The sequence below is a fragment of the Corythoichthys intestinalis genome, chromosome 3 (genome assembly GCF_030265065.1).
Source record: "Corythoichthys intestinalis isolate RoL2023-P3 chromosome 3, ASM3026506v1, whole genome shotgun sequence".
Lineage (NCBI taxonomy): Eukaryota > Metazoa > Chordata > Actinopteri > Syngnathiformes > Syngnathidae > Corythoichthys > Corythoichthys intestinalis.
Genome location: NC_080397.1, coordinates 30,086,079 through 30,149,120, shown reverse-complemented (window position 1 = coordinate 30,149,120; position 63,042 = coordinate 30,086,079). Strand labels below are relative to the sequence as shown.

The following is a 63,042-nucleotide window of genomic DNA, read 5'->3' as shown; positions in this document are numbered from 1 at the left end:
CCCAATAAAGTTTTTTTTTTTTTTTTTTTTGCGCACTCAATAAAGCTTGAACAGGTCACGGAGCTGCGTCACACACAACAGCCTACTCTTTCGCCGTTTGCGCGCTGCCGTCACTTCAATTCGCCGAGACGCCGACTCATGCAAAGAAAACGACGACAAATACGGCTCATCTTCCTCCTTGAGTTAATGAAATGATGCATTAGCTTGCGCTAAATGTAGTTTTATATTCATTCTGCACGTTTCAAAGTCGCTCGCTCAAACCAACCGGCCGTTGCTTGCGTCGCATGTCTCCCTTTCATTTGTTGGCGCCTCGTTCGGAAATTTATTAAAAATGATCGCATTCGGTTCGTCCTTCTTGACATCAGAACGGCTCTTGGGATATGTAGTCGTTTGTGCTGCTTTCGGTTTTGAAAAAGGACAAGAAATGATGGAAATGTGGAGATAGATACATGGTCCATGCAGCGTTTGAATGCATATTTATGAGTGCAATAAAACTATAAAACTCAAATGACATTATCTCCCGTTTTTCTTGGTCGATTGACTTCAAATAAATTCTGGTGTGGACATCAACTTCCGCACTTTCAAATGAGACCAACCAGCGGCACGTGGGTGACGTAATTACAGCGTGACGAAGCTTCAAAGACGATATGCGTAAACGCGTCGCTGCCGACACGTTCTGTGTTAAAGGGTTAAAGTGCGTACGACAGGAGAAAAAAAGTCTTAAATAGTATTATTATGTGAATTAGAATCATATTTTGAGACGATTCGACTATATACAACAATTTAGCAAAGCGCAGATGATGAGAAATTAGTCTTTTAATCTACCGGTTAGCCACGCCTATCATTATAGGGCTTTAGCGTCCCCAAAGGGTGGATGACGTCAGCGGAGTCACGATTTAATCTGATTTAGTATGCAACAGATTGAGGGGGAATTATTCACAATGAGGAAAACACGACGAAGAGAGCCGCGAAATGTTATTGTTTCAGTCTCTCTATTCCAATATTTTTACAGGATATTCTTTTTATCCAAGTATTTTCCCCAAAAGCTAAATAAATGGCTTGAGAAGGACCAGTCAGCCCGTTGAGGGGGAATTATTCAGAACGAGGAAAACGTGACGAAGAGAGCGGCAAAATGTCATTGTTTCAGTCTCTCTACTCCAATATTTTTACAGGATATTCTTTTTATCCAAGTATTTTCCCCGCATAGCTAAATAAATGGCATGGTCATGACAAATAACAGTCTTGTGCTAAATGGAATATGAAATAATAAAAATGCATTTATTCAAGACGACATGGCAAAATTGCTCCATAATGGTCAAAACTGTCGACTTCGCCTTTAGTGTCGCACCTCCCGAATGATATTTTATGCCACCGAAATGGGGCTTATGTCATTTCCCTTCCCCGGCTTCGGAGAATGTAAACAAACCAAGAGGCATGACAGCTAGCCAACATGCTAACCCAAACCGAGTGATGTTTCAAAGTCTTCGAAGCAGAAAATCACACATAACTAGCCCGGGTCATTTCACATGACGACTGGGTTGTCGATTGTCTTCGCTGATTGGCAAACCGCCCGGCAGAGAGCAATTTACAGCCCGTTCCCTTGCTACTACGGACAGGAGAGCTCGCCGGGGAAGCAGCTGGACAATGACCGCTGAACAAACGGGCCGACGTCGGAGGAGCGTGTAGCTGCCAAATGGTCAACACGAATATGGAAAAATAATGCTTTACGACATGGCGAAGTCGTAAACAGCGAGAGACTCAGTGGAGGAGGGCGGCTGCAGTTGTTGTGCAGCTAACATGTGCATTTAATGTGTATGAGGAGAGCTTTTTACATGCCCATCCATGTTGAAACGTAAGTAGTCCTTTATTTTAAGAAAGTTTGTAGTGTTTACTTTGTAATCGCTGTATTCGCGGCTATTTTCAACTCAAAGTTGCAATTTCTGATCGGTCGGAAAATTTGACAGAACATCGGGCACATGCAGAGGGGAATAAACCGAGAATAGTGCTCTCCTGGCGGGGGCATGTGCGAAAGCCGGTCGTCGGCCGAGGAGACAAGGAGCATGTCAGCCACAAAATGCAAGCCACCTACATATTAAAATGATCCCAGTATTTGACATAATACAAAACACGATGTTTGCTCACCTCCTCATAAGTCCTATAGTCCCACAGTAGTAGGGCTTGTTTTGGCCAATATCCACCTGTGAATGGGAACCTTTTGAAACCCCAAAAAGGCACACACGCCTCTCCCTCGAACAGCAAGATTTTTCTGCAGCAGTTTTGCTGGCGTGATTCGAAAAATAAACGTATTAATCCGAAAAATCAGCTGAATCCTTAGTCCTTCTCATACAACAGTACGGTTGTATAGTGAAGAGGACTCCTTCCTTCGTACACGTCACAGCACCCTCTTTCACAACTCGAGACTGTTGCCGGAAGTCACTCATTTTCATGGTGCGGGATTAAAAAAACTAAATAAATATAGCGATCGCTTCCACACACATCCAAGCCGTCCATTTCATTCAGGCGCATAAAATACCACGTGTATTATGAGATAAACATGCTTTTTCGTGTCACAGGCACTTTAATGCACAATGGGGTGTAAGGCAGCGAGAAAGGAGAGTGGACACAGGCGTTCATATTCGTAGCTCGGACCACCGAGGCATTAGCTTCAGCAACTACTTCACAACAAACATAAGTATAATATAGTGAAAATACAACAAAAATAATATTCATATCTCGTAAAAAATAATGTTCACGAGAAGTGCTTCAATCTGTATTAATGAGGCCCTATTCGCACACAGTTAAACAACAATGCAAAGAGAACTGGCATTCACAAATTCACAATCAAAATATATATACATAATACACATAAAATTTACTCAGACTTCGGTCAAATTCTATTTAAACATTTTTGCAACTCGTCTATCTCAAATAATACACTGGATGGCAATATTTAGTGACAATATACAAACTATGATGCTGGCTCCCAGCATCATAGGGCTCCCAACAATCGCATTCAATAATGGATCTGATAATCCAGATTATCAGAAGTCATGTTTGTCATTAGGGTTGTTCCCATCATGTTTTTTTGCTCCCGATCCGATCCCGATCATTTTAGTTTGAGTATCTGCCGATCCCGATATTTCCCGATCCGATTGCTTTTTTTTTTCTCCCGATTCAATTCCAATCATTCCCGATAATTTTTCCCGATCATATACATTTTGGCAATGCATTAAGAAAAAAATGAATAAAACTCGGGCAAATATATACATTCAACATACACTACATAAGTACTGTATTTGTTTATTATGACAATAAATCCTCAAGATGGCATTTACATTATTAACATTCTTTCTGTGAGAGGGATCCACGGATAGAAAGACTTGTAATTCTTAAAGGACAAATGTGACTTTGTATATTGTGACTAAATATTGCCATCTAGTGGATTTTTATGAGCTTTCAGTAAATGATAATTCAGCCATTTAACTTCTGCCCAAATGCATGATGGGAAGTGCAACCATGACTGTGCGTAATGGTACCAATTGATATATCTTCTCAGCGTTGGGAAATAAAATACAGTGATACCTCAGCTCACGAACATAATTGGTTCCCAGAAAGTGTGTGTAAGACGAAAAGTTCGTCTTCCGAACATTTATTTCCCATAAGAAACCATTAAAATGTGAATAATCCATTCCCAGGTCCCCATAAAACCTATTTTTTTACTAAATAAGCCTTAAAACTACACAAAAATATACCTTATTTTCTTTAATGTCTTCTTAGGCTTAACACTAGCCTGTGGTGGGGTCTTTTTCGGTCCCATAATAGCAAAAGTACACTCAATATGGTCCAAAATGTCTATCAAACACAAACCACGTCCGCACTCAACGAAAGGGAGGGGACGAACTGGGACGCCGTGAGCGTGCGTCAGCTTCTCGTGGAGCTGTTCGACCGCGTGGTTTGGTTCGTCCGCCGCAAACTAGTTCGTCAGCAGAGACTATATGCTCGCGAATTTAATGTTCTTGAGGCGAAAAGTTCGTGAGCTTAAGCGTTCGTGAGCTGAGGGATCACTGTAGGGTGTTAAGAAAAAGATCAACTACTACCTTTTTTCCCCACATTGCTTCACACAATATTTCTGATCGTTGAGAGAGGGATGGTAAGACTTTAGCCAAACTACGTGCATTCAAATGTGTTTGAATGCAAAAGTAAGGGCGAAACCTTTGCAAGTCAGGCTGCTTTTTCTTTACTTGCAATTCAGCCGTTCGCTGTGGATGGTGGTTGGGGGGAAATGTTCAGCCATTATCAGTGAATGGGGGATGGGCGTCATGCTACTTTCAGACACTGTTACTTCTTACTTGACAATAAACTGCTAAACTTCTGAGGATTTTTTAACAGTAGTTAAAGCAAAATTGGTTTGAATGCAAACGTTGCCTCAAAATAAAGACAGACAAAAACATTCTTGTGTTGGAATCTTCATTTTGCTTTTGATATGTTTTTATATTTTATTAGAATCACTCACAGCTTTCAGGTTGATAAATTTGTAGCTAGATTTGTTTATTTCTTGGTCAAGCCAAAAAAAAAAAGTTCCTTCAATCAAAATATATATTTTCAATCGAGAAAAAGAAAAGTCACTTGAAAGGAAAGCAAAATGTGTTTGAATGCAAAAGTAAGGGCGAAACCTTTGCAAGTCAGGCTGCTTTTTCTTTACTTGCAATTCAGCCGTTCGCTGTGGAAGAGGGGTTGGGGGGAAATGTTCAGCCATTATCAGTGAATGGGGGATGGGCGTCATGCTACTTTCAGACACTGTTACGTCTTACTTGACAATAAACTGCTAAAGTTCTGAGGATTTTTTAACAGTAGTATAATAATTCTAATTCATTCGGATGTATTTGTTTGAATACCCTCTACATGTTAAAAAACATTTTTGAAAAGATCAGTTAACAATTTGCTGTGGATATACATTGATATCCATAGATATTCAGAAATACTACAACAAAGCACACCAAGCAACAGTGGTAACAAGAAAAGCACCTCACATGAAATGGCTGGATAAAATATGCAAGACTAGTAAATACCACTCTTTGTTCAGAAACAAACTATCATTCAGGTTTCATACAATGGTGTAAATATTACATTGAATTTGAAACCAAACTAAATTAAACTGAACTAGTGCTCCACATCTATGTGCATGTGTTGTGGACCCTTACGTTTGTTACAAGTGTTTGTTTTGTTTGCTTTGCTTTGCTTTGCTTTGCTTTGCTTTGCTTTGCTTTGCTTTGCTTTGCTTTGCTTAATATAATATAATATAATATAATATAATATAATATAATATAATATAATATAATATAATATAATATAATATAATATAACATAACATAACATAACATAACATAACATAACATAACATAACATAACCAAATAACCCTCTCTGGGTTCTTCACAGAAAAAAGCCAGGAAATAAATAATACTATTGAAGGAAAAAAAAAATATATATATATACAATATATATATATATATATATATATATATATATTTTTTTTTTTTTTTACAATTTTTTTATCTTTTTTTTTTTGTTTTTTGTTTTGTTCAGGGGGCCGGACCAAATGTGGTCCGTGGGCCGTAGTTTGGGGGACCCCTGAGTTAGTGCTTTGAATGAGACCAGGGCTTTCTCTTTTTTTACACACAACAGCAGCCTTTCATACAGTGCAACATCTGAACTCCGGTGCAAAATCAGTAATAACAGTCAGTCACTGTATTTTAGTCACAACGACCCATCAATAAAAATATTCAAGTAGATATTAAAGAAAATGACAAAGACAATACTGTAGTGCAGCAGCATCTTTATCGCAATATCAATCCAGGGATCAGTTCAGTTGCAAACAAAACATCAACTAAATTGCAATATAGAACAAAAGTAAAATGTAGGCCTAGCCTATCTTATATCTATAATCTTTCTCACTCCCTCTTCCTCCGCTTCAGCCATTGTTATGTTATGTCCTATCTCTCATGTGAGTAGGGTCTATATTTTGATTGAAGCAATTTTTTGGGGGGGATTGAACAATAAAGACACAAATCTACCTACAACTTTATCAACCAACAGTAGGCTCTCAGAGCTGTGACTGATTCTAATAAAATATAAAAACATATCAAAAGCAAAATAAATTTACAGAACACAACAATTATTTTGTCTATCTTTTCATTATAGTCATCATGCAAAATACATGGTGTCTCAGCGGTGGTGCTGACGTATTCTGTCTGGGCTGTCATAACAGGGTTGGCACTCCAATGCCGGCTCCTTCTTGCATTTGCCACAGGTGTACCTGTAGCAGTGAACACAACTGCCGTTTGCAGAGTTCTGTGAGCATTCAACTCTAACTTGACACTTGGCTTTTTTACTGGGACTGGGTGTGAGGGGCTGCTGACGAAGCTTGTTCTCTTTGCGTGACAAAAGTCACTTGAATGAAAGCAAAATGTTTGAATGCAAAAGTTGCCTCAAAATAAAGACAGCCAAAGAAATTGTTGTATTTGTTTTGCTTTTGATATGTTTTTATATTTTGTTAAAATCAATCACAGCTTTAAAGCCTACTGTTGAATGATAAATTTGTTGGTTGATTTGTTTATTTCTTAGTCAGTCCCCCCCAAAAAGTTCCTTCAATCAAAGTATATATTTTCAATCAAAAACAAAAGTCACTTGAGCGAAAGCAAAATGTGTTTGAATGCAAAAGTAAGGGCGAAACCTTCCAGAGTGAGGCTGCTTTGGAGTTTTATTTGTGTCACAATTCTGAGGCCACCGCTGCTTTGTCTTTGCTCGTAAATTGAGCCATTAGCAGAGGAGGGGGTTGGGCGAAAACTTTCTTGAGTAGGCTGCTTTCTCTTTACTTGCAAAAGAGGTGTCCCAATTCTTAGGGCTGATGTTTCAAGCCCTACCCCTTACCCCTACTCCTTATTGCTTCGTTTGAAGGGCCAAGGGGTGGGCCGAGGGGTGGGCCAAGGGGTGGGCCAAGGGGTGGGCCAGGAGGTGGCCCAAGGGGTAGAAATGAGATGGGCTTGGGGGAGGATCTCCTTATAAGGCTGTCCCAAAATGGGACACCCTTGGGGATGATCCTAGGTTGTCCCAAAATGGGACACCCATGGTAATTCTAGTGTTAAGGCCATATTTATAGGTAATGCCCCCCCTCCTACACACACCTAAGCCCCTTTCACACACATATCCCTGTAAATTCCCGTGTAAACTGATGGGGGATTTAGTAGCGTCATTGCTGTCACGCATGGAGACATATCATGGGAATGACGAGGGTTGGACACTTTTACAGACTTGTCCCGTGTAGCCCACTCAGTGCTGTCTGTGCGGGAAGAGCAGCTGGTGCGATTTTATACCCCGGAGTTGTATTATTTTTGGTCGGCATTTGCTTTCACATTCTGTTGGTCAGATCGTGTTTTGTTACAGAGCCGGTTGTGGGAGCGTTCCTGACGTCGTAACTGCAGCCAATTGAAGCTCATTCAGACTGTATTTAAGCCCAGGCGATCCAAGAGAAGGGTGCTGAGATATTAACTTGCTGGGCGCCATTCGACACCTTCTACTCTTGAATTTCGTGCATTTGCTTACTTGTTTGTCTGTTTTGAAATCACCTACATTGTGCTGCTACTTGAGTGTATTTGTTTTGTTGACTTATCAGCGGTGTTGGGCATGTTACTTTAAAAAAGTAATTAGTTACATTACTCACTACCTCTTCCAAAAAGTAACTGAGTTAGTAACTGAATTACTCTATAATAAAAGTAACTAGTTACAGTGCCTTGCAAAAGTATTCGCCCCCCTTGAATCTTGCAACCTTTCGCCACATTTCAGGCTTCAAACATAAAGATATGAAATTTAATTTTTTTGTCAAGAATCAACAACAAGTGGGACACAATCGTGAAGTGGAACAACGTTTATTGGATAATTTAAACTTTTTTAACAAATAAAAAACTGAAAAGTGGGGCGTGCAATATTATTCGGCCCCCTTGCGTTAATACTTTGTAGCGCCACCTTTTGCTCCAATTACAGCTGGAAGTCGCTTGGGGTATGTTTCTATCAGTTTTGCACATCGAGAGACTGACATTCTTGCCCATTCTTCCTTGCAAAACAGCTCGAGCTCAGTGAGGTTGGATGGAGAGTGTTTGTGAACAGCAGTCTTCAGCTCTTTCCACAGACTCTCGATTGGATTCAGGTCTGGACTTTGACTTGGCCATTCTAACACCTGGATACGTTTATTTTTTAACCATTCCATTGTAGATTTGGCTTTATGTTTTGGATCATTATCCTGTTGGAATATAAATCTCCGTCCCAGTCTCAGGTCTTGTGCAGATACCAACAGGTTTTCTTCCAGAATGTTCCTGTATTTGGCTGCATCCATCTTCCCATCAATTTTAACCATCTTCCCTGTCCCTGCTGAAGAAAAGCAGGCCCAAACCATGATGCTGCCACCACCATGTTTGACAGTGGGGATGGTGTGTTCAGGGTGATGAGCTGTGTTGCTTTTACACCGAACATATCGTTTTGCATTGTGGCCAAAAAGTTCAATTTTGGTTTCATCTGACCAGAGCACCTTCTTCCACATGTTTGGTGTGTCTCCCAGGTGGCTTGTGGCAAACTTTAAACGAGACTTTTTATGGATATCTTTGAGAAATGGCTTTCTTCTTGCCACTCTTCCATAAAGGCCAGATTTGTGCAGTGTACGACTGATTGTTGTCCTATGGACAGACTCCCACCTCAGCTGTAGATCTCTGCAGTTCATCCAGAGTGATCATGGGCCTCTTGGCTGCATCTCTGATCAGTTTTCTCCTTGTTTGAGAAGAAAGTTTGGAAGGACGGCCGGGTCTTGGTAGATTTGCAGTGGTCTGATGCTCCTTCCATTTCAATATGATGGCTTGCACAGTGCTCCTTGAGATGTTTAAAGCTTGGGAAATCTTTTTGTATCCAAATCCGGCTTTAAACTTCTCCACAACAGTATCTCGGACCTGCCTGGTGTGTTCCTTGGTTTTCATAATGCTCTCTGCACTTTAAACAGAACCCTGAGACTATCACAGAGCAGGTGCATTTATACGGAGACTTGATTACACAACGGTGGATTCTATTTATCATCATCAGTCATTTAGGACAACATTGGATCATTCAGAGATCCTCACTGAACTTCTGGAGTGAGTTTGCTGCACTGAAAGTAAAGGGGCCGAATAATATTGCACGCCCCACTTTTCAGTTTTTTATTTGTTAAAAAAGTTTAAATTATCCAATAAATGTTGTTCCACTTCACGATTGTGTCCCACTTGTTGTTGATTCTTGACAAAAAAATTAAATTTCATATCTTCATGTTTGAAGCCTGAAATGTGGCGAAAGGTTGCAAGATTCAAGGGGGCCGAATACTTTTGCAAGGCACTGTACCAGGGAAAGTAACTATTTCCATTACTTTAAAAAGAACTTGTTGTATGTCAAAGAATTTGAAATTTTCTGAGCAGTATTCGAGTCAGTGGAATAGAGAAGAACAGACAGATAGTTAACTTGTTAGGTGCTTCAACAGATTTGAATTGCTTACCACAGATGTCGACAAAAGCTTTGCCCTGGGACATAAATTACACATTACATGCAGGTTCTTTCCTTTGATTTCGACAAACTTGAAATAGTGTCTATATCTCCACCTCTTAAAGGACGATTTTTCTTCTAAATGCTCTGCCATCCCGACCCTGTGCATCTGTTTTGCGTGTGTGTGTTTGCCGCACACGCTGTTCCGGTTTGCTTGTGAAATCACCGGCTCTGATTGGCTTACCACGACACATGACTCTAACCCTCAGCCAATCACAATCACTTCCATCGCATCTCTCGAGGGGGTGCATTCAGGTAGGCTCGTTTCCCGACAATTCACGTCACCTTCAAAGCGTCTGCCGTCCTCAAGATGGAAGCAGAATTATTGCTGGCTGACAGTGGGAGATGGGAACGAGGCTAGCATCAGGTGTAGCAAACAGAGAAACGTTACCAAACTTTGGAAAGCATTGTCTAATTGAATGAGCAGGGACAAACAGCTTGGAGTCAGAAGTACGTGCGCTATTCTCGAACCTGAACGCACCCCAAGTCTTGGGTGACAAATCAACAGAGCAGAGAGTCGACTCGACACAGCTGGTAGTTTCTTCAATTTATTCAGAGTAAGTAACGCACCGCTTTTGACCGTCAGTAACGGTAACGGCGTTGTAACGGCGGAAAAAGTAATTAGTTAGATTACCCCGTTACTGAAAAAATAACGCCATTACGTAACGGCGTTATTTACAGTGTTGTTAATCTTACTGAAAAAAAGTAATTAATTATAGTTACAAATTACTTCTCCCAAAAAGTAATTGCGTTAGTAACTCAATTACCTGAATGTAAGAGTAATTAGTTACTTGGCAAAGTATTGGTGATAATTACTTTTTTTTTTTCCTCAAAAAAAAAAAAACATTGGCCACACTATGTGAAGTTTTTTGTGAAGGTTTTTGGTACAACTGGCCCGAGCCCAATTCTTTACCGTAATTTACCCTTTACCCTGAATCAACTGTTAAAAGTTGTTAAAATTGCTCCCATTATTGCATTGGTTCCCTTCTCTCTACTTTCGACATATGAAAGTTTTAAAACTGTTTAATCATTTAAAGATAGATTCAAGTCAAGATTTTGCCGATTTAGAAGTATTTTACATAAAAAGTTACTTAGGTTCGCTAGGAAGGTTCTCTGCAACAGAGCCGTCCTAAAAAGTCTACTGCTTTAAGATGGCGGCTGTCTACTAACTCATTTAGTGCCATGTCTGTCATTTTGCATCTAGTTATATCTATGTACAGTACATGTGATATCTACCATGTCTACCATCGGCTACAACATGTATTATTGGAGCTACCTAGCATCGCGTTTACTCGGCGTCACAACTTACTTGCCTCCTCCCTACTCCTGCTCTGCTCTGTCGTCTCGGTGAGTCCGTCTCCCTCAGACTTTTCAACCAATATAGTAACGCATAGTAACGCATGCCTTTCCGTCCTCAGTAACGGTAACGGCGTTGCCAAGATGAGAAAAGTAATTAATTAGATTACCTACTACTGAAAAAAATAACGCCGTTAGTAACGCCATTATATTGTAACGCCGTTATTAACAATACTGGTTATTTATAACGGCGTTACTCCCAACACTGCCTATCAGCTATTATTGATCCCCGTCGACCTACTGTCACGAACCCATTGTGTTATTCCCCCTTTTCTGCGATCCCGTGTAATTTTGCTTGTATTTAATAAAACCTTGAACGCATCCCTACGTTGAGTTCTGCTTTGAGGTAAGACCTTTTTTCCGCAGTTGCGGACCCTAACATAGGCAAAAAAATAAACCACACATTTCCAAAGATGGACCATGGACTCTCTTCCTGGGCTTTACGATCCAGTAGCAATTAAATTTTGTTATGTTTTAAGTTTAATTCAGCTATTTTCAGCTTGCTATGTTGATAACTGCGATGTCCTTTTACCGCTTTTCGTCTAACTGCGGAGAAAGAGGGAGTGACGATCGGCCCGCCACGATATTTACGTCACCAGCCATCGTGCTGTAACCTGGAAAAGAAACGCGTGCTTTGATGTGTGCTGATGTGTGCCTCGTCCCAGGAAAGTCCCAGACATTGTACTAAGATGCGACTCGGTAGATTTCTGCGTCATCTCCGTGTCAGTCAACCCACGAAACTGCTTTCACAAATAAGGGCTGCCCGTTTAAATCCCTGGATTTAAACGGTGTTCAGGTGTATATGAAAGGGGCTTAGTGAAAAAAAAACGGATTCCGGTAGCATGTCCTCATTGGGCACTAATGAGCAGCCATATCATGCAGCATCCAAGTGATACACGCCTAATAGAACATTAAGTCTCATCAAAGGCTTGTTGGGAGGGGAGCGAGGGGGTGCGTCATTGAGGGGTGGTGGGGGGTCTTTAATGAACAACACTGCTGCTTTTAATGACCTGCGTGATGCGCACACACACACACACGCACTGTGTGTTATCTTAACTGCGGAGAAGTGCACACACAGCACTGTTGCTCCTTATCAACCCTCAGCCGCGCTGCGAAAAAATGAATGCATGTGTTCAGTGAAAGCAGATAAGGTAAAACTGGATTACCCACGGGATTCCCGCAGAGTACCTTCCCGGGGGAGGTGCGCTTCCAGTAGACAGGCAGAAATGCCCACGAAATTATCACAATATGGAAAAGGGGTTTCTGTTTCTACTTCCAAAGGCGAAAAAATTTGAGGTTGGCTGTGGCCACTCTTTGTGGGTGCCGCTTATGCAGAGCAGCAACATGAGAAGAACTTTTACATTCAGGTTAAAACTGATACTACTGTATCTCCAAAGACTGAAAAACTCCCAGGTCTATTACATTCAACATTAGTGATGTTAATAGAGTAGAAATCCTACACTTCTGACGGTGCCACCACTAGCACTAATAAATGTGCTGTTTAAAATTTGTTTACAAAAGGCAGAAAATTCACAAGTTCATTTTTCATCCTCGTTATGTGAGAACTTTCCATCAACACAGAACAAAGGAAAATGCGTAAATATCTATTTATTCATTTTGAGCATTACCACCTAAGACAGAAACTTTACTGGACAACTCTATCCATGTTGCATGCTATTTTCATTCCCCGATTCTGTACAGCTGCCCTTTATACACAACAGCAACTTGGGGGTGTTCCAGCCAATGCTTTCTCAAACTACCTCCGTTTTGTTTGAGTGCTGTTCTTCAAGAGCAGAGACGCAGAAAATAAACTTGGCAAACATTGTCATTCAACTCTTCCATTCATTGTACCCCTAAAGCCGCTAATTACATTTTTCTGCATTTTTCGGAATCGTCCTAAGCAGCCATTCGCCAGGAGCACCCTGGGAAAACTACTGACGGGGTCCAAGCACCAAGGGGGGTTACACGGGTAGTAAGGAGGCGGCGATAAACACTATCCAGAGAAACAAGGGAATACAAAGCGCCACGGCTTATGTTGAGCTTTCATTGAGACTCGCGCCAAAATAAAAAGCTGACACACTCTGGATCACTAAGTTGTTTTGGGGGGGACGAGCATGTCGCATTTGGCATGCTGGGAAGCTGCAATGTCACCTGGCATTGTGAAATCAGAGGAAACGTGATTTTCATGCATAAACCGACCAAAAGGTCTCATGAAACTATGCAGAAAACATAAGTCTACTATAGTGGTACCTGTACATACAAAGTTAATTTGTTCCAGGACCTTGTTTGTAAGTCGAAATGGTCGTATGTCGAGTAGATTTTCCAATAAGAATACATTATAATTCCATTCATTCTTTCCACAGCCTGAAAACCTACACTAAATCCTTAATAAATACTGCTGGTACTATTACAAATGGCAATTACACATAGCAAAACAAATAAATTACTAGGCCTGCAAGCAGGACTGAACGGGCCCTCGCAATCTTGCGCAACTCGGACGTCACGCAACTCGGACAGTGTGCAGGTCAGGGTGGTGGCAGATCGTCCTCTCTAATCATCCCATTAGAACCTCACATGCTCGAAAGTCGCCTCTTTAAATTCACACACCTAATAGATAAAAACCCCTATTGGAAAGAGTACTACAAAAAAGGAGGCGCTACTGAGTTGTGCAGCCAAGCCCTTATTCAAAACCAAAATGAATCTTCTAACTGGGCCAATTCGACCAAGTATGCCAAATTCTGTGGCTCTATAAGCTGCCTGAGTCTCTGAAAAAAAATATTTCCTTTTAATGGCGAACAAAGGGTCATCACGGCAACAGACAGAGACATGTGGACATGGGCCGTGAAATAAGTATTATAAAAGGTCTTGAAATTACAATGACCAACCTGAAAAGAACTGGACATATATTAGAAAAAATTAGTGACTTTCTATTGCCACTAGTTGGCGCTGTAGGGTTGATGCAAATGACCCCTACAGGACCCTTCAGAGTATGACTCAACAAGCACGAGATGTTTGGCGCAGATGTGTTGTAGAAGTTATGACTGTTCAAAACTTTTTGTGAGACGAAATGGGTTCAGTCATTTTTACTTCTCCTGTTGGACCCTTCTGCTTCACCCAAACCTCAGTATTTTTCATCAGGCATCTGAACACATGTCTTAAGGCTACCCTCTTGCAGGTTTGAGGTCAATAGATTTTTTTCCCTTGGAGGAGGAGCCTGTCTCGTAAAGAAGCCCATTTCCTGTTCCCACTAGGGGGCGCCAGGCCTAATGGGTAATATTTCAATGCAGTCGTGTTCAGGCTGGGATAGCTCATATACATGCTAGAAATGAAAAAGATTGAACGTTGTATCACGTATTGTTGGAGTTTTTAATCATTTTCTGAATTTGGTATTTTGCCTAAAAATGGCCGACTTTGGGACCACGCCCAGGCCAGACCCTTGAATGAAAACACACCATTTTGAAAACTTAAGATTGCATATGTCTCCTGAATAGTCTGACCAATTTTGAAGACGATCCAACTTTATCCTTCAGCGACAAGGTCTCAAATGTAAATCGATAAAATTTCGCATTTGACCCAAAATTTCCGGCTTCCTGTTGGGTTTGGAATATGGGTGCAAGAGACTTTTTGGAGCAGTTTTGCACAATGTATCGACTCACTAAATTTCATTGTTCTAGGTTGAAAAAACCTAATAGGAGAGGCCTTTTTGAAAATTTCAAGGGGGCGCCACTGAGCCATTTTGTTAATTTTTTTTGTAGATTCTAAACATTTACGCAAAGTTGCATGTATGTGCAAATTTTGGTGGGTTTTCGTGCATGTTCAAGCCTCCAAACGTAAACTCCAACTGTGAACCGATAAAATTTCATATACGATCCAAAATACCCGATTTCCTGTTGGATTTGGAATATGGGTGCAAGAGGCTTTTTTGATTAGTTAGGCATAAGGTATCTACTCCCCAAATTTCATTGCTCTACGTTGAAAACCTGAGAGGAGAGGCCTTTTTGAAAATTTTAAGGGTCAAGGGGGCGCCACTGAGCCATTTTTTGACATTTTTTCAAAACGACGCAAGATTATCGAAATTTACGTGAATCTGCACGTATGTGCAAATTTTGGTGAGTTTTCGTGCATGTTCAGGCCTCCAAATGTAAACTGTACTACAAATGGATAAAAATTTCACATTCGATCCAAAATACCCGATTTTCTGTTGGATTTGGAAAATGGGTGCAAGAGACTTTTTGGAGCAGTTTTGCATAAGGTATGGACTCCCCAAATTTCATTGCTCTACGTTGAAAAAACCCAATAGGAAAGGCCTTTTTTAAAACTCCTCTCTGTCGCCACTAGTTGGCACTGTAGAGTTGATGCAAATGACCCCTATAAGACCCTTCAGGGTATGACTCTTAACAAGCACGGGAAGTTTGGCGAAGATATGTTGTATATCTGCTGAGTTATGACTGTTCAAAGTGTTTTGCGAGACAAATTGTTGACCGTCATTTTCACTTTCCTTTTTGGACCCCTCCGCTTCAACGAAACCTCAATATTTTTTATCAGGCACCTGAACACAGGTCTTAAGGCTCCCCTGATGCAGGTTTGAGGTCAACAGATTTTTTTCCCTTGGAGGAGGAACCTGTCTCGTAAAAAAAGGCATTTCCTGTTCTCACTAGGGGGCGCTAGGCCTAATGGGTAATATTTCAATGCACTCGTGTTAAGGGTGGGATACCGCACATACATGCCAGATATGAAAAAGATTGAACGTTGTGTCAAGGAACTATTAGTCATTTACTGAATTTGTCATTTTGCCGAAAAAATGGCCGACTTTGGCACCACGCCCAGGTCAGACCCGTGAATGAAAACGCACCATTTTAAAAACTTAAGATCTCATATGTCGCCTGAACAGTCTCACCAAATTTGAAGATGATCCAACTAACTCCCTCGACGAAAAGGTCTGAAATGTGCACCCTGTAAATCGATAAAAATTTCATATTCAATCCAAAATAACCGATTTCCTGTTGGGTTTGGAATATGGGTGTAAATGCTTTTTTGGAGTGGTTTTGGACAAGGTATAGACTCCCCAAATTTCGTCGCTCTACGCTAACAAACCCTAATGTTATAGGCCAAATTAAAAATTTCAAGGGGGCGCCACTGAGCCATTTTATAACTTTTTTTTCAACGTTACAAAATTATCAAAATTTACAATTTTCCGCGCGTATGTGCAAATTTTGGTGACTTTTCGTGCATGTTCAGGCCTCCAAATTGGCCGTTTTCATTTGCCCTGAAAAAAAAAAAAAAAAAAAAAATCCTTTGCAAAACAATAGGGCCTTCGCACGCCTAGTGCTCGGGCCCTGATAAATAAAAACCGGAATACCGTATTGGCCCGAATATAAGACGGTGTTTCTTGCATTGAAATAAGAGTGAAAAAGAGGGGGTCGTCTTATATTCGCGGTCTAGACATTATACCCATTCACGACGCTAGATGGCGGCAGATATCATTGAAGCGATGTTCTATCATGACAGATCTCAGTTACTCTCCCCATTCATGACGCTAAATGGCGCCAGATATCATTGAAGCGATGTTCTGTCATGACAGATCTCAGCTTCTCTCAAGTTTAACCAGTTTGCAATTTTTTATTGCAATGTTATTCAGATTTGTTTCAAGACAATACAGTTACAGTTTGAGTTCACTTTGATGGTTAATGCAGTTATTGCAATTGTGTTGTTTTATCACAATAGATTAGTTTATTTACATTTAAAAAACCAGAAGCCATTTTTTTATGAATGTGATTGCACTTTAGTTTAGATATTTAAATGTTCAGATATTCATATTTGAATGAGGCAAAATAACATGCTTTTTTCTCTCAAATATATTGTTATAATCATTTGTTTAGGATGTACTGTAATTTTTTCAGTAGAAAAATTAATTTGGTGTACAAAAAGTCTTTTTTCAAACTCGAGTCTTGAAAAAAAGAGTGGGTCATCTTATAATCAGGGCCGTCTCATATTCGGGCCAATACTATAATAATGATACAAATCGGTTTCTAATGTGAAAGACTCTGACGTGACAGAGAGAGAAAGGTACGGTTGAGATTTTACTTTCTCTTTTAATGTTTTGTCGTTGGCGTCAACTGCAGCGGACAGTCGGCATGTTGTGTTGCAGAAGTTCTGAAATAAATGATAAAAACCTGACGAAGCTGGCGATTTCTTTGGCGATGTTACCACAATAATAATTGTCACCCTAACTTATAAGGACTAGCTGACGGAGGTCGGAGGAGGACCGTCGAGATCGTAGACATTCTATAGCCGTATTGTCGAGCCAGTTCATGGATGCGCACACCACGCTCATATTTTTCTATCATTTCAACTTCATTTGAATGGTAAACGTCACCTTTCTTTTTTCATCACCTGCACTAACCTCCTCGGAACCCGTGTTGATTTCTCTCACAAGAAAATCTGCCGAGCGTCTGCGATGCTTCATAAATCGTCGTTTTTCGAGCATGTCTTCGAATGTAGAAACAAATGGGGAGTCAAATTTTGCGTTGAATGTCAAAAAGATCGTGTGTAGAAGCGATCGTATGTTAAGGTACCACTGTATTGTGGTTTGAAGAGGCCATGTTAGGGTCATTTCCAAGACTTTAAAGTGCGTACGACGGGATAAAAAAAGTCTTAAATACATTATTAGGTAATTCGACGATTCGACTATATTCAACAATTTGGCAAAGCGCAGATGACGAGAAATTGTCTTTTAATCTACTGTTCAGCCACGCCTACCATTATAGGGCTCAAGCGTCCCCGACAGGAGCATGACGTCCGCAGTGTCATGGTTTCATCTGATTTGGAATTCAGCCCACTGAGGGGGAATTATTCAGAACGAGGAAAATGCAACGAAGAGAGCCGCAAAATGTCATTGTTTCAGCCCCTCTACTCCAATATTTTTACAGGCTATTCTTTTTATCAAAGTATTTTTCCCCAATAGCTAAATAAATGGTATGGTCATGACAAATAACAGTCTTGTGCTAAATGAAATATGAAACAATAAAAATGCATTTATTCAGTACAACATGGCAAAATTCCTCCATAATGGTCAAAACTGTCGACTTCCCCTTTACTGTCGCACCTCCCGAATGATATTATATGCCACCGTAGTTAGTTTGGCTTTTGTCATTTTCCTGCCCCAGCTTCGGAGAATGCAAACAAACCAAAAGGTGTGACAGCTAGCCGACAAGCTAACCCGAACCGAGTGATGTTTCAAAGTCTTCGAAGCGAAAAATCACACAAAACTAGCCTAGAGCATTTCACACGGCGGGGAGGTTGTCGATTGTCTTTGTAGATTGGCAACCCCCCCGGCAGCGAGCAAGTTAGAGCTCGTCGTTCCCCTGCTGCGGGCAGAGGGCTCATTTGCGGGGAAGCAGCTGGACAATGCCCGACGGACAAACCGGCCAACGTTGGAGGACCGCGCAGCTGCCACATGGTCAACACAAATATGGCTTTAAAAAATGCTTTACTACACAGCGAAGACGTAAACAGTGGGAGAGTCATACGAGAATGGCTGCAGTTGTTGTGCGGCAAACATGGCAGGATGTGTCTGAGGAGAACGTTTCTACATGTAAGACCATGATCAAACGTAACTAAATAGTCCTTTATTTAAAGAAAGTTTGTAGTGTTTACTTTGTAATTGCTGTATTCGCGGCCATTTTTAACACAAAGTTGCAATTTCTGATGAGGTTGAAAATTTGGCCGAACACCCGGCACACGAAGAGGGCAATTAGCCGAGTACAGCCGGTCGTCGGCCAAGTGGCATTCTTGGTGGACAAGGAGCATTGTCAGCCACAAAATGTAAGCCACCTCCATATTAAAACGTGTGCCATGATCCCAGTATTTGACATATTAGAAAACACGATGTTTACTCACTTCCTCGTAAGTCCAATGGCCCCACAGTTCTCGCACACTTGTCTTAGACGATCTCTGAGTGAACGAAAGCTTTATGAAACCCAAGAAGGCTCACAGGCATCTCCCTGGTGCAGCTACAAAAGCCTGCAGCCGTTTGGCTGGCGTGATGCAAAAAATAAACGAATTAATCCGCAAGATCAGCTGAATCCGCAGTCCACCTGGATGCTATAAAGCAATGCTGTATTGTGAGATGCTGACATGGGTGACGTAACATTCGCATTTGTCCTAAACCCAGGACTGAAGTCACTTATTTTCATGGCGCGGGATTCAAAAATTGAATATATAAAACGAGTGCTTCCACGCACATCCAAGTGATCCATTTCATTCAGGAGCATAAAACACCGTTTGAAATATGAAATAAGCATGGTTTTTGGTGTCATACGCACTTTAAATGACAATGAATTAGTTTTTGCTTTTGCATGCAGGTGATGCAAAGTTTCATAATATACCGCAAAACAAAACTTAGACCTTGAAGGGACTTAAGAAAACCTCAAACAAAATACCTCCAATGCTTTATACACTGTGCTCACAGGACCTGACAGGGAATGAAAGCCGGCGGCCGGTGATGCCAAAGAAATATTGGACCTACGCCACTGTTGGCTCTATAAAGTGCTTTAACCTTTGCTGTTGCATCCTGTGGTGAGACGCCTTTGGTTGTGTGTGTGTGGTGGTGGTGGTGGTGGTGGTGGTGGAAGGGGGTTACCTGAGATCACAGTGTTAGGGATGCTGTTGTGGTCAGCGAGCAACTGATAGCGTGTGGAGTTTATGAGAATGTCATCCAGTGCAGATGTTGTTGTTGGCGAGATAATCTCTCTTTTACTGCATAAAGTTTTTAACTCATTGGCTGCTAATGATAGCGGCAGACGTCTCCTCCCAGTTAGAAAATGGATTGGACATCAATGGTCGTCACTGCCACTGAAACACAACTATTAACTCCCATGATGTCTCAACTTTCGAAATCAACCTAAAAAATATATATTTATATTGGTGCATTTTTCCTTATGCAGTGATGCCTGAATTTCTCCAAGGTTTCAATTTGATTTAAAAACAATATTCGATTTTTCTTCATTTTATTTTACAGAGTGAATTCGTATCATTGTCCATGGTTTTGATGCCTTTCAAGTACTGTACTGTATTTGGTTCTTTGAGGAAAAATATGATTTAATTTGATTCAATGACCCTAGAATTCTCAGATTTCTTATTAGATTAAAAATGATATTTTTCTCAATTAGAATAGCTATAGTACTATATCAATCCAATGGCCATGATTATCCATGAAGTGTTCCATTTAATTCACAAATTCCTATCCGATTCATTCAATAACCAGACAGTCGGTTGATTAAAAATCGGCATTTGTTATTGTAATGTTCCCCAAAACAGATTTCGTTCATTCAGTCATTCATTCATTCCTTCATTTACGTAAATCTGGGCTTACGTCGATCGCAACACTATTGTGGGTAGCTCACGGCATCATTAACAAACAAAAATGCACATAAGCGGAGTTTAAGGGGGGCCAGACCCTCCCCCGGTGGCCAAGAAGTGTCATTGCATGTAATTGACTTTCCTATAAATGATTTTTAAAGTTTTACAGTAAAAAATGTATACAAAAGTTGTAAAGCAATAAAACAAACAACAAAAATTAATGAAATGAACAAAAAAAGATATTTTTATAATGGGTCAAAATTTGTATGAGCCACATTCCCGATTTGTGTTATTGTTGTAATTTTACTCCTTGCCACTAGGAGCTGTCAAACGTTTCTTTCAACTGACCTGGAGTCAGCCCCGGTACACTTAAAATGACAGCTAATCATGACACAGGGGTAGTTAGAAGGGCAAAACAGTTTTTGACTGTGCCTTAGTGCATTGTGGGTGAAAGGAATGTACTCATTTTGTTTGTTCCGTTTTGAATACGTTTTTGAGTCTTTTGGTTTATTACTTTTATGTGGATAAAGAGCATTTGAGTTAAGTTACAAGACGCTGCCAAAATAAACTACTAAATATTTTGGACATCGAAGTTTATTAAACTGGAGAAACTCCATACGGGACTTGAATTAAAATAATAACAGTTATAAATCATCCTATGAGTAAAACATGAAAATCTCGCTTTTTTTAACGTCCTGTACATATGTTACGTAATATGACAGACGAAAAAAAAAGTTGTTTTTTTTGATGGATGGGCCAGGTTTTGAAACCTTGTAGATAACGACATCACCAAAACATGGAAATCAAGCAAATCCGTGCAGCGCAGTGGCTCCGCCCAGGGGGTACAATTTTTGACGAGGGTAAATACATTGGCACGACACCGCCGGGAGAGCTAAATTCAATTGACGGCGATCTTGGCAAAAGTATAGCTGTCCTAAGCAGCCTGATTTAGAATTCCCTTCAAGAATAATGGGAAATAAAAAACGCCTATTTTCAACTTATTATTATCAATATTCTTGTAAGTTAATTTTATTGCTGACACTGCGTTTCGAGGTCATCAACATATTGTGCCCCCCCCCGCTCCAAAAGTCAAACTCCGCCTATGTTGTTAATTATGTTGTGTGTGCAACATTACCTCATATGTTGCTCACACAACATAATTAACTATAGTGTACCGATAGTGTACGATACTGTACTGATAATCAAGTGTCGATTCAATCAATGACCAAACAGTCGATCGATTCAACGCGACACTTGATTCATTTGTCCTTGGCTTTCTCCCCAAAACAAGCTCGTTTTATTTTTAATTTTCTAAAATGTATTTTCAAAACGACGCAAATTGGGGCACTGGCTCTCCGTGGCTGCCTGGTGCAGGCGTACCTAATCAAGTGTCCTGATGAGTGTACAAGTGACACGATGGATGACGTAAAAGACGCAAACAATGCGTAAAAAGAGGTGAGGAGAGGGTGGGTGTACGCGCAGATAGAGAAGACCGGGAAGGAGTTGCTCCTCACACATAGACTCACGTGCGCGCACGCTTCATCGCGCGTCGTGTTCGTGGGCGCTGTGAGCATCCCCCCTGGGGGGCGGTGGGAGTCGAAAGGAAGAAGAGCAAGTACGCGTACGTCCAACAAGTGGCTCTCCGCCACGCTCAAGCACGCTGTCGCAGCGTGTGCGCGCTGCCGCACGCACGCACGCACCCTGGACTTTTCATCATTATTGTTATTTTCAATGAATGGAAATAAGCGAGGCGAGATTTTGCCTTGCTCCTGCTCCATGGACTCGTTGCTGATGCAGATGCCGCTGCTGCTGATGCGCTTCCCCGGTGGTCGCCGAGGCGAGTCGGGTTCCCGTCGCTAGATTCCCACGCACCCCCTTTTTCTCACCTGGATTCGCCGGGAAAGACTCGCAACCATGCCGATGCATCCAGTCACCTCCACGCTCATGTACAGGGGAATGTGCACCATCCCGGACATTCTCTCCTACAGCGCCCCGGTCAACCTGCCCGAGGACGAGGTGGAAGGTGAGACATTATCCCACTTAATCCGCTGGTGACGGTGCATGGTGGTGGTCTAAGACAAGGCATTAGGTACACCTGTGGATCTGTATTTATTTGTAGGCCTCTCAGATCTCAGATGATTAACATATTAGATAAGCAACTTTAAGATATTTTGGTGTTGTCTTCAAGTGGGGTTAAAACTTTTTACAGTATAGTGTACAGAATAGTATTAGTGCAAATTCTGAGTTGCCTGTCAACAGTGCAATACCACATTGTGCCACAACATGCCGGGCAGCATTGCGCTTTACAGGATGAGATGCTGCATAATAAAATACAAGGAGAAATCCTTTGGAATCGTTGATAGACAAGTTTCCGAGGTACATCCGCTTTACTTCCGCATGTCTGCTAGCAACTTCCGCTTTAGAATTTCTCCATCCAAGACAACAGTGGAGCTGGAGTAACATTACTCATCAAAATCCTTAAAAAAAGACTATTTGGAAATACTGCATCCATCTGCAATCATCACGACAGGGGAGGACAACATGTTCATGAAGGCAGATGTGGCACAAAGCTCGTGCCACCACAAAGACCAGGTGTTGTTATAGCCATGCTGCCGCTGTGTTATGGAAGGTATGTTCTTCCTTATTCTGCATTTTCATGTGTCCGGTGTTCAAAAAAATACTAAAGCTAAAATCTTGCGCATGAAACGACTTGTTGCCTTTGATATTGTTATTATGATGATGATTGTAATTATGATTACCTTTAATAGTATTTACTACAACTACCCGTGGGCAGCCGAGAGGCTAGGACAGACTGTGGCTCGCCTCACGTCAGACCGTCAGGTCAATCCTGAGATCCAACTACCAGCCTTTTAACTGCAACAACTTTAAGATACGTGATTGGAGCTGGAATTACAGAGGACAGCAGGAGAAAGTACGTCTGTAGGCCAGCGAGGGTTCTCCGTAATGTCAGGTCAAAATTTGGCGAGGCTCTCGAGCTGCTCCGGAGCTCTGATGTCTCACATATCACATTCTCGTATGCTATTTTTTCTAATAATTTTATAAATTGAGATTTATTGACCTGTTTTGCACATGCACCAATCGTTTTAAATAGAACAAGAAATTGAATCATGTTGTCCAAATGTTTTATTGCGATCAGTATCTGCAATAAAAAAGAAATGACATACTATTTTTGTTTATATGTACAGATCTTGTAGTATTTCCTTGTAACAACAAAATCCGTGTCAGCCCTTCTGCATTTGGCAAATGTAATATAATTCTTAATTTCACCTCATTTTGGTCACTCAAGTGGCAGGCGTATCAATCTATACCTCACGTCAACACAGGCTGACAGGTTGTTATAATTTTGTCCGCGAATGATCAACAAAGCGATAAGAACAATCATACAATATCATCTACGTCTCATCTACGTCGTGCTGAATCCATTTTTGGACATTCTGTGGGTTGCGCCAGCTTGATTTTGCAGTTTTAACTTTGTCAACACACTGCTTACCTTAACCACAATTCATGTTGTTCTTTCTAAACCGGAAGTTCGGAGCAGTTTCCAAGATGGCGCCGCTCATATTTCGCTCAAAGAAAACTTGTGTATAATGTTAATATTAATTCCCAACTAATCATTTCACACAGTGGCGTTTTAATTGTGTTAATATATGGTCTAGCACTTTTTTTCTATTGTATGCAATGTTAAGCTTTTTTGTGTCGTTTTGAAAGTAAACCCCAACTTGGAATGACAAATAAGCAACTTAAGGCAAGCACACTGCAAGCAGCAATGATGGCTTCAAGGAATTCTTTAGAAAGTGTGTTTAAATGATTTTAAACATGTTTAAAGAACCCTGCAAAGGTAAAACTATTAAAACATGTTTTCTAATACTCTCTCTGTATCATGGTTTTTGACTTATTGTGGGTAGGTCTCGATCGTAATACTATCTTTGCAATAAAACGTTCACTTTTGAGAGCTTGGTGTACCTAGTGTTATTACGATGGTTTGAAAGTACACATGTACAGTAGTAGCACGTCAGAGTTTTTTTTTTTTTTAAGTTTTATAAGGTTCTGACATAGTCCAAACAATGCTGGTCGAGCATGTTTGGCAATGGCAACTTTTCTTACTTGTCAGTTGTCAAGAGCATTGCCTACATAGTTGAGCAAACGTAAACTTAGGTTAGGTTCAGACCGCAGGTCTTTAAATACGAATCCGATTTTTTCGTGTTTTTTCGACTCGAGTGAAGAATTAACTTGACGGTCTGAACGGGACAAGTCGCATAGAAGTGGACTACTTCAAATCCGATCTGAGGCACTTTCGTATGTGGTTTAAATCCAATCTGGGCCACATTTTCCCAGAATGTGGCGGCGGTCTGACCTGTCAAGTCTCTCAAATCGGAATTCATGCAGCAATCCATGACCAGATTGATGAGTACCATGATGACCCAACTGATAATCTTGATCCTGACCTCAACTTTTACAATAACATGTCGAACAACTGTAAGTACTACACAGTGGAACAGTACTACAATTCCATGGATGTAGACGGTAAGCTGAAACAAACCCACTTTAACGCCAGTAGTCTATACAAAAATTTTGAAAGCATTGACGAATATCTACAGAAAACAAAGGAACTGACCTTAATTTGCACAGATACAACATTGCTGTGATATCCCGATTAAGTTGACTCCCACGAGACAAAGAATGCAAAACAAACCTTGGATGACCAAGACGCTTATCAACGCTTGCAAAAAGAAAACAGCGCTGTATGAGTATTTTATCTCCCAAGGACAGGGCCTGCGAGGAGAAGTTTAAGAAATATAGAAATAAGTTAAACTCCCTACACCAACTTGGACATCAACTGATACAATGAACCCACGCAAATTGACTATATTTGAAATTCCATTGCAATCAATGACTTTTGAATGATATGTGAAAAAAAAAAAAAAAAAAACTGATAATAACTGGACTGTAACACAAACATGCTTGACTGTGCATCCCGGGCTGTTGGGGGACGGGTATCGATAAGCACTTGCTTTACCCCGTCTTTCCTTTGTCTGTCATCATCTTTCTTTCGGGCAAATTCCACACTCTGAAACTGTCACTGATTATGATGATGATGACAATGACAATAAATTCATTCATTCATTCATTCATTCATGTCAGCAAAGAGCAAGAGTGGCATGCAAGACGGCAGCGATGTAGCCGTGCATTAACGTTAGCGCATAGCTTGAACTCGGCTTTTACGCAGGAGACGGGCTTGACCAAAGTCATAAAAAATCAAGTAAAATGAAAAGGATAAGCCTGATAATGCTCGGTGTTCTTTCTGTGCGCCAAATAAGCGATATTTTAGTATTGCTTACATTTACCGTGTCGGGACTAACTGACGCACACAGTGCGTGCATGCGTTCTATCAATCCAAATAAACTTTAAATATAAGACTAAACGGCGATTATTAATCCCTGTTATTTGTGTCCTCTTTTTGGAAATGAAAACATTTTTACCCTGGAATGACGTACAGCCAGCATGTATAGTCATTTATTTTGATGCTTCCGCGCATGCAGGTCAGTTTGCTTAGTGCGTGTCGGAATACGAATTAGTGCGCATGCGTAATACTTGAGCTGGCTCAACTGACAAAGGCACTCTGAACGGGCACGCCAAAAAACAGAAATGACAAAAAAAATCAGAATTGTGCATGAAAACCTGCAGTATGAACATAGCCTTAGTTATTTGTTGTAAATTAACATTTTCATGCTGCCATATGGTCGTTTTATGCCTTCTTTTCATTCTTACTCCCAGCAGCACTTTAGCAATTTCTCAGTCATAATTTCGTAAATCACAAAAGCATTACCTTAGCTTTACTTTGTTTGAATTTTTTGCTTGTTTTGTGGGTGCAGCTAGTATGTCAGAACTTATTATTGTGGTTTTGCGGCAGCCTCTCTTCTCTCCAGTGGGTAGTAGAGTTTAGGTACAGTCAACAGTTAATGTAACAATGCACTTGTGGTCTGCTCTAGTTGCTCCATTTGGTCGGTTTTTTGCGAGCACAACGGTGTCACTTACTGCAGCATCGGGATGCTTGGCACTAATGCACATTTAACAGCGGCGACGTTAGTGATCCCCTGCGAGGCAGCCCTGAACTCTGCAAGAGCTAGTTAGAACAAGTAATGGCACGCAACAATCTCATTGACTTTTATGGGATAAACCTTCACCAACGCCCAAATTATCGGGCACAATCATTTGTCATTTTAACCTTGACTTGATTTTATGCTGTGAGGCAGCATTTGTGTGGCACAATATTTAGCCAAGATAGTTATTTTTCTTATCACATGTTGATAGGTAAAATTCAATGGGCACAATCAAGGCTCATGGCACCTTTTGAACTGCTAGTACCTTTACAGAATTTGCCCTCGTTTCCTCACATACTAAATGCCAAATCTCAAATTTAACTCATTAAGACCACAGGATATATATATATTAAAATTGAAGTTAATGTAAACAAAGTAACATACATTCATAAAAATAAATACAAATTGCTTATATTATGCAGAGTGAAATGGAATATATTTTGAAGATCACGCAAACATTGACTTTTTTAAATCATAAGAAAATGAATAAGTAGCCTAACATAAATAAACAAATATAAGTCCAAAGTGCACATTGACAGCTAAGATGTTCTGAACCTCCCCATCAGAGCAAATTAAACTAAATATGGTAAATAAGCCTCCTCAACTCTTTCGTTGCTCTTAAAGATTTGATCCATTTCATGTTGCATAGCCCTTTTTTTTTTTTTTTTTTTTTGCTGTTCCAGAAAACATGCACATTTGAACCAATCAGAGCTAACCATCTCTGCTGATCACATGTCAGTATGTCAGTCAATTGAACGGATAAATGAGTCCAGGCGTTTTGCTTTGCTCCTTGCATTCGCACATTGACGTGACTCATCATCGTCAGATTCAGATAACTGCAGCAGCTGGGGAAACCTCCATGCCGTCCGTGGAATAAAATCAATAATACATTTTGGTGGAAACGGATTACGCTACACAAAAACTTTATTATGCTTGTTGTTAACACTTGTGTATGTAAATCTGATGTTGGTAGATTGTTGTCTTCTTGGAGCTGAAATGCATGTGTGGCAGCTTAGCATTTTTTTTCTTTTTAGCTTTTTGATAGTTGCTGTCATATTTTCAGAATTAAAGCACCGTGCACTGAAACAGCATTCCGGCCCTGAATCATATACCAGAACTGCGTTCTGGCCCTGAATCTTATACCGGAACTGCGTTCCTGACCGTTTTTGTTGTGGAGTGATCAAGAAATCTCAGGGACCCAATTGCAGAGGTGGTTAAGTGTTTATTCAAAAAGCAAATTAACAACAACAAAAAACACCCAAAAGGGGAAAAATGCACTACAAAAGACTATTCACGAAACGTGGTCTTCTCAGGAGAGAAGCTTCTAGCGTTTATGCTGGAATCTTCTAGCAACTGGTTTGTGTTCGGCCTGCGCTTAAAAAGGCTCAATCAATAAGCCACAGGTGTTGCCACTTAGCCTCGCCCCTGAGGAGACTGGTCCCTCTCGCACCCGTACAGCCTGCAAACAGGGAGAAAGGCATCAGCATTGAACAAAAGGCAGGATCATAACAGTACCTCCCCCTTAAAGGACGCCACCAGGCGACCTACCAGGTTTGTTTGGGTACCTTAGGGTTGCCACCTTTTAAAAATAGAAATAAGGGACAACCCGTCGCGCCCAAAGCCTTACGGGCGAAAAATAGGGGCATCCCCAAAACTCCTAAAATGCATAGAAATGTATGTATTTTTAGATGTGAAAACTGTATTGTGCACTATGTGGGCATGACAGTTTCCTTGCAGCAGACTGTTTTGTTTTTTTCTGCAGGTTAGTGAAAACGAAGTTATGGATATCGTAATTAACATTTGTGTTGTTGGCACTGAACCCGGTCTCGTGATCCATTGACAAGCCAAGTTTCTTAAGAGAATGTTGCAGGAGAGTTACAATTCCAGCAGCTGACTCATCTGCATTCTCTATGATGTCCAGCATTTTGTTGGTGACCCCAGACTCTGGACTGAAGTACTGGACAACAAGGGGAAACATCTTCCTGCTCAATTTATTTAAGGCATCGGTCTGTATGGAGAATGGGATGGGTGACGTTAAGATCTTGAGCACATCACCCACTGCCTTTGAACCCAGGACTTGTTTCAACAATGCCTCTTGCTTTGTTCTTCCCAAAGTCATTTTCTTCACTATTTTGGAATCACATAAAAATCTTCTGATTGAGCCTGTGTCCACAGTAGACACTATTGTAGCTCTGGCCACGTTTTACTGTGTGGTATACCTGTTTCACCTCAGCTGCAGTAATTTAGAAGGTAGGCGTGCGATGATGTCAAATTATTGCTTTAATTTTGGTATCACAATTAATCAATCAATAGATAGTATATATTCGCAGCAGGACTATTTATTCAGTGTATATTTGCTGTTAATCTATTAGGAATAATTCCAAATGAGGAGCATTAGTTAGCATAACAAAATAAGATGTTCTTTATGGGTCCATGTATCCATTCCATAGTGATTGATAATAAATGCATGTTAAAAAAAAAAAAAAAATCAACATTCCTGAAAATAATCAACCATAGTAGCAACTGAAATAGCCTAGCTATGCTCCCATCAATGCAAGATGTATGAAGGTAAATATAAATATAGCCTATATGTTATTCATATACACAGGGGTGAAAGTGGTTAGAATTTCTTGGCGGAACTCCCCGATGTGAAGGTCGCCACGGAGCCAGAAATTTTATTTTTTAATTTTTTTTTTTTTTTTTTTTTGGGGGGGGGGGGGGGGTCAAAACAACTGAAATGCAAAGAAAACTGTTTTGGTCGGTTATTTCTATAACACATGCAAACACCTATTTTCCTAACCTACCCCACACAGCACTTTATTATGCTTGTTGTTAACACTTGTGTTTGTAAATTTGATGTTGGTAGATTGTTTTCTTCTTGGAGATGAAATGGCAGCTTTGTATTTTTCTTTTTTTACATAGCGTTTTGACAGTTGCAGTCATATTTTCGGAATCAAAGCACCGCATACCGGAACAGCATTCCGGCCCTGAATCTTATACCGGAACTGCGTTCCTGCCCTGAATTTTATACCGGAACTGCGTTCCTGACCGTTCCCGCCCACTTTCACCCCTGCATATACAAGAGCATAATAACATACCAAATCAAGCTCAGGGGATGTTTCAGGTACAAAGAATTGTGACGAAGGCTCTTCTGGGATCTTATATTCCGTTTGTGGAGGTCCCCTGCAGCATGCTGTTTTACACCTCCGTGAGACATATAATCATCATCAGTGACTCTATCGAGCCACTCCATTTTTTGGAGACGTTTCCTCTTTTGAGGATGAGGTGAGGTGTCCTGACTCCTGAGCGTCTGCTTTTGGAGACATCTTTGTTTTAAAAACGCGCGAGGCGGCGCATTGAGCAGAGCGAGCGAGGTAACTAGGCAACGAACCCGGAAGTGGCGCGCAGTGCTGGGCAGACAGCAGCGGGCAGGCAGATAACCATCTTGCTGTCTTTGATATCGCCTGCCCTTTTTGTTCATTATTGTTGGCTCATTGTTCACTCATGAGCGCAGGTATGTGTTTGTGTGTGACAGACGTGCATAGGCTGGGCGCACCGCCGCCCAACCCCTCCCCGACACCGGAGCCGTGGGTCGCCCCATGGGACAATAGTAAAATACGGAATAAACTGCGTTCCGTATTGGTTCGATACGGAACGCAACTTTTAATTCCCAATTACGGAATGATTCCGTATTTCAAGGGACGGGTGGCAAGCCTAGGATACCTTGCATAGAAATCGTGTAGCAGTTGTGGATCAAGGATGAGGGCGCGCCCAATCCGTGAGCGCTCCTCGGGGCCACACCCCTCCCAGTCGACAAGGTACTGAAAAACTCGGCCTCGCCTGCGGACATCCAGGATCCGGTTGACTGTGTAGGCTGGGTGTCCATCGAAGAGACGTGGGGGAGGCTTTGGAGGCGCTGAGGCTGAAGGAGACTCTCAGTGACCGGCTTTAGGAGGGAAACGTGGAAGACCAGGTGGATGTTGAGAGAGGCAGGGAGAGTAAGGCAAATGGCATGAGTCGCAATATGCATGGAAAAATGGCTGGTCATGTTCATTATTTGCACAGTCATCGTTTCTCGGCAGGATTCATGACCCACAGTCGTTTACAAAAAGTTTATGAAGAAGTCAGACATTAATAGAAGTTTTGTGCAAAAGAGCAACATCACATGTCGGGGCACTTTATGACCTACCCCTCATTCAAAATCAAATCAAGAAGTCACATGCTTAGAATCCAAACAAAAAGTTGAATGTTGCTCATACACACAAATCATGAATGAGCAGTAGAATAGATTTTAACTGCTACAGTGACAACCCAATAAGAACTCTGACAAGCACTTCCTTCTTTGTGACCAATCCTATGTGGCTGTCAATCAACAGCTTGACAGCCTGAGTGACATGTGGATGACTGCTCGCTTTCTTTCCATAGCAGTTCTTCTCCCTGGGGGAGGCACGTCAAGAGATAAAATTGCACATTAGCAAGAGTGTGTGTTTATGTGTAGGTGTTTGTGTGCGGCTCACACAGGAGTTGATTTTCAATTACTAGCGTGGAGGCCACACAAGGGGCTGGTGACATGGCTGCTCGAGCTTGAATTGGAACTTTTGCTGTCATATGGAAATTGGTGTGTGTGTGTTCGGATGACAACCATAGCATATGCAAGAAGTTGATTTTCAATTATCATTGCTGCAATACCTATGGAGTGGTAGCCTATAGCTATTAGAGCGTGTATTTTTGTATGCGTACACCCGTGTCCATGTATTCAGTTGGCATGTACTTTATCACAAGGAATTGATTTTCAATTAGTGGTGCCATACTTTGCAGTGACATGTCAGAGCTAGAACTAGAGCTTTTAATGTTCAATATGTTTGCATGTGTGTGTGTGTGTGTGTGTGTGTGTGTGTGTGTGTGTGTGTGAGAGAGAGAGAGAGAGAGAAATGGGTGGTGTGAATGTATGTGTGCTGAGGGGGGCGGTAGTGCGCTCTTTAATGTACCTTGATGAGAGTGATTTTAAAAAAAAAAAAAAAAAAAAATGGAAGAGAACTCCATATTCTCCATTTCACCTCCTACACTAGAGGGATGAAAGAACATAGATGGTCAAATTACTGGAGCCGAATATAGATAGCAACACACGCGCATGCACGCACACAGCAGGTGGAATGAAGTGGGTAGCCCATTTCCATGATGCCTAACAGCAGCCCTGCAACGTCAATGAGTCCCTCTGCTCAGTTTAAAATCGGTGTGTTTGCGTGTGTGTAAATGTAAGTTTACATCAGCCACATCCTGTAAACACAGAGGTAGGATCACCCAATGCAAGATCTGAATTCAGGACCATTGATTGCAGTAAATGTCCAATTTACCGGATTTGCAAGACAGTGAATGATTACCGTAATTTTCGGACTATAAGCCGCTACATTTTTCCGTCATTTTGAAGCCTGCGGCTTATAGTCCAGTGCGGCTCATCTGTTGATTTATTGGGTTAATAAGTAACACTTTGTTTAACAGAGGCATCATAAGACTGCCATAAAACCGTCATAGTTATGACATGACACTATCATGGGCATTAATGAATGTAATGACAGATGTCATTTAGTGTCATCCGACAAATCATGTCGCCAACTCCATTTATGTCCTCGGAACTTTTGCATCCATTCAAAGTGAGATAATTTGCCGGATAACACTAAATGACAACTATTATAAGCATTTAATAATGCTCATGACAGTTTAATGTCATAATTATGATTGTCCAATGATGGTCTTATGCCGCCTCTGTCAAATAAAGTGTTACCAGATACCATAACTTACAATTAATTATTTAACTGGATCAGTAACCGAAGAAATAATTAGCACAGAACATGAATTTTGATTGTTATTTGCATCTGTAGCGCTGCAATGCATGCTAGGAGGCATGTTGGACAACAAGTGTTGACAGCACGTGGCCAAATGAAGCTTCATGGTGGTTCATTTTGGTCTTACAGTCGTATGATGCCGCTGTCAAACCAAGTGTTACCAGTTAATATCGTTTGGTGTAAATATCCCATAATACAGTGAGGACAGCTGCGGCTTATAGTCCAGTGCAGCTTATCTATGAACAAATGCCGTTTTTGTGTCCAATGTGGTGGGTGGCAGCTTATAGTCAGGTGTGCTTTATAGTGCGAAAATTATGGTATGTTTCTTTGCCATTGATGGCAATATACACTAAATGTATTATACTACTGTATATTTTACCGCATTGAATGCAGATACAATGCACTGAATAATGTTTCCCCTTTGTATGTTAAAATCTACACACACTGACAAACTGAACTCTTATGACTCACAATTGAGCAGTTTTGGTCATTATTGTCATTTGGTCTGACAATTTTCACTGAATGACATTTCAATAGGAAGCCTTTGCTATTAAAAAAAAAAAAACGTCAACACCAAAGAAAGAGATTGACTACTGTCTGAATGCATGTGGTTGTGTGAGCCTGTGTTGTGACATGAGCGAAGCCAAAATATTACTTGCTCACATGTATGCCTACCAAAGACCTGTACACATCTGTACACTTGGGGCTTAGCCAAAACAACAGCTTGCCCGTTGTGGTCTAAGCAAGGAAGCCTGAAGCATATCCTCAGCAGCTGCACCAAGGCACTTGGAGATGGAAGGTACAGTTGGCGGCACGACCAGGTCCTTAAAACCATTGCTAAAGCCATCAGCACTGGACTGGTGTGGGCAAAGCAGGCCGAACGCTCAATGAAAATGATTATCTTTGTCAAAGCTGGGGAGAAGGCAACCCCTGCCAGAAGAACATCTGTTGGCATTCTTGCTTTGGCAAGAGACTGGCAGCTACTGGTGGACCTCGGTCGACTACTGAAGTTCCCCAGTCACATCGCTGCCACCACCCTGCGGCTAGACGCTGTCCTCGTATCAGAGTCCATCAATCAAGTGGTGTTGCTGGAGCTAACGGTCCCATGGGAAGATCGACATGAGGAAGCATTTGAGAGGAAACTTTCTTGATTAGTGACTGCTAGCAAGCTGGGTGGAGAGCAAGGTGTCTCCCAGTTGGAGTCGGATGTAGGGGTTTCGCAGCCCATTCTCTAGCCAAGGCCTTCAATATTTTAGGCATCAAGGAAGTGGAGAGCTATCCGCAGTGTAATTGATGCGGCAGAGAGACTCAAGAGAGAAGAGCCATGGTGTCATGGAAGATCTAGTATGTATTAGGCAACTCTGGACTAGGTGATCTAAATGCTTACAAAATAGAACCATTAGGATCACGTTGATGTTCAGCAAAACACATTTGATTTTCTTTGGTTGTGTTTTCTTGGACGCCATCAGGTGTCTGACTGATAGCTCACTTGCGCCCCCTCTGTCATTGCCTTCTTTTTCTTGCTGGCTAGCTCGTCCATATTTGATGTTTCTATTCACTCCTACTACAGCGAAAACATTGACTCATCCTTGCTTTGGCCGCGAGGTGGAAGGAAACATGGCAGTGTGAATGCAAATGAAGGCTATTTAAAGGCAGCCGTCATGTAAACTGGAATAGATAGTGTAAAGCGGGCGTCACATAGATGGTGGGCATCATGTAGCCCTCAAGCACCACATCAGTACCTTAAATTAATGCTTGTTTTAAATACAACTGAGTCTGACCAGTGATTTGATGTCGTGAGTTCTTAGAAATGTATTAGAAGTGAACATATTTGCAGAGATTAGGAGAAATAAGAAGTTGCTTTATGAATATTGATCTGTTTCCCACCTCATTAAATCAATAATCATTAATATCATTTATTTTTAAGAGTAACAAAGAATTCAAGATCATACTCGCACACTTTTCATTTTAGAGGTTCTGCTGGCTCTTTTTCTCCCTCTCCACCTCCTGCTTGGGTTTGGCAGTGTGAAAAAGCTCAACTTGACACCTGGACATGAGAGGGTGATGATGAGATGCTCGGCAGGGGTCAAGTGCCCCCTATTCCCCCCGTTGGCTGCATATAACGCCAACATTAGGACCACGACGAGGTCATTTGTCTTAGAATATTTCATATTTTGTTAGATTTAATCAACCAAAAATATGTTATATATATATATATATATATATATATATATATATATATATATATATATATATATATATATATATATGGCGGAAAACATAGACAAGACTGAAAAAGCAGTTTCTGCTCTTGCACTCCACTTTAAAATAAACTGCTGTATTTTCAGCCAAAAGAACTATTATGTTTGATAGAACAATATGTCTATATGTTGCCATAGCAGATTCATGGCACATTAAGCCCCCGAACTATTTTTAATCTGTCTGTTTTACCCTGGAAACTCCCGTTTACAGACTCTCGCAAGCGCTTTTGTTTTAACCCAGCCATAAAAAGAAGGTAATTAATTATGTTTATTATTCAAAATGTCTGTCATTTTTAGCTTAGAATCATTAATTGATGTCTAATATTTCGTTAAAAAAAAAAAAACGAGTTTAAAAATTTTTTACTCGCATATTTTAAACTTATAATTATGTCACAATGAAAAAAATGGAGTCCGTAAAAAAGTCACAGATATCTACCTCATAACTATCGCTTAATTGTATTTTTTTGGGTTACTGTCACATTTTCTCTGATATATTAGATGATAAATAATCGATCCAAACAAAGAAAAATTGAAAAAAAAAAAAAAAAAACGGTTAAAAGAGTAAATATTTGAAAATGAACGTCTCAACCACTCCTTGATACTAACTCAATTACTTTTTGGGAGAAGTAATTTGTAACTGTAATGAATTACTTTTTTAAATTAAGATTAACAACACTGCAGGTGACAATTATGAGCTCAAACAGGTAATGGGTGGGTGGTTACTCATGAGGTGGACTTTTCTTTAAGGTTGACTGAAAACTATGGCATAATTATTGCTGATTCTCAGATGTACAAATATTTTTGAACCCCATTAAATTATATATATTTTTTATATATATAATCATATTGTTTTTTTTTCCTTAAAAAAACATGCAATGTGATTTCTGGATTTTTTTTTTTTTTTTTTTTAGATTATGTCTCTCGATGTGGAAATGCACCTATGATTAAAATTTCAGACATCTAACTACTTATTTTCTATGTGGGTGAACTTGCAAAATCACAAGGGGTCCAAATACTTTTGCTCATTACTGTATATATAAAAAAACACACAAATTCCATTGTTTTTGATATTTACTAAACACCTTTGTTAGGCTCTTGAACGTTTGTCAATTTTCTTTCATGACGTTACAGCAATCTGTATTTTGATTTAACACAATTATCCTTAGAGATTTGCGTCAACAATGATAAAGCACCTGTCACTTTGCTAAACATCAAGTCACCGCTTCCTGCCATGAGAGATGACCTTTAATTATATTGGTAATGATGCGTGACAACTGAGGAAAGGTGAAGCGCTTTTTCTTTTATGACAAATTTTTCTTTCTCCTTTAACAACCAGTTTGTCCTTATGGTTGCATTAAATGACAAATCACTGCAAAAAACACATTTCATTCCTTTTAGGAAACTAGATTGTCTTTGATGTTTACAAAAACATGTGAGTTTCACAGTTGCCTCATAATTGTTTTTGACCGCTCAGAAAATACGCAGGTTCGGATTGTTGGTGAGTTAGCTGCCTCCTCCATTGTTTCAGAAAATAAATGCTTTCGTCTTTAACAAGCATCTGGCGTAACATCCATATGAAACGACAAACGGGATGGGATTGAAGGGAAGGCCGGTTGCGGGAGTTGTCAGACTGGCGCTAACGATCTGCGGCTTTTTTTTTGTCTGAGACGTCGCCTTATGATGAAATCTGGCAGCTGTGTGGAGAAAAAAAATCAATGACTGAGAGACAGATGCTGAGGAATGAGCTGAGAAATCTCCGACCTTTTCATCGACTTCAATCACTGGAGGTGCAGGAAGATTTAAGAGAAGGAAATTGGCAGCAGGGGGGATTTTCTTTTTTCTGCTTATCCTTCCTCGTTTTTGCTTTGACGATTTAACACCACAGTTTTTTTTTTAAACAAAAAAGTCTTCAGTAAAGCTAATGTATGCTTTTGTAGTACACATCAAGGACAATTTTGTTTTTTTAACAATCAGACAAACTAAATCTAAATAAAGTCAGTATCTTAGTTTTCAATCAACTGGTACAACAAATTGTCTTTTTTTTTCTTTACACAGCACAAGGTAGTTGTTTACCTAGACAAGCATAGGGAAAACAAGTAAAAGTGCTTTTCCAGCTAAACTGAAGTTATAGCCTGTGACCTGTTTGGTTTCCATGTAGCCCATTTGTGTGCACTAATTGCCAGATGGCCGTTCTTGCTGCACGACCTCATAGATGTAAGCAATACTACATGACTATTTGGAAAAAACAGCAAGCCTAATCTATCTTCATGCAGCTACAGGCCCACATGTTTGAATATGAGCAGAACCCGCTGCTAACAAGCCTCCTGAGTATTGCCTCATAGCAGCAAAAAAAAAAAAAAAAAAAAAAAAAAAAAAGGATTAACACATTTAGATGCATTGAACCAGCAGGACCGCCGGGACGAAGGAAAAGTCAAGGAAGAAAATCTGCCAGCCTCCTAATTTTCTTCCGGTAAATTGGCTTTGTTTATAAACTCAACTCACTTTTTTAGCTTAGCTCATTGATGTTTACAAAACACCCTTGTCCACTTTTGCTTGGCTTTGGTTTCTTCTGTATTCATTCACATCGTGTTTGTTTCATCAGTTCAACAGTCTTTGCGGCATCAAACATACCTGCAGCGTGTCTTTGATGGCGTACTTTTATCACATTCGTGGCAAGAGACTTTGAGTTCGGGTTAGGTTGAGGTTAGAATTTCATTGAGCGTCTCCTCTATAAAAAAAAAAAAAAAAACACTTGTGAATAATTCTTACGCTCCTTCTGCGGCATTATTGAAAATAAAAGATATACAAATGTGCTCTTGGGAAAAGTACATCGTAATTAACGATGTGTTCAGTCCCTTGAACTAGCTGAACAGAGGTCTTGAGATATGCTGTAGTGGTGAATATTGGTTTCAAAATACGATTTCAAGAAGTGTGGTCTGAAATCTGGGTTGTGGATTCAAGACTGAGTTAGTGATTAAAACTATATTTAGATTTAAAAATGTAACTGAGCATTTTTACATGAAGTTTTCAAGTCATGATTTCAAGGTCTTAAAAATGTTTTTCATGGCAGGTTTGAGAGAAGAATTTCAAATGATACTTTAGAGCTTGGGATAAGGTTTTAAAAGATGGCTCATAATTCAGCAATTACATTCAAATGTATCAACAATTAATTATTTGGTCTGGTTGTGTGTGCTTGAGTTTAGAGATCCGCGAGGCGTTCAAAGTGTTCGACCGCGATGGGAATGGTTTCATCTCCAAACAAGAGCTGGGCATGGCCATGCGCTCTCTGGGGTACATGCCCAACGAGGTCGAACTTGAGGTCATCATACAGAGGCTCGACATGGACGGTAACACACACGCCACCCCTACCCCACACACACACGTGCATGAATATAGTTTTTTTTAATTAAACTTTTTTTTTTTTTTTTTACAAAGTCTTAAAAGATTTTAAACAATCGTGAAAATTTTCGGTCATGTAAATAACTGTAATGAAGTATTTTTCACCAAAAGTCGACATGTTCTGCAATTTAAGTCAATATTTTGCTTAAAAGAATTGTGGAAAACATGTCTTTTACAGTGCGAAAAAGGTGCAGTATTCTTATAAGGATTTAATTTTTGTGCATTTTCTTATTTTTTATTTTGAGTGTTTTTGTTGCTCAGGTGACGGGCAGGTGGACTTTGAGGAGTTCGTCACTCTGCTCGGTCCAAAGCTGACGGCGGCCTCCATGCCAGACAAGTTCAATGGAACCGACTTTGACTCGGTTTTCTGGAAGGTAAATGTTTTGTCATTGAAAAATGTAACTTCGTTCTGGTTTTGTTGTTGTTTTTTCAATGAAAATTTCATTAACAAAAAAAGACTGAATTGAAAACTAACTTCACTAAGGCAAAACGTTTTTTCACAAGAAGTAAATAAGTTGACTTTATTTGGATAAGATTGTAATGCTGAAAACTTCTTTAAGGCACCAAAAACGTTACTTTAAACACACATACAAAACCTGATTTTTGGCCAGATATGGACATATTTATGCACAAATGTATGCATGTGTGTACCAGTGCGACATGCAAAAGCTGACCGTAGAGGAGCTGAAACGTCTTCTTTACGACACCTTCTGCGACCATCTGACCATGAAGGACATTGAGAACATCATCATGACCGAGGAGAACCACATCGACAACCCTGATGACTGCCAACTGGATATCGACAGTAAGTCCCCCACCCCCGGTCCCGCCTTCGACTTCATTTTTTTTTTACCTAATATGAAATTGAAAATATTTGTTCTTTGTGGCAATCATTCAGGTTCTAGTCCAACACAGCAGGTCAAGCAGACATGCGTGCGCAAGAGCCTGATCTGCGCCTTCGCCATCGCCTTCATCATCAGCGTAATGCTGATCGCCGCCAATCAGGTGCTGCGCAGTGGCATGAAGTAGTCAACAACTGCACGACATAAACAACATTTTTACAAGGAGCTGCTGTACAAAGACAAGTGGACCACATATCACTCCAACTCGTTGTCGTTGTCCGTGCGAGTCGTGACGTGTGTGTTTGGTGCGGAATACAGTACAAAACAGATGGAAATTCAAGATAGAGAGAGAAGTGTTCTGTCGAAGTTAGCATATTAACCTTGACAGTTGCTTAACTCATTCACTGCCATTGACTGCTTGCCTGACCCTCCCAGTTCAAACTAATTGAAATCTATCTCCATCAATGGCAGTTAACGAGTCAAAAATCCAGCATCTAGCAAGGGTGAACTGACAAACTGAGACGACCTCATCTATGCATGATGTGCATGGACTTCAGCGACTGTCTTTTTGTATAGCTGCGTTTACATCGTGATCACACCGACTGTGTATTAAAGCTAAACTGTGAGCCAGTGCGTGTATGGGTGAGAGTATGTGTGTTTGAAAAGGAAGGGCTGCTTTATTGTGGACTTGTTACAAACTGGGGAAGGTCAGCGAAAAGTTAGAAGTGCGCACACGTGTGTGTTTGTGTTTGTGTGTGTGTCAGTATGCGTCGTGATGAAGCAATAAACAAAAATGGCGTCCTTTGGCGTTCCAACCACTGTTTTCAAAGAAGAATAAAAACCATCAAGTGAACATTTTGGCAATACAAACGGGTTGAGAAGCCCAAAAAAGTGGCAATAGATCACAAACACGTCTTTGAATTGGAACTAATTCAAATTGGCTAATATGAGCTAGCATCTGTTCAAATGGGATAACACGCGCTAACATGTGATAACATGTGCTAACGTGTGCTACCTTCCGCTTACAGCGTATCCCAAAAAGTTTCCGTTTTGCACTTTACAACACGCTGCAGCGTACAACAACAACAATAAGAAGTGAGCGCCATGATTGTCCCACACATACGTTGTGATCAATTAGTAATAACCAGTTCATTTATTGCCTTATTAATTTCTTGATAAATGTATGTAGAAATTAAAACAAGAAGTGCGTTGACAGCGTGAAAGTTTTCAAAATGTTTTCCTGTTTCCAAGTGGACGTACCGTTTTGCTGTCTTAATGGCTGTGTGTTAGCGTTTGACTCTTTGTGTCCGTGGAACGTGTTGTTCTTTTCTCCTGAAAACCAAATAAAACGTTTAACACCAACATCACACAGCTTTCAACTCTCTGTTGTAGGTATGCTACCTAGAGCCTACATGCGAAAATCTGAGCATATTTGTGAAAATGTGCCTTTTGGCGTCATGAAAAATAAGTCGAGCGATAAATTTCAACTATCTGACTCTAACTGCCGCAACCTGGGTTGAATTCAAAATGTACTTCATGTTCTGCTAAAAAGCTCATTTTTCTTCCCAATTTTAAAACATTTTGCAGCAGCCACATTTAACCGTCCTCCCATAGTGATGAAATCTTCACGCGTTGTGCCCAAATTGAAAATGTCCCCCTGCCAATTTGAGGCGACAGCAGGCGAAATTGGCTAAAAAAATTAGCCCTGATTGGCCATATGTCTTCTTTAGGGGAAATTGATGACATCACACAGCAGCACCTGTCCGCACCAAGTGGCCTATCAGTGTATTACAGCAATCTTTTATTTATACTCTTTTTTTCTACTCGGTTGCTAATGGAAACAGAATGGATGGATGCAGATGTGGGGATCCGTCGCTGCACATTTCCTGCTCGCTGTGCGTCAGTCCCGGCTGAAAGTAGACAGCGGTGCATGCGTCACACGAAAAATATTAATACAGAAATCAAAATAGATTGCAAAATGTAGGCCAACGTCACCGTGACAACACTCGGCAGCTTCAGCAAGGGGAGAAAAAAAAAGCCTTGTGCTTCAGTTGTCAAGGTGACAGTCAGACGTGGTTCCAGGACAATTAATTGGCACAAAATTAATTTGAGAGGGGAGATTACAATTAAAAAAAAAAAAAAAAAAATACAATTTCATTCTTGTAATTTTGTAAAATGTAATATTTGTAATATTCTATCTAAAAAGATTACTGTCAGTCTCTCAAAGTATGGCTTCATTCTTGTAATATTATTGGCAACAATATTTTAATCTCGTAAAATGCAACTTTATTCGCACAATATTTTGCAAATGGAAGAACAATAGGCCACAACTAGGTACATGTTTTATTATTATTATTATTATTATTAAGATTATTTACCACTCATCAAATACACACTGTACATACAGTAAATTTAAAAAAAAAAAAAAAAAAAAAAATTACAAAAAAAAAAAAAAAAAGCACTTATGTGCGTCTTGATGAGGGAGCAAGAGAGTAAAACTTGTCTCTTACTGCTCCCTGCTGGCGAAAAATGTTCAACACACTTGTGCGCAGTACCACAGCAATGCTTAGAAAAATGGGTAAATCAGAATTCAAATAAATGATAAAGACAAATATAATAAAGGATAAAAATCTGCACTCTGACTGCAATTATATTAGAGTATCTTAATTATTATTATTTATTGAAAATTTCGAAGAAAACTTGCAGTGGAAACATTCCGCGAATACAATAAAACATTTATTTTGATTATTCTGAAAACTAACCAGAAAACAGAATGAATATGTGAGGTGACAGAGATACCCTCTACTAATATTGGCCAATCTTGTCCAGAATTTATTCATAAATATTGATTTACAGTACCACAAAAATGATGAATGTAACCTTATACTCTTGGCCAAAAGTATTGGCACCCCTGCAATTATGTCAGATAATGCTCGATTTCTCCCAGAAAATGATTGCAATGGCGTACCGCAAGCAACACGTCACTTCCGCACATCAATATTCATGACATTAGCTACTGTTGCTAAGTAGGGACAAGCCACTGTTTGTCCCTAATAGGAAATGAATGGAAATCGTGTACGAAGGAGATGTTTACAGAGCTAAACCTACCAATTCTCTCCGAGAATGATGTGCCTGGTGCCAAATTCACTGGAAAAGATGTGGAAGAACATAAAAATGTTCAGTTAAAGAGATGGCTTTAGTGTCGAAGGCTAAAAAAGACGAAAAAAACGAGCGACCTAAGCATAGCTTTAGCTTTTTTATCGACGCGACTGACAATGACATTCTCCTGTTTCAACAAGCTATCCTTTACCATCAGCCCTGTCTTTCTTATATATCCTCTGGTTGTCCTATGTCTCTTACCGTTCTTGGGGGTAATTTAGTTAGCATTGTGTAGCGATCGCAAATGCTACTCAGTGACAGCCAACGAACACTTTTAATTTTTTCATTGATAACACATCTTAATCCTATAATTTATTTACACTTCCCCCTTACTAAAGTTGTTTTATCAGATACCATTGTAATTCTTTTCAGGTCATTCATTGTCAGACAGAAGCAGTACGGCACAAGGTTACGCTAAAAAAATAAGTTAAAACTATAAAAATGGCTTACCTCTTTGTCCTCTGAAACACCATGCCAACCCAACATAATGTTTACTGCATATGAAATGTGAACAGATTCACCGAGCTGGTGTTAAAGTCCTCGCAAGTTGATTCGGTCTTCACATTTTTTCCTCCCGAGTTTTTGGTTTCCGGAAACGTAGGAAGAAAACATCCTTCATGTGTCGTAATGTCTAGAGTCGTTTCTACAAGTTCCAAAAAAGCAATGCGTGATCGGCATGTTCGTTTTTGAAAGATTACCGGAGAAAAGTAGCACAAATTACATTGTGTCTATGAGAGGGCGGGTCTATAATGTCCCACTTCGGCTTTACTTCCGCTTTACGATGCAACGTCACGGTCTGAAAATAGCCTGCGTGCGGTACGCCATTACAAATGCTTTGGTAGTAATATCTTCATTTAGTTTTCTTGCAATGAGAAAACACAAAAGAGAATGGGAAAAAATTAAATCATTATCATCATTTTACACATAACTCCAAAAATGGGCTGGACAAAAGTATTGACACCCTTTGAAAAATTATGTGATGCTTCTCTAATTTGTGTAATTAACAGCACCTGTTCCTTACCTGTGGCACATAACAGGAGGTGGCAATAACTACATCACACTTGCATCCAGTTAAAATGGATTCAAGTTGATTCACCCTCTGTCTTGTGTCCTTGTGTGTACCACATTAAGCATGGAGAAAAGAAAGAAGACCAAAAACAGTCTGAGGACTTCAGAAGCAAAATAGTGAGGAAGCATGGGCCATCTCAAGGCAAGTCTATCTCCAAAAGACCTGAATGTTCCTGTGTCTACCATGCGCAGTGTCATCAATAAGTGTAAAGCCCATGGCACTGTGGCTAACCTCCCTAGATGTGGACGGAAAAGGAAAATTGACGAGAGATTTCAACGAAAGATTGTGCGGATGGTGGATAAAGAACCTCGACTAACATCCAAACAAGTTCAAGCTGTCCTGCTGTCAGAGTCAACAGTGTCAACCTGTACTATCCGTTGGCATCTGAATGAAAAGGGCTCTATGGTAGGATACCCAGGAAGACCCCACTTCTGACCCAGAGACATAAAAAGTTTTGGAGGAATGTTCTCTGGTCAAAAGTAGAGTTTTTGCGAAAAGGCATCAACATAGAGTTTACAGGGAAAAAAACAAAGCCTTCAAAGAAAAGAGCACGGTCCCCACAGTCAAACGTGGCGGAGGTTCCCTGATTTTTTGGTTTTGCTTTGCTTCCTCTGGCACTACACTGCTTGACCGTGTGCATGGCTTGGTAGTCTGAAGACTACCAAAAAAAAAAATTCTGCATAATGTAGGGCCCCGTGGGTCTCCCTCAGAGGTCATGGGTCTTCAAGCAGGACAATGGCCCAAAACACATTTCAAAAAGCACTAGAAAATGGTTTGAGAGAAAGCACTGGAGACTTCTAAAGTGGCCAGCAATGAGTCCAGACCTGAATCTAATAGAACACCTGTGGAGAGATCTGAAAATGGCAATTTGGAAAAGGCACCCTTCAAATATCAGAGACCTGGAGCAGTTGGCCAAAGAAGAATGGTCTAAAATTCCAGCAGAGCATTGTAAGAAACTCATTGATGGACACCGGAAGTGGTTGTTCGCAGTTATTTTGTCCAAGTATTAGGCTGAGGGTGCCAATACTTTTGTCCGGCCCCTTTTGGAGTTTTGTGTAAAATGATAATGATGTAATTTTTTTTTCATTCTCTTGTGTTTTGTCATTGCAAGCAAAATTAATGAATATGTTACTACCACTGCATTTGTAATTGCACTCATTTTAATGTGATTTGCAAATGATTGTATTCTGTTTTATTTTGTTTGTACTTTAGAATTTCAAGTTCAGGGGACAGACACGCTATGATTGGATGATAATTAATTATAATATTGAGAGAGCAAAGCAACACAGAAGAGCCTTTTAAGTAAATACTTGAGCCTAGGTTAAAAGCACTTGGGTGTCAAGATTCTATCTCACTTTGCCAACAAGCCACTCTGAGACTTGCTCATCCGTCGCTCAACATGTAACGAATGAATGGACAGAATTCTTTGCCTTGATAATGCAATGAGAATATAGTCTCACTCCAAGAGCCACTGCTTAGGTGTAAAATAAATTTAGAACTTAAAATAATAAGTTACTGATTTTTCCAAAACTGTATTATATTATTAAATAATTCGCTGCCATTGACAATGATAGATGTCCAATCACTTGCTTTGAATCATCACAGCCAACCCTCCCAGGCCAGGGTGCTACAAAAACTAAAACATTCACTTTACATTGTATTTAAATAATACTAACATCAATGTGTTTGATCAAGCAAATGGTTGATACATTCATTAGTCCTCAAGTATGTTAATATGACAAGTGTACTCTTTATTTGAGTACAAAAGCAGCCTTTGGCAAAATAGCGTCCATTGTTTAAATTAACTTTGCTGACAAGTGTGACTTTTTAATCATTTTTATCACGAGGAATGCAAATTCAGTGCACGTTAAATCCAGGTACGGAATAACAAATACGCTGCATGTTACAATATGTGATGAGAAATGAAAAATTTTAAAAAATAGTTTTGGCTTGAGAAATTCTCACGAGCACATTAGGGATGTGACAAAATATCGAAATGGTGATATATCTTGATACTTTGCACCAAAAGGTTATCGATATGCTGACGCCAAGAATCGAGTTATCATTTTAAAAAGGTGTCAATCTTTTAAAAAAAAAAAATAAGAAGAAGAAGAAGAAACCAACAAGTTGCTACCTAAATCTTCCACCATAATAGTATCTAAGTTAACTTTATGGCTGCCATTGAAAAATAAAAATCTTCATCTCCATAAAGCTTTTCAGCAGATGGAAGCATGAAGTGCTCCAAAATCTCGTGATAGGTAGCTGCATTGACCTTGCCCTTGATAAAACACAGTAGACCAACAGCAGCAGCTGACATGGCCACCCCAGAACATCACTGACTGTGGGTACTTGACACTGGACTTCAGGCATTTTGGCATTTCCTTCTCCCCAGTCTTCCTCCAAACTCTGGCACATTGATTTCCGAATGACAAGCAAAATTTGCTTTCGTCTGAAAAAAGTACTTTGGGCCACTGAGCAACAGTCCAGTGCTGCTTCTCTGTAGCCCAGGTCAGCCGCTTCTGCCGCTGTTTCAGGTTCAAAAGTGGCTTGACCTGGGGAATGTGGCACTTGTAGCCCATTTCCAGCACACACCTGTGACGGTGGCTCTGGATGTTTCTACTCCAGACTCAGTCCACTGTTTCTCCAGGTCCCCCAAGGTCTGGAATCGGCCCTTCCCCACAATCTTTCTCAGGGTGCGGTCACCTCTTCTGGTTGTGCAGCGTGTCCTGCCACATTTTTTCCTTTCCACAGACTTCCCACTGAGGTGCCTTGATACAGCACTCTGGGAACAGCCTATTCGCTCAGTAATTTCTTTCTGTGTCTTAGCTTCTTGCTTGAGGGTGTTAACATTGCCTTCTGGACAGCAGTCAGGTCGGCAGTCTTGCCATGGTTGCGGTTTTGAGTAATGAACCAGGCTGGGAGTTTTTAAAAGCCTCAGGAATCTTTCGCAGGGTTTTTGAGTTAATTCATTGATTCAAATTATTAGGTTAGTAGCTTCTTTAGAGTAACTTGTCATGATATGCAAATTTTTTTAGATAGTTTTTTTGTTTTTTCTTGACTTTTTTGCCAAAATCATCAATATTAAAACAATAAAAGGCTTGAACTACTTCAGGTGTGTAATGAATCTAAATATATGAAATATATGAAAGTCTAATGTTTATCAGTACATTACAGAAAATAATGAACTTTATCACAATATGCTATTTCTTTTAGAGGGACCGGTATATAGTAAAATCAGTCAGCGTCAAAATGCTTCCTTTAGAGACTGTTTATCAGGTAACTACATGGGCTCTTTTTTCTGAATCCAACTGTGGTGAAGTACATAAAATAATCATGAATATGAAGAATTCAAATTCAGCTGTAGCAGATGGAATATCCAATAAAATTCTCAAAAGCATCGCCAACATTATTACTGCACCTCTTACCCACTGCATCAATCTATCTCTACTCTCTGGAGTGGTGCCACAAATAGCAAAAACTGCATGAATCCCACCAATCTTTAAATCTGGATTTCAAAATAATCTGAACAATTAGCGACCAATATCAATTCTGCCTACCCTCTCCAAGGTTTTAGAAAGAGTAGTCCACAACAAACTCAATAACTATCTAGACAAGCTAAACATAATTGTCCAATCACAATATGGATTCAGAAAGGAAAATACTACATATTTGGCAGTACTTGACTTAACTGAAAAAGTCTACAATCCAATTGACAAAGGTGACTACGGAGTTGGCATTTTTTGGACCTATCCAAAGCATTTCACACCATTAAGACTGAAATACTCATCAATAAACTGCAAAATTATGGGATTAGAAGCGTAGCACTAGACTGGTTCTGTAGTTATCTGTCTGGAAGGCATCAGTTTGTCAACATTAATAATTTTGAATCATCATACAAACTCATCAACCATGGGGTCCCCCAGGGCTTCATCTTAGGGCCGCTACTCTTCAACCTGTATATTAATGATTATGTTAAGTCCTCATTCGTTTTACATAAAGTAATATTTGCTGACAATACAAATTTGTTCTTTTCCTATAAAAATCCAACTGCACTTGAGCAAATCATGAATAGTGATTTACAGACAATTGACACATGGCTAAAAGGTAACAAACTATCTCTAAATATCAATCAAACAAATTACATTGTGTTTCACTCCATTAAAAAAAGCCACTAAACAAATCTGCCTAAACATAAATGGAGAAAACATTGAAAGAGTCGGCCCTACAAAATTCCTGGGGGTCCATATTGATGAATACCTTATTTTAAAAAACATATTGATGATCTTACAAATAAACTGTCAAAATATGCTGCTCTGTTTTTTAAACTGAGACATTATCTCCCACTCTCTGCATGTCTCATTCCGTATAAATCTTTGTTTGAACCTCATTTACAATACTGTAATATAATATGGTGCAACTCATATCCAATTTATCTAGATTACTTGAAATACTGCAGGAAAAAAAGTTATACGTGCCCTAACATGGTCTGAGTTTAATGCTCCAACTAAAATAATTTTTCACCGCCACTACCTTCCGAGGCTTAAAGACCACATCTACTAGTATTATCAAAATGCTTGTGTAATGTACCAGATCATCTATAGACTAAACCATAAATTAGATGACCTCATCCCAATCTGTACTTCTCAGCACAAATATACTTCCGGAACAAAAAATCAAATCACTTGGAAAAAATGAAGGCTGAAGTGTACGAGCTTTGGCATTGTGTGCAGAGGAACACAGATTTGAAATGAACTTGACGAAACACTTAAAATATCACACTCCATCTCAATCTGTAAGAAAAAAACTTAAAATTCATCTCCTTGCAATGTACAGTGGGGCAAATAAGTACTTAGTCAACCACCAATTGTGCAAGTTCTCCTACTTGAAAAGATTAGAGAGGCCTGTAATTGTCAACATGGGTAAACCTCAACCATGAGAGACAGAATGTGGGGGGGGGGAAACAGAAAATCACATTGTTTGATTTTTGAAAAATTTATTTCAAAATTAGAGTGGAAAATAAGTATTTGGTCACCTACAAACAAGCAAGATTTCTGGCCGTCAAAGAGGTCTGACTTCTTCTAATGAGGTCTAACAAGGTCTAACGAGGCTCCACTCGTTACCTGTATTAATGGCACCTGTTTTAACTCATTATCGGTATAAAAGACACCTGTCCACAATCTCAGTCAGTAACACTCCAAACTCCACTATGGCAAAGACCAAAGAGCTGTCAAAGGACACCAGAGACAAAATTGTAGACCTGCACCAGGCTGGGAAGACTGAATGTGCAATAGGTAAAACGCTTGGCGTAAAGACATCAACTGTGGGAGCAATTATTAGAAAATGGAAGACATACAACACCACTGATAATCTCACTTGATCTGGGGCTTCATGCAAGATCTCACCCAGTGGCATCAAAATGATAACAAGAACGGTGAGCAAAAATCCCAGAACCACACGGGGGGACCTAGTGAATGACCTACAGAGAGCTGGGACCATAGTAACAAAGGCTACTATCAATAAAACAATGCGCCGCCAGGGACTCAAATCCTGCACTGCCAGACATGTTCCCCTGCTGAAGCCAGTACACGTCCAGGCCCGTCTGCGGTTCGCTAGAGAGCTTTTGGATGATCCAGAAGAGGACTGGGAGAATGTGTTATGGTCAGATGAAACCATAATAGAACGTTTAGGTAGAAACACAGTATCTTGTGTTTGGAGGAGAAAGAATACTGAATTGCACCCGAAGAACACCATACCCACTGTGAAGCATGGGGGTGGAAACATCATGCTTTGGGGCTGTTTTTCTGCAAAGGGACCAGGATGAATGATCTGTGTAAAGGAAAGAATGAATGGGGCCATGTATTGAAAGATTTTGAGTGAAGATCTCCTTCCATCAGCAAGGGCATTGAAGATGAGACGTGGCTGGGTCTTTCAGCATGACAATGATCCCAAACGCACAGCCAGGGAAACAAAGGAGTGGCTTTGTAAGAAGCATTTCAAGGTCCTGGAGTGGCCTAGCTAGTCTCCAGATCTCAACCTCATAGAAAATCTGTGGAGGGAGTTGAAAGTCCGTGTTGCCCAACGATAGCCCCAAAACATCACTGCTCTAGAGTAGATCTGCATGGAGGAATGGGCTAAAACACCAGCAACCGTGTGTGAAAAGCTTGTGAAGAGTTACAGAAAACGTTTGGCCTCCGTCATTGCCAACAAAGCGTACATAACAATGTATTGAGATGAACTTTTGGTATTGACCAAATACTTATTTTCCACCATGATTTGTAAATAAATTCTTTAAAAATCAAACAATGTGATTTTCTGTTTTTTTTCCCCCACATTCTGTCTCTCATGGTTGAGGTTTACCCATGTTGACAATTACAGGCATCTCTAATATTTTCAAGTGGGAGAACTTGCACAGTTAGTGGTTGGCTAAATACTTATTTGCCCCACTGTATGTATAATATGCTGATTCTTTGAATAACATTACTAAAGTGTCTCATATCAAATCCAATGTAACCAGAATTTTGAAATTGTCCATAGTTAATTCTATGTATGTGTACGGATGTGTGTGTATGTATGCTGTCCATCTGGGCCCCTGCTAAAAGCTTTAAATAGCTTCTTTTGAGGGTCCTTTTCACGCATCTTATCATATGAACTGTTTACATATGGCCATGTACTGTATCTTCATGTGTGAATAAACATGAACTGAAGTTACGCGAAAGTCTCAATTCTTTGCCCTGAAGTCCTGATTCAAGTCCCAAGTCAACATAGACAAGTCATGAGTAAAGTTTGTTAAGACCTATTTTGACTGTTTATTGATTTTATAAAGCAAAAGTAATGACTATCACTGCTGTGTATTCACCGTTAAGGTCCTTAGTCTTTTTTTTCTAATACTTTTTATTTTGTCTCTATATACCATGTAACAATGTTTAATTAACATGCCCTGGGAATCTGTCTCTATATACCATGTAAAAATGTTTAATCAACATGCCCTGGGAATCTGTCTCTATATACCATGTAAAAATGTTTAATTAACACACCCTGGGAATCTGGGTATCAAGTCTTTTTAAATTTTGTTAAGTCGAGTCTTAAGTCTGCAAATTAATGAACCGAATCTGACTCGAAATCAAGTCATATGACTTGAGTCTACTCCTGTCATATGTTGTTCTATTGAGTTCCCAAAATATATAAGTTTAATATTGTACAAATGTACTTAAGTTTGTATATGTGGTTTGTGTGTCATGCTATATATACAAGTTACGGATGAAACATATATAAACTTTATTAAATTTTATATATATATAACTTCCATATGAGCTCTTAACTCATTGGTTGCTCACGATGGCATTCAATCCATTTTTTTTTTTTTTTTTTTTTTAACCTGTCCTGTTCAGCTGTTTGACACAGAGAATGGAAGTCTAAGTGCCCAGGTTGTCTGAACAGTTTTAATGTTTCACATTGAGAGTCTGATATACTCCCATTGTGATAATTCAAAATACCTTTTTATTATGACAAAGCAGCGAACAGGAAGGGATTATGGGGGACAGAAGAAAAGCAACACAAGAGAAGAAAGAAAAAAGACACACAAACAACTACAAGAAATACATAGAACATCTACACTAATTATTAATATGCTAGTGTCATCGTCAGCGAGATGTATTTCCGGTTTACACCATGTGGGTGCCTATTGGCCAGTGAAAGAGGGGGACGGGGGTGGGGGTGTCTATAAGCTAAGTGATTGAAAGAGAGTGTACACAAATCAGTTCTGTGATCTAGAACCCAGTAATCATGTGAATCTCTAATGAATGTAAGCCCGTTGGCGACCAACCCTACGCCGCCCCATCGCCAATCCCGACACCAGGACCCCCAACCCGAGCATGCCCTACCGCATCCAGCAGCACGTGAGCCCCACCGGGCGCGCGACAGCCACGCAGACGGGCGGAGAAGCCGCGCGGGCGCCAAACCAGGGCCACAGCCCTCACCCAGCCAGCCCGGGGAGGGAGGGCGGGCGGGGGTGCTTTGGGGTCAAGCGCAGCCCATCCCTCCTCCCACAGCGCCATCTTTGATCATCTCTGCTCTGAACTTCCGGTTTAGATAGAACAACACAAAGTGCGGTTGAAGTAAGCAGTGTGTTGACAAAGTTAAAACTGCTAAATCAAACCAGAGGAACCCACCCAATCTCAAAAATTGATTCAGCACGATGTAGAGAGAGACTCCGAGACTTTCTGTGCTGTGCGTGAACTCCTGGAAGCGCCTATGTACTAGTATATGGTTGGAAGTGGAATGTTTTGAACAGCGTCCAGCTTCAAAGCGTCAGTGTGCATCTACGTCTCCATACGCCTTATATCGAAACCAGCTGCAGACAATAAGTTAAGGATGTGCTTTAAACCCAAGGATATACCTAAAATATTGTATGTTTCTTCTTATCACTTTGTTGCTCATTCGTGGACAAATTTATAGGTGTAAACAACAACAAACAAGGATATACCTAAAATATTGTATGTTTCTTCTTATCACTTTGTTGCTCATTCGTGGACAAAATTATAACAACCTCTCAGCTTGTGTTAACTTGAGTTGTAGATTGATACGCCGGCCACTTGAGTGACCAAAATGAGGTGAAATTACAAATAATATTACAGTTGCCGAATGCAGAAGGGGTGACATGGATTTTGTTGTTACACAGAAATGCTACAAGGTACAGTATGTGAAGTGGGGAAAACAAGTATTTGATGCACTGTACATATAGATAAAACTAGTATGTCGTTCTTTTTTATTGCAGGTATTGATCGCAATAAAACTTTTGGACAACATCATTCCCTTACTTGTTTCATTTAAAACGATTGGTGCATGTGCAAAACAGGTCAATAAATCACAATTTATAAGAAAAATAAAAACGAAGGTGGCGCATACAAGAATGTGATATCAGACAGCAGAGCTCGCCAAACTTTCACCCGACATTACAGCGACCCTTGGCGGCCTCCAGACTCACTGTCCTCGGTAATTCCAGCTCTAATAGCGTATCTTAAAGTGGCTGCAGTTAAAAAGCTCGTAGTTGGATCCCGGGATCGAGCTGACGGTCCGTCGCGAGGCGAGCCACCGCCTCCAGCCCCAGCCTCTCAGCCGCCCCCGGGTAGAACGACGTAGTCTCAATATACTGTATGTCCATCAACGTACTTTAAGTGTTGCTGTGAGGCACATCAAGTTGTCTTCCCTTACCTAACAGTGCTTTCCACCTGTAAACAAATGAACAAAAAACTTGTAACACTTGCATTTATCCGTTCACATAATTGTGCCATTCTACACGTACTGATTAGCAACAGGCTAGCAGCAGATACAGAAGTTGTAGTAAATAATATTAAAGATCATCATAATTACAATTATCATCATAATAACTATATCAAAGGCAACAAGATATTTCATGCGCAAGATTTTAGCTTTAGTATTTTTTGAGCACCTAACACATGAATATGTTGGGATAGGAAGAACATACCTTCCATAACACAGCAGCGACATGGCTACAAAAACATCCGATCTTTGTGGTGGCACGAGCTTTGGTCCACATCTGCCTTCATGAACATGTTGTCCTCCCCTGTCGTGATGATGGCAGGTGGATGCGGTATTTCCAATTTAAAAAAAATTTTTTTTAGGGATTTTGACGAGTAATGTTACTCCAGCTCCACTGTTGTTTTGGATGGAGAAATTCTAAAACGGAAGTTGCTTGCAGACATGCGGAAGTAAAGCGGAAGTACCTCGGAAACGTGTCTATACTGCAGTACTTCTCAAATGGTGGGGCGCTCCCCCCCAGGGGGGCGCAGAGCGATGCCAGGGGTGGCGCGAGTGACCTCAGAGAACATGCTTTTTTTTTTTTTCTTCTTTTTTTTTTTGCCGTACTAGAATAAAGTGTACTTGCACATCCACTCCGTGGGTGGCAGTGGCGCTCTCATTTTCAAAGTGCGTGCAGTATTTTTGAAGTAAGCAAGAGCACACGGAAGAGACTCATGCAGAGTAGTGACGGGATCTGTCGTTCACTTGAGTAAATGAATCCATTCCGGTTCGTTCTGTAAAAAGATTCGTTCAAACAAATCGTTCAACGAATCGTTCGCCCCCCTCATCTCCCTCCCCGCCCAAACGAATCGTTCGGCTACTGAACGGGAAGTGATGTTGCCGAACGAATCACCAAAGACCGCTTCGCAGTATATCTGAACGGGAAGTGACCTTGCTTGGTCCCTCCCTCTCTTGCACACAGGCACCGCTCGTCGTAGTTTCAGAAATGAGTGACAGGCGGTATCATTCTGCTTTCACAGACAGCCTCGTCTCCCTCCTGCTGCTGCAAAAGCGAGGGAGAACTTCCGCGTCGTCTGTCCTAGTTCTATGGGCTCAAAGTCATGGCTCGTGCTTGCATTTCGATTTAGGACACGGTTAAACATTTTCCTTTTGTGGGGGGAGTGGGGGTTTGGGGTCGGGGGCGCACGGACTTTCTTTAGCATGATCTTGATCACATATGCTACCAGCCAACGCAGCATGCTTGCTGTCACGAAAATAAAAATAAATCGAAAGATTAATTTCTAAATATGGAACGACCAACACATCATATTTACCTCTCGCTCTGTTGTATTTTTGTTTTTATGCTCATCACTATTATTTTAGGTCACTATTGTTAAAACTGAAGTGTAAATAGCTAGTTGTCAAATGTGCTGCTCTGAAATAAAAACAATACTACATTTTGATATTCGACAGTTTAATTGCAAATCAGTATTAAGATGATCGTATTGAATTTTTGCACTGGTATTAACAAATAAAATAATCCGGTCAGCTCCCCTGTCGCCCCCTCATCTCAGATTGTCAAATGCTGACGAGAAATAATTGTTTGCTCTTTACGATGTTGCCTTTCTACTGTCATTAGTCTGTTAAGAAAAATGTAGACATATTGCGACATCTCCCGTGTCCGCGTGCGTTGTTTTTGAGTAGCACATGATGGACGGATGGACATAATTTGTCAAATCAACACCCGACACGCTCTGACACGAAAAAAATAAATAAATAAAACAGTCGGAAAAAATTGACATGTATATACAGTTTCATTGCAAATCAGTATTATGGTGATAATACTAAATATTTTTTCTGTGCGCATATGAGGTAAATATCGCTGCCATGAAGCCTCCATATAGTGACAGTTCTCTGCCCCCTTCACTGCCGTGAGTGCCATCACGCGACCGCAGCTCACTTTTGCTTGCCTCGTAGCTACCCGTGTTTTTTTTTTTTTTTTTTTTTTTAGCTACCCGTGTTTTAACTACTGTAAATTTGCTAGTATGTTGTCAGTCATAGGTAGTCCCGAGTCTGTTGAGAAAAGTAGTACACTAAACCATGCTCGCTAGATTTGTGTGGTGTTTTGTCTGTTTGAGCAGCATTTGATAGGCTCCACATTAACAAATATGTGACAAAGTCATTTCCTTCCATTTTTTGACTCGTTCACCGCATTACTGGAAAGTCAAGTTAGCAGCAAGCTAGGTCAGGAACCGGAGGACCGAGTCACTGAACGGGAAGTGACATAACTCAGTCTTGCCCCCTTGCGTGCACGCTGGCTGCTTATTGGTGACACGTGGAAGTGAGTGACAGACGCCCTGATTCTGTTTCCGCTCCCTCCCCTGCCCGCGATGAGGCTGGCGTCTGATTGGTCGTGTGTGATGTCAGAAGACGCTGCCGCTTGCTCAACGCCCTCCCACGTAGCGAACAAGCCCTAACTTCATAGAACGAATCAGTGTAGATGGTGATTAGTTCGGTCTCGTTCACCCAAACAATTCGTTCAGAAAGACCGAATCGTTCGCGACCGATACAACACTAATGCAGAACTAGCCTCACGCAGCGACCTACTGTCTTCTCCGGTTCTCACGTGTCCGGCCGAGAAGTGCCGTTTTCGGCTTGGGATCGTCACGACCACCGCCCTCACCTATGGTTCTCCCTCGGCCGCCGAGAATGCGCTTTTTTCGGGCCGTTTGCCTTTTGGCTTTGACTGTTAATATAGTGGGAAATGAGGAAAGACCACTGTTTACTGAGTCTAAAAATGATTATAGCGGAGAGTCTGAAGCCAAATCAGTTAAGACGCCACTTAAAGACATTAGACCTCAATCTCATTGATTAACCGCTTGATTGTTTTTCAGCGAAAACGTGCCGAATATTGCCAATTGTCACAATCGTCCCGCTTTGTCAGTGTTATATCAGTAAACCAGTGAGCACTGTGGTAAATCAGCGAAAATAAAAACTTTCCTTCTGTCCAAAGACACTTCCCCCCTCCCCTTCTATTCAGTTTTGTTTTTTCGTTCAAATTTTTTGGCATGTTGTCCTGAAGAGTAAATGTTTCTAATCAATTTGAATTTGTTATTATTGACTGATTTTATTACATTTTATTTTTCAGTATCAAATGGTCAAAAATGTACCTTGAGTGTATTTTTACAGTTTGGATGTACTTTTTTTTTTTTTTTTCCCCCCCAGGCAAATTGATGCGCGTTAAGTCTTTTCTGTTACAAGCAAAACAATGTTAATAAAGTCATACTTTATTATAAGTTGATCAATAGCCACGTTTACATGCTGACTTTTATTCATACCGATTCAAATCATTCCGAATGGAAATTTCAGATCAGCTGTTTACATGTCACTTTATCTATTCCGATCCAGCGTTTACATGTGTCTGCCTTTATTCCGAAAGGACGTTTGACAACTGCCGTCTGACTTGCGCAGATTAATCAAAACAAAGCGTCACGTTGCAAAACATGGAGATCGATCGTCAGATCAGCTGCTGTTTTAACTTTTCGAGTGGAAACAAAACTTAAGAATGACACGCCGTTCATTTAAAAAGTTGTGTGGGCTGGTGGAGGGATTCATGGATATAAACTTTCCGCCGGACTCCAATAGGGAATGGGACGTACTACGTCACTGTTTGGCTAGGCCGCCATGCTGGTAATATCCTTACTTCCGGTCCGGCAGACTCAACGGGGATTGTAACGTGTGGTAGTGCTAAGCTAATTCCTTCGGTGTATTAGAAAGAAAATATGGGTGTGTATTGTTGTGTTACCGGGTGCAACAGCATCTCCCACCCACGACAAAAAAGGGCAAGGAAAACTGGACTCACTTTTCACCGTTTTCCTGCATGGTGGACCAAATATCAGATCACGAAGGCACGACGGATGGCTTGGGTCGCAGCGGTTCGTCGGAAAAAATATTTCTTTTTATTATTATTTCTGCTGGAATGAGAGCGTGTTCCCGTCATCTCTGCTCTTGTAAGTTGAACGATTTATCCGTTTTGGTTTCAATACGTTTTTTAAAAAATTTTTTACCATTGTGTAAATCTGCCTCGGTAGCAATGCTAACCTACTACTACTACTACTCCTCACCTACCTACTTGTTGTGTTCCTAGGAAAACCTGCATATGAAATGCTGAAAACACATCCTGATCGGTCACCATATCTCTTCTTGGGTTATTCTGAGGTCAAGCGCACCAAATCGGAGCGTGATAAGAGGTTGGAAAGTTGAAGAGTGCACTCTGAAACTTCTGTTTGCTGTGCTCTTACAAACATGAGCCCAAGTGTTGTTGTGAAAAGTCAATAAAATATGAATACCAAAACATGACTTAAACAACTTCTTGACAAACTGTAACTGCTTGTTGTTTACTTCAGGTCTTCATAATAAACAGGTGTAATAATTACAAAGTCAGGTGACTTAATTTTGTTATTCTATTTGGGATATGCATTGACAATGTGTGGACAGTGTTGTAGACAAGAACTGGGACTGATAAGTTGCAATAGATTTATTTCAAGTAATGCAACTTCTCCAATACAATATTTGAGCTGACAGTTTAAAATCTTTAAATTAGTGCAAACAAGGCCCACCCTCTGACGGGGTCAGCAAATATTATATAATTATAAGTAATATATACAAGTTTAACATAAACATGTCTTTGTCAAAGCATTTTAAAAACTATTTACTGGCCTTGGGTAAATTGCCAGACAGAATAAATATGTGGTTTAAAGTTCTTGCATTTCCATTTTAAGTATTGCAAGTTCTCCAACACAATATTTGAACTGACAGTTTAAAATCCTTTTAGTGCAAAATGGCCCACACTCTGACAGGGGGTAGCAAATATTATAATACATCATATAATACATTATAAAAAGCTATTTACTATATAAATACAAGATCACAACAAAACCTGTATTTTTCAAAGCAGTTAAAAAAACATTCAGTGGCCTTAGGTAGATAAAGGTGTATAAATATGTACATTACAGTTCTTGCATTTCTATTTTAGGTATCGCAACTTTTCCAACACTATTTGAATTGACAGTCTAAAGTCTACATTAGTGCAAACAAGAATAATTATAAATAATAATAGAATGTATCAATTCAACATTACAATGAAACGTGTCTTTGTCAAAGTGGTTAAAAAAAAAAAAAAAAAAAACTTCACTGGCCTTAGTTAAATAGCCAGGCAGAGTAAATATGTGCATTAAAGTTCTTGCATTTTCACAAGTTAAAAGCCCTCAGTTTATCAGCAAGAAGGGCAGACCCAGATGGCGTCTGCTGCAGGGGCTTGTTTGATTCCGACACAAGACAAATGGAACCACTCAATTGAACAAATTTTCTTTGTCAAATAATCCAAGAAGGGAGATGGTGACCAATCGGGATGTCTTGTCAGCAGGTTTACCTAGGAACACAACAGGTAGGTGAGTCGTAGTAGGTGAGCATTGCTACCGAGGCAGATTTACACAACGGTAAAAAAAAACAAAAAAAAAAACGTATTGAAACCAAAACAGTGGATAAATCGTTCAACTTACAAGAGTAGAGATGACGGGAACACACTCTCATTCCAGCAGAAATATGATCAAAAGAAATGCTTTTCCGACGAACCGCTGCAACCCAGCCATCCGTCGTGCCTTCGTGATCTGATATTTGGTCCTCCATGCAGGAAAACGGTGAAAAGTGAGTCCAGTTTTCCTCGCCATTTTTTTTGTCGCAGGAGACACTGTTGCACCCGGTAACACAACAATGAACACCCATATTTTCTTTCTAATATACCGAAGAAATTAGCTTAGCACTACCACACGTTACAATCCCCGTTGAGTCTGCCGGACCGGAAGTAAGGATATTACCAGCATGGCGGCCTAGCCAAACAGTGACGTAGTACGTCCCATTCCCTATTAGGTGCGCTGTGCGTGTGCTTGGAAGCCATGTTGCAAGTGACGTTACTTACGTCACCAAGTGACGTCACCACGTCAGTACGGAGCATGTGCAGAAAGAACGCAACCAGACACCATTCCGCTTCCCTGTTTACATGATATAATTTTACTTCTAATCGGTTTGGGAAAAGGAATATTCCACCCCTGTGAATCGGAATGAAATTCCATTCGGTTTGGGGCTGTTCATTCCGAATGAGGTGTTTATATGGAACACATTTATTCGGTTTGAACATCTAAATCGATTGTAATTGGAATATTTGGCTCCATGTAAACGTGGCATATGTTACTTTTTTTCTTTAATAGAAAAAAAAGGACACAATGTTAGGCTGAGGCGTACTTATAATAGTAATATTATAGACAAATGATACTATTTACAGTGGCGGTAGAGAGTTGGGGGGGTGCGAAACATTTACGTCTTCCTTGGGGGGGCGTAACAGAAAATAATTGAGAAGCACTGCTATACTGTGTTGCAAGTAAAAAAAAAAAAAAATTAAACACCAATTTAAAAAAAATAAATGAATAATTGAATAAAAACTGAAGAACATACATGTCTGTCTATGTATAAATAAGAGAATGGTATAAATAAATATGAATGTTTCATTTAGCATGACAGTTGTATGGCACAGCAATTGTATAGTCCATGGTATGCCGAGTTTGTGCTTCACATTGAAAGATTGTTTTACAAACTGCTGTTGTTTGCACCTGTATACAGACGCTGAGCTTTTTTCTCATAAATACCTTTTGAAACTCAAATGCCCTCAGTAAAGATCAGACTGACCTTGCCATTCCAATACTTTTGAGACTGGAAAAAGTCCTGTTTCCTATAAGACAGTGAGTCAAAAGAGCAAGAAAGTCAATCTCTAAGAAATTTGATTAAAATTTGCAACAACGTTTCAACTTGAAGGTACATGAACTCATAACATTCACATGATCTCATGTTTGCATAATTTTATGTTGTGTTAGCAAAATTCTACTCATATTCTCCGAACACCAGATTGCTTAAATTTATGTTGTTTATGTCGATGTCCCTTTGGGGGTTCCTTAAATCCATGTTGAAAAGATAGTTGCTAGAACAAAAAATCAAAAGGAAAAAAAGTGAATGTGAGGCTTTGTCAAGCTGTATGATGAACATTATGCAAAAACAATAGAGTGTTAGAAGTAAATTGGTTTTAGTGTACTACAGTGGTCTGACACGCCATGATTAGCATCCTTCTTTGAATCCCCAGAGGCCAAGCCAGCACACTCAACATGGTTATCATAATATTGGGACTGTCAAGTCATCAAAGAAAAGCCGCTTGATTACATTAAATACTCATTAGTCAGTGTTATAAAGACTTGTGTAGCAAAATTATTTTTTACTTTGCCATCAAGACACGCTGAGATTCACTGAACAGGTAGGCTCACCAACACACGGAGATGGTAGAGTAGTCAAAAATTTCATTAAAGTAAGAGTAGTGTTAATTCAAAATAATATTACTTAAGTTAAAGTAAATGTAGTAATCCAAAAACCTACTGAAGTACAGGTAAAGATATATTCAGTGCAAATACTAGTCAAGTACCGTGTGATTGCTTATAATATCTGATTTATCTTTAAACAATGTAAAAACACAAAAATTATGTGCAAATTCTGGAACCCCAAATGATAAAACAAATTAGCTTATAAAGAACAACAAAATCTGTCAAAATATCAGCTTGTTTTGGTAGACAAAGAAGACCGTATTATTTAGCTGCTCTTTCGCATGGTGTGTAAGCAAAACATGTTTTGTATGTGAGGCCATGGTCATTACTTTTAGGCTCAACATCAGTTGCCGCTGCCTAAATGCTTTTTAACCCTTAAAGGTCCTGAGAGCTCGGGGTGGGGTTTGGGGCCGTTTTTCTTTTTTTAAATACTTTTTATATTGCCTCTATAATGTATACCGCTTTAAAATGTTGACCCTGCCCAGGGTATTTGGCTTGGTATATTTTTTTCTCAGCAGTTTTATCTATATCAGTGGTTAGAGATACATGGCTCCGGAGCTACATAAATAAATAAATTAAATCATTGTAACAAAGAAGTTCAATTTCCCATCAGTTTAAAAACTCCTGTTTAAGTGCGTTTGATAGCAGACACTCTCGCAAGTCATGAATTCGCCAATTATGTAAAGTCATGGTTGCCAATCGGAAGGTGTATCTACAAGTCTTTGGGGTGTGAACGGTGCAGTCTTGTAGGTAACACCTTTAACAAAGGAGACAAGCACTTGTTTTGTAAACAGAAAGAGTGCTCTCTTTTACACACTGTTATTCACAGAACACTCGAGCACGTCATGAATTTACCAACACACAGATATGTGTGTGTTACAGTGACTTTACATAGTTGTGTAAAGTCACTTTACATAGTTGGTAAATGAGCATGTCATGAGCACGCCTTGAGCACGTCATGAATTTACCAACTATGTAAAGTTACTTTACATAGTTGGTAAATTCATGACGTGCTCGAGTGTTCTGTGAATAACAGTGTGTAAAAGAAAACACTCTTTCTGTTTACAAAACAAGTGCTTGTCTCCTTTGTTAAAGTGACTTTACATAGTTGGTAAATTCATGACGTGCTCGAGTGTTCTGTGAATAACTGTGTAAAAGAGAGCACTCTTTTTGCTTACAAAAATAGGGCTTGTCTCCTTTGTTAAAGGTGTTGTATGGATTTTGTCCTTTTTTTCTTACTTTACTGCCACCTTCGTCCTAAGCGTGACTGCAGCTATGTTAAATTTGTGCATGGCACGTATGCTTGCATGAGCACAAAGCACCAAGCAGTAGGCCCATCAAATCAGCATTAAAAAAATTTAAAACAGCAAAAATGATTGTTTACTGTTAGTTGCAAGTCCTGAGTTGGTTAGAAAAGTGGGTTAGGATTTTTTTTTTTTTTTTTTTTGCCAAGCGAAGAGTAGGCAGAGGCTCAGTCAGTGAAACACCGCAGCTTACGGTGTATAAATAAAGCAGTATTTAAATCTTTAAATGTGAATTTGCTCTGATTTAGGATAATTAATAACAAATAGCTCCTGTCTTTGTCACTTTTCCACGTCAAGCCCGTGAGAGGCACTTTTCACCTTGATCACGATGGACCTTTCTCCCACCACAATCACACGCATTTGCAAAACTGATGAGCTGTGAGAATTAAATAAAATTTTAAAAAACTAAGTACTTTTAAACAAAGCTTGTACTTGTACGTATTTTCTTTGATCAAAAATTCCATCATGGAGTAATTACAGTTATATTATAATGACAGCATATAAACTGTCAACAAATAACATTTCCAAATGAAATTTACATCTTCACTACACACAACTGAATGATTTGAATGTCTTTTTTTGAATGAAAGAAAGCTTGTGAGAAAACATGAAATATGATGACTTTTCTTGTTTGTTCCAGGTTAACCAATCATGGCCAGGTTTCTGAAACTTACCCTGATGCTGACCATGTGTGTGCTCATTTTAGCCACACTTCCCCCTAGCGTGGAGGCCTGCATGCCGCCACCAAAGATTAAATTAGGACCGAGTTCCAGCAGCCCACCTGCTCCCAAACGGGCAAGAGCATTACAGCGCTTTACTAGTGTCATCTGACATTAACCTACTAAAATTTAAAAAGTGGAAAAATAAAGTACCCTGTACAAAAAGTCCACATACACAAGTCTCATGTCTTTATTCTGAACGTGCAAAAATCTGCACACCGACAGTCATATGAGAGCGAAAGGTATTATGAAAATGAAAACAGTAATTATCATTGTCAACTTATAAAAGAGGAAGCAGTGTTAAAATCTTTTGTCATACATTTGTGGCAGTGGAACCTCCACAATTGAGCACTTCTGGTCATTTTTCATCATCTGGTACTTAGGGATGTACATTGAGTCCCCAATTTCATGAACTATTATATTGATATTTTGGACAAAGACACAAAATTTACTGATTTTACAATTCATTTCAATAACCCTGGGTGAAAGTCGACAAAACCAGATGCTGCTTTAACCAAGCTTTAATGTCAGAACAAAGATGCATGGTGACAAACTACTAGACAGCATTTCACAAATATGAGAAACATTGCACAGAAATAAAAGTTAACAAAATGTAGAACAATACACATGAGGTAATCAAAATGCACATTTCACAAAATCTGGGGTAGACATGTGATCCCAAAAAATTAAATAACTATAAAAAGACAAAATCATTTTAATTTACACTCAGCAACATTTTAAATCCTTTAAGCATGAAGTCTTAAGGTGCCTGGTAATCTCAACAAAACAGACAAAAGAAAATGTTCAAGTTCGAACATGTTACAAATAAACAAACAAAGGTTACAGGCCAAAAAACTTCAAAGGTTACAGTCCAAAAAAATTTGTCCATCCACAGTATCAGGCTTTAATGCTGCTCTGTGACAGGTCATGATGTTCCCTCCTGTACTGAATACCCAGAGCTCAGAGCTAGCATTCCCATCACATCAGCGCCCCTCTTTTCTCCGGTGTTATGGTGGTTTAATTGCAGTTTAAATCCATCGACTTTTATCGAATGTTTTTATTATTTATGTTGACAAAAATTATATGACGATAATTAATGCCCAGGGTTAGCAAGGAGATGGCAAAACTAAACCTCAAAAATAAGGAATCCCATTGTCTAGCAAGAAATCAGGCACAATAAGGCACAAACAACAAAACAAGATACCAAAGTATGGACACAGCCGTAAGCAAGGAAATTGTCTGATAACAGCGGATTGTTGTATATGTTTTTCTTCCTGTGGTCAGTCTTCCGGGTCCGTTATTATTGCCATACGTTTATG

At 40.0% G+C, this 63,042-nt stretch overlaps 1 protein-coding gene across 2 annotated transcripts; it reads left to right on the top strand.

The window, feature by feature from the left end:
* Positions 1-19,465: 19,465 nt before the first annotated feature.
* LOC130912787 (calcium-binding protein 7) lies at positions 19,466-40,160 on the top strand. Of its 2 annotated transcripts, XM_057830832.1 has the most exons (6): positions 19,466-19,543; positions 22,124-22,349; positions 37,756-37,899; positions 38,213-38,325; positions 38,606-38,756; positions 38,850-40,160. In XM_057830832.1, the coding sequence occupies exons 2-6, from the start codon at positions 22,241-22,243 to the stop codon at positions 38,978-38,980; spliced, it is 648 nt and encodes a 215-aa protein (XP_057686815.1). In that variant the 5' UTR covers positions 19,466-19,543; positions 22,124-22,240; the 3' UTR covers positions 38,981-40,160. The 2 variants fall into 2 exon arrangements, with proteins under 2 accessions (XP_057686815.1, XP_057686813.1); XM_057830830.1 differs by lacking the exon at positions 19,466-19,543 and having other exon boundaries at positions 21,803-22,349.
* Positions 40,161-63,042: the final 22,882 nt, after the last annotated feature.

Bases quoted from the DNA above. Each gene is read 5' to 3' on its own strand.
- LOC130912787 (XM_057830832.1), top strand. From the start codon at position 22,241: ATGCCGATGCATCCAGTCACCTCCACGCTCATGTACAGGGGAATGTGC. The intron at 22,350-37,755 runs GTGAGACATTAT...GCTTGAGTTTAG, and splicing joins GCCCGAGGACGAGGTGGAAG to AGATCCGCGAGGCGTTCAAA. The intron at 38,326-38,605 runs GTAAATGTTTTG...TGTGTGTACCAG, and splicing joins TTGACTCGGTTTTCTGGAAG to TGCGACATGCAAAAGCTGAC.